Source organism: Salvelinus fontinalis, chromosome 2, assembly GCF_029448725.1.
Source record: "Salvelinus fontinalis isolate EN_2023a chromosome 2, ASM2944872v1, whole genome shotgun sequence".
Classification (NCBI taxonomy): domain Eukaryota; kingdom Metazoa; phylum Chordata; class Actinopteri; order Salmoniformes; family Salmonidae; genus Salvelinus; species Salvelinus fontinalis.
Window position 1 is genome coordinate 97857800 of NC_074666.1, and position 72089 is coordinate 97929888.

General features: G+C 39.0%; 1 protein-coding gene across 1 annotated transcript; it reads right to left on the minus strand.

Moving 5' to 3' along the window:
* Nucleotides 1–11100: 11100 nt before the first annotated feature.
* On the minus strand, nt 11101–41066 carry LOC129868498 (NACHT, LRR and PYD domains-containing protein 12-like). The gene is made up of 13 exons (XM_055942536.1): nt 40814–41066; nt 35916–36032; nt 35500–35584; nt 35143–35371; nt 32915–34706; nt 32456–32629; nt 29119–29292; nt 24311–24484; nt 20191–20364; nt 19941–20114; nt 15642–15815; nt 15399–15445; nt 11101–14881 (listed from the first exon to the last, which is right to left on the minus strand). The coding sequence occupies exons 1-13, from the start codon at nt 40894–40896 to the stop codon at nt 14343–14345; spliced, it is 3936 nt and encodes a 1311-aa protein (XP_055798511.1). The 5' UTR covers nt 40897–41066; the 3' UTR covers nt 11101–14342.
* Nucleotides 41067–72089: the final 31023 nt, after the last annotated feature.

Sequence of the window (72089 nt, forward strand, 5' to 3'; positions counted from 1 at the left end):
AACGGTGGGAATGTGCTGTTAGGGAGTGTCCTGTATACTTCAATGCATTGAGACTTACTAACGGAGGGAATGTGCTGTTAGGGAGTGTCCTGTATACTTCAATGCATTGAGACTTACTAAAGGAGGGAATATCCTGTTAGGGAGTGTCCTGTTAGGGAGTGTCCTGTATACTTCAATGCATTGAGACTTACTAACGGAGGGAATGTGCTGTTAGGGAGTGTCCTGTATACTTCAATGCATTGAGACTTACTAACGGAGGGAATATCCTGTTAGGGAGTGTCCTGTATACCTCAATATATTGAGACTTACTAACGGAGGGAATGTGCTGTTAGGGAGTGTCCTGTATACTTCAATGCATTGAGACTTACTAACGGAGGGAATGTGCTGTTAGGGAGTGTCCTGTATACTTCAATGCATTGAGACTTACTAACGGAGGGAATGTGCTGTTAGGGAGTGTCCTGTATACTTCAATGCATTGAGACTTACTAACGGAGGGAATATCCTGTTAGGGAGTGTCCTGTATACTTCAATGCATTGAGACTTACTAACGGAGGGAATGTGCTGTTAGGGAGTGTCCTGTTAGGGAGTGTCCTGTATACTTCAATGCATTGAGACTTACTAACGGAGGGAATGTGTTGTTAGGGAGTGTCCTGTTAGGGAGTGTCCTGTATACTTCAATTAGACTCACTAATGGAGGGAACGTGCTGTTAGGGAGTGTCCTGTATACTTCAATGCATTGAGACTTACTAACGGAGGGAGTGTCCTGTTAGGGAGCGTCCTGTTAGGGAGTCTCCTGTATACTTCAATGCATTGAGACTTACTAACGGAGGGAATGTGCTGTTAGGGAGTGTCCTGTATACTTCAATGCATTGAGACTTACTAACGGAGGGAATATCCTGTTAGGGAGTGTCCTGTTAGGGAGTGTCCTGTATACTTCAATGCATTGAGACTTACTAACGGAGGGAATGTGCTGTTAGGGAGTGTCCTGTATACTTCAATGCATTGAGACTTACTAACGGAGGGAATATCCTGTTAGGGAGTGTCCTGTATACTTCAATGCATTGAGACTTACTAACGGAGGGAATGTGCTGTTAGGGAGTGTCCTGTATACTTCAATGCATTGAGACTTACTAACGGAGGGAATGTGCTGTTAGGGAGTGTCCTGTATACTTCAATGAGACTTACTAACGGTGGGAATGTGCTGTTAGGGAGTGTCCTGTATACTTCAATGCATTGAGACTTACTAACGGAGGGAATGTGCTGTTAGGGAGTGTCCTGTATACTTCAATGCATTGAGACTTACTAAAGGAGGGAATATCCTGTTAGGGAGTGTCCTGTTAGGGAGTGTCCTGTATACTTCAATGCATTGAGACTTACTAACGGAGGGAATGTGCTGTTAGGGAGTGTCCTGTATACTTCAATGCATTGAGACTTACTAACGGAGGGAATATCCTGTTAGGGAGTGTCCTGTATACCTCAATATATTGAGACTTACTAACGGAGGGAATGTGCTGTTAGGGAGTGTCCTGTATACTTCAATGCATTGAGACTTACTAACGGAGGGAATGTGCTGTTAGGGAGTGTCCTGTATACTTCAATGCATTGAGACTTACTAACGGAGGGAATGTGCTGTTAGGGAGTGTCCTGTATACTTCAATGCATTGAGACTTAATCAAATCAAATCAAATTTTATTAGTCACATACACATGGTTAGCAGATGTTAATGCGAGTGTAGCGAAATGCTTGTGCTTCTAGTACCGACAATGCAGTAATAACCAACAGTAATCTAACCTAACAATTCCACAACTACTACCTTACACACACACACAAGTGTAAAGGGATAAAGAATATGTACATAAAGATATATGAATGAGTGGTGGTACAGAACGGCATGGCAGATGCAGTAGATGGTATAGAGTACGGTATATACATATGAGATGAGTACTGTAGGGTATGTAAACATAAAGTGGCATAGTTTAAAGTGGCTAGTGATACATGTATTACATAAAGATGGCAAGATGCAGTAGATGATATAGAGTACAGTATATACATATGAGATGGGTAATGTAGGGTATGTAAACATTGTATTAAGTGGCATTGTTTAAAGTGGCTAGTGGTAAATTTTTACATAATTTCCATCAATTCCCATTTTTAAAGTGGCTGGAGTTGAGTCAGTATGTTGGCAGCGGCCGCTAAATGTTAGTGGTGGCTGTTTAACAGTCTGATGGCCTTGAGATAGAAGCTGTTTTTCAGTCTCTCGGTCCCTGCTTTGATGCACCTGTACTGACCTCGCCTTCTGGATGATAGCGGGGTGAACAGGCAGTGGCTTGGGTGGTTGTTGTCCTTGATGATCTTTATGGCCTTCCTGTGACATCGGGTGGTGTAGGTGTCCTGGAGGGCAGGTAGTTTGCCCCTGGCGATGCGTTCTGCAGACCTCACAATGACTGCACAACAAGTTGAAAATCACTTTGGTATCTGAAAAAGCATATTCTGCACTTTTTATGACACGTACCTTTTATGACACGTACCTTTTATGACACGTACCTTTTATGACACGGACCTTTGATAAATAACTGAATTCAAGAGGTGCAGCTCTTTTTTTCAAATGTAACTTTTTCCAAGAATATTCGTGCTGTCCCTGCATTCAGCTCATGACCACTCGGCAGCATTGATCTGGCTACTAAGCAAAAACTAGTAACATAATAAACGTAACATTAAAATATGCTATTCTGTCGTTAATGGATGAAGGGCGCCAGCAACCAGAAATAAATTAATAATGGTGGATGTGATTTCAGTTAAGTTTTTGTTTGTGCCAAGGTGGAAACCAAGTACTTGCTCAATGTCTTTCCATATCTGGTGAAAGATGAAACCAGGCCAGCGGGTGAGATACTAGTGTTGAAACTCGTGGACAAAGGCAGGAATATGACCATGGTCAACTTCTTCACATTAATTAACCTGGCAGACTTGTTGATTGCAAAGAAGACGAGCCTTCTCGGAATAGTAAACAAATAAAGGCGAGAGCTGACCCCCCTCTGCACAAAACAACATACCAGAGGAGCTCTACACATCGGTGATGGCGAGTGGTAAAGCAACACTCACGGTGTACAGATGTAAAATAAATAAATGTTTGCATCCTCAGCACCATGCATCTCACTGGATCTGGCATGTGAGCTTCATGAGAACCACATGAATGCCAAGAAAGAAGCTACAGCACCAAGCAGGCAGCAGGTCCTGTTCTCCCTCTTCCCCAGCACCACAGCACCAAGCAGGCAGCAGGTCCTGTTCTCTCTCTTCCCCACCACCACAGCACCAAGCAGGCAGCAGGTCCTGTTCTCCCTCTTCCCCACCACCACAGCACCAAGCAGGCAGCAGGTCCTGCTCTCCCTCTTCCCCAAGCACCACAGCACCAAGCAGGCAGCAGGTCCTGTTCTCTCTCTTCCCCAGCACCACAGCTCCAAGCAGACAGCAGGTCCTGCTCTCCCTCTTCCCCAAGCACCACAGCACCAAGCAGGCAGCAGGTCCTGTTCTCTCTCTTCCCCAGCACCACAGCTCCAAGCAGGCAGCAGGTCCTGCTCTCTCTCTTCCCCAGCACCACAGCTCCAAGCAGGCAGCAGGTCCTGTTCTCTCTCTTCCCCAAGCACCACAGCACCAAGCAGGCAGCAGGTCCTGCTCTCTCTCTTCCCCAAGCACCACAGCACCAAGCAGGCAGCAGGTCCTGCTCTCTCTCTTCCCCAAGCACCACAGCTCCAAGCAGGCAGCAGGTCCTGCTCTCTCTCTTCCCCAAGCACCACAGCACCAAGCAGGCAGCAGGTCCTGCTCTCTCTCTTCCCCAAGCACCACAGCTCCAAGCAGGCAGCAGGTCCTGTTCTCCCTCTTCCCCAAGCACCACAGCTCCCACTTGGGAGAGAGGAGACACAATGTCAAGTTGGCAGATTCACACCGAACAAGGCCAATGAAAACTGTTTACAGGGCAATCGATTTGACTTGTTTGTGGACCTGAAGCATAAAGAGAAGACGGGATTGATTCATGTGTGAAGGCGCAGTACAGTGTCTGATACAATCAACAAATTATTGTTTTAATATCTTGTCATCAATATATTTCCACAAATATTTATTTATGCAATTCATCCTTTACAATTGTTCATTCACTGGTGCTTTTGTTTAGGAATACAGAATACATTTCACCTGCTCACCTTATTCAAATATTACTTTTTTGGTTGTTTCTAATTTGTCAAAAGAAACTGTAAATGGACTTTATTAAGTACTATAACTCTATTACTAATCAAATCTACTAATAAAGTTGATCAAATGGAAACACTGTAGTGTTTTATTGTAAGGGAAACTGAAATAGGCTGTAGGACGAATTATTTTCTACTTTGTAGAATTAACAATTGTTATTTTATTGATATATTTCCACTAATCTTTATTAATGTAATTAATACTTTACAATAGTTTATACTACTATAAAGTGGACACCTGGTAACTTTCTCTAGCGTGGATTTATATGCTGAAATGCCATGCAGTTCTATTGTCAAGGACTGGTAGATGGGTGTTCTGATAGGCTGAAAGACCAGGTGGTTCTAATGTTAAGGTCTGGTAGATGGGTGTTCTGATAGGCTGAAAGATCAGGTGGTTCTAGTGTCAAGGACTGGTAGATGGGTGTTCTGATAGGCTGAAAGACCAGGTGGTTCTAATGTTAAGGTCTGGTAGATGGGTGTTCTGATAGGCTGAAAGATCAGGTGGTTCTAGTGTTAAGGACTGGTAGATGGGTGTTCTGATAGGCTGAAAGACCAGGTGGTTCTAGTGTTAAGGACTGGTAAATGGGTGTTCTGATAGGCTGAAAGACCAGGTGGTTCTAGTGTTAAGGACTGGTAGATGGGTGTTCTGATAGGCTGAAAGACCACGTGGTTCTAGTGTTAAGGACTGGTAGATGGGTGTTCTGATAGGCTGAAAGACCAGGTGGTTCTAGTGTTAAGGACTGGTAGATGGGTGTTCTGATAGGCTGAAAGACCACGTGGTTCTAGTGTTAAGGACTGGTATATGGGTGTTCTAATAGGCTGAAAGACCAGGTGGTTCTAGTGTTAAGGACTGGTAGATGGGTGTTCTAATAGGCAGAAAGACCAGGTGGTTCTAGTGTTAAGGACTGGTAGATGGGTGTTCTGATAGGCTGAAAGGCCAGGTGGTTCTAGTGTTAAGGACTGGTAGATGGGTGTTCTGAAAGACCAGATGGTTCTGGTGTTAAGGACTGGTAGATGGGTGTTCTGATAGGCTGAAAGACCAGGTGGTTCTAGTGTTAAGGACTGGTAGATGGGTGTTCTGATAGGCTGAAAGACCAAGTGGTTCTAGTGTTAAGGACTGGTAGATGGGTGTTCTGATAGGCTGAAAAACCAGGTGGTTCTAGTGTTAAGGACTGGTAGATGGGTGTTCTGATAGGCTGAAAGACCAGGTGGTTCTAGTGTTAAGGACTGGTAGATGGGTGTTCTGATAGGCTGAAAGACCAGGTGGTTCTAGTGTTAAGGACTGGTAGATGGTGTTCTGATAGGCTGAAAGACCAGGTGGTTCTAGTGTTAAGGACTGGTAGATGGGTGTTCTGAAAGACCAGGTGGTTCTGGTGTTAAGGACTGGTAGATGGGTGTTCTAATAGGCTGAAAGACCAGGTGGTTCTAGTGTTAAGGACTGGTAGATGGGTGTTCTAATAGGCTGAAAGACCAGGTGGTTCTAGTGTTAAGGACTGGTAGATGGGTGTTCTGATAGGCTGAAAGATCAGGTGGTTCTAGTGTTAAGGACTGGTAGATGGGTGTTCTGATAGGCTGAAAGACCAGGTGGTTCTAATGTTAAGGTCTGGTAGATGGGTGTTCTGATAGGCTGAAAGATCAGGTGGTTCTAGTGTTAAGGACTGGTAGATGGGTGTTCTGATAGGCTGAAAGACCAGGTGGTTCTAGTGTTAAGGACTGGTAAATGGGTGTTCTGATAGGCTGAAAGACCAGGTGGTTCTAGTGTTAAGGACTGGTAGATGGGTGTTCTGATAGGCTGAAAGACCAGGTGGTTCTAGTGTTAAGGACTGGTAGATGGGTGTTCTGATAGGCTGAAAGACCAGGTGGTTCTAGTGTTAAGGACTGGTAGATGGGTGTTCTGATAGGCTGAAAGACCACGTGGTTCTAGTGTTAAGGACTGGTAGATGGGTGTTCTAATAGGCTGAAAGACCAGGTGGTTCTAGTGTTAAGGACTGGTAGATGGGTGTTCTAATAGGCTGAAAGATCAGGTGGTTCTAGTGTTAAGGACTGGTAGATGGGTGTTCTAATAGGCTGAAAGACCAGGTGGTTCTAGTGTTAAGGACTGGTAGATGGGTGTTCTGATAGGCTGAAAGACCACGTGGTTCTAGTGTTAAGGACTGGTAGATGGGTGTTCTGATAGGCTGAAAGACCAGGTGGTTCTAGTGTTAAGGACTGGTAGATGGGTGTTCTGAAAGACCAGATGGTTCTGGTGTTAAGGACTGGTAGATGGGTGTTCTGATAGGCTGAAAGACCAGGTGGTTCTAGTGTTAAGGACTGGTAGATGGGTGTTCTGATAGGCTGAAAGACCAAGTGGTTCTAGTGTTAAGGACTGGTAGATGGGTGTTCTGATAGGCTGAAAGACCAGGTGGTTCTAGTGTTAAGGACTGGTAGATGGGTGTTCTGATAGGCTGAAAGACCAGGTGGTTCTAGTGTTAAGGACTGGTAGATGGGTGTTCTGATAGGCTGAAAGACCAGGTGGTTCTAGTGTTAAGGACTGGTAGATGGGTGTTCTGATAGGCTGAAAGATCAGGTGGTTCTAGTGTTAAGGACTGGTAGATGGGTGTTCTGATAGGCTGAAAGACCAGGTGGTTCTAGTGTTAAGGACTGGTAGATGGGTGTTCTGATAGGCTGAAAGATCAGGTGGTTCTAGTGTTAAGGACTGGTAGATGGGTGTTCTGATAGGCTGAAAGACCAGGTGGTTCTAGTGTTAAGGACTGGTAGATGGGTGTTCTGATAGGCTGAAAGACCAGGTGGTTCTAGTGTTAAGGACTGGTAGATGGTGTTCTGATAGGCTGAAAGACCAGGTGGTTCTAGTGTTAAGGACTGGTAGATGGGTGTTCTGAAAGACCAGGTGGTTCTGGTGTTAAGGACTGGTAGATAGGTGTTCTAATAGGCTGAAAGACCAGGTGGTTCTAGTGTTAAGGACTGGTAGATGGTGTTCTGATAGGCTGAAAGACCAGGTGGTTCTAGTGTTAAGGACTGGTAGATGGGTGTTCTGATAGGCTGAAAGATCAGGTGGTTCTAGTGTTAAGGACTGGTAGATGGGTGTTCTGATAGCCTGAAAGACCAGGTGGTTCTAGTGTTAAGGACTGGTAGATGGGTGTTCTGATAGGCTGAAAGGCCAGGTGGTTCTAGTGTTAAGGACTGGTAGATGGTGTTCTGATAGGCTGAAAGACCAGGTGGTTCTAGTGTTAAGGACTGGTAGATGGGTGTTCTGATATGCTGAAAGATCAGGTGGTTCTAGTGTTAAGGACTGGTAGATGGGTGTTCTGATAGGCTGAAAGACCAGGTGGTTCTAGTGGACTGGTAGATGGGTGTTCTGATAGGCTGAAAGACCAGGTGGTTCTAGTGTTAAGGACTGGTAGATGGGTGTTCTGATAGGCTGAAAGACCAGGTGGTTCTAGTGTTAAGGACTGGTAGATGGGTGTTCTGATAGGCTGAAAGATCAGGTGGTTCTAGTGTTAAGGACTGGTAGATGGGTGTTCTAATAGGCTGAAAGACCAGGTGGTTCTAGTGTTAAGGACTGGTAGATGGGTGTTCTGATAGGCTGAAAGGCCAGGTGGTTCTAGTGTTAAGGACTGGTAGATGGGTGTTCTGATAGGCTGAAAGACCAGGTGGTTCTAGTGTTAAGGACTGGTAGATGGTGTTCTGATAGGCTGAAAGACCAGGTGGTTCTAGTGTTAAGGACTGGTAGATGGGTGTTGCTCATGCTGACCGGCTCCAGTACTTTGTTCTTGACTAAAGCCTCCAAGTCAGCCTCCACTTCTGGTCTGAATGCATAAGGTACAGGTCCTGCTTTCAGAAACGTTGGTTTACTGTCTGTCTTAATGCCAAGCTTCCCTGTAATGTCGTTCATACAACCCTGCTGTCCATTAAATACGTCTGTTTCTATAAGATGGCAGGGAGGTCTGTGTCTCCATGTGTCAGTGTATTCTCTGATGGCCAGTCCAGTGTGATTTCCTCCAACTATGAACATCCCAGTAGTGATGCATAGTCTCCTTTCACAACATAGAGTGGCAGCTTTTCAGTTTGTCTTTTCACCTGAACTGTGACATCAGTGATGCCTCTCACAGCGATAGATTCACCTGTGTAAGTCTTTAACACGAGGGGCGCTGGCTGAAGTGGAAGGTGTTTCAGTGTGATTTCCTAGTCTGATGAGTCACTCACCTCAGTGTTCTCTTATTCAACAGTGTGAACATGTTTATTTGTCTTTCGTTGGAATGTCTGTTTCTTGTTTCCCATTTTGTATTTTCTGTTCTCTTTTTTGTTTCTAGAGGTTTTGTCAAATGTGCATTTTCTTACCACAGGCTGGACAATCTATGTCCTTACACCAGCATGTAGAAGCCTGATGTCCCACCTTGCCACAGTGGAAGCATGTGACTTCATTTCCCGTCTCTGATATTCAATTGAAACTCTGTGCACTTTTCCTTTTTTTGTGATCAACTTTTTATTTTAAGGGAACAAAGACAAGAACAAATAGCAGCAGGAATGATTATACAGATAGAGACACAATACTGTTAAAATATATATCAGAACAAATAGCAGCAGGAATGGTTATACAGATAGAGACACAATACTGTTAAAATATATATCAGTATACCACTTATTGCAGGTAAATACAATATATATCAGTAAGGTTCACATTTGCACTAAAATTATGATGAACAGGCAATCAGTGGTGTAAAAAACCCACAACAGTAGTTATTTTATGGTTTCAGTTGCAGATAACCAGCTGTCAATTGTTGTTGTGCTCCATATCAAATCAAATCAAATGTTATTTGTCACATGCACCGAATACAACAGGTTTAGACCTTACAGTGAAATGCTGACTTACAAGCCCTTATGCAGTTTTAAGAAAAATACCCCAAAAAACAAGAAATAAAAGTAACAAATAATTAAAGAGCACATAAAATAAAAATGTAATTAAAGTAAAATAAAAGTAACAAATAATTAAAGAGCAAATAAAATAAAAATGTAATTAAAGTAAAATAAAAGTAACAAATAATTAAAGAGCAAAGTAAAAAAAAAAATGCATATGCAGAAAGGAGCCCAAGGCACCTTGATTACATAGATCACACAGAGGAGAGGTTATGATGTTCATTAAATGATGTTTTCTAGGTGGAAGGTGAACCCTGTGTATGAGATTACAATGTATCAGCTGGTGATTAGGATTGTTAGATGAACCCACTAAGTTCCTGATGAACTCAACTGGTTGAGCCTCTTCAGCAGCTAGTTCCATGGACACAGTGATTTCAATGTCCTTCACCAAGGTCAGATGACTTTCAGTCAACAGTCTCTTTAGTGTAGCTTCACTCCGTAGCCCACATTCTAGTCTGTCTCTTATGATGTCATTTAGAACACCATTCAGTCAACAGTCTCTTTAGTGTAGCTTCACTCCGTAGCCCACATTCTAGTCTGTCTCTTATGATGTCATTTAGAACACCATTCAGTCAACAGTCTCTTTAGTGTAGCTTCACTCCGTAGCCCACATTCTAGTCTGTCTCTTATGATGTCATTTAGAACACCATTCAGTCAACAGTCTCTTTAGTGTAGCTTCACTCTGTAGCCCACATTCTAGTCTGTCTCTAATGATGTCATTTAGAACACCATTCAGTCAACAGTCTCTTTAGTGTAGCTTCACTCTGTAGTAACATCCTAGTCTGTCTCTTATGATGTCATTTAGAACACCATTCAGTCAACAGTCTCTTTAGTGTAGCTTCACTCTGTAGCCCACATTCTAGTCTGTCTCTTATGATGTCATTTAGAACACCATTCAGTCAACAGTCTCTTTAGTGTAGCTTCACTCTGTAGCCCACATTCTAGTCTGTCTCTTACGATGTCATTTAGAACACCATTCAACTCACAGTGTTCTGATCGTTTCTTTAATGCAGCAGCAAACATTGGTACTGATTCTCCCTCTTCCTGATGTCTCCTGTGGAACCTGACCCTTTCAGCATTAACTAGTGGTTCTGGTGAATAATGTCCTTTAAGTATCTTCACAATATCCCCATACGTCTTATTACCTGTTCTGTCTGGATGTAACAGGCTGCCTAGTAAATTACATGTCTTTGGCCACATTACACTAAAAACTGTAGGTACAATGTTGTCCTCATCAATGTTATTTACAAGAACAAAATATTCAAACCATTCTGTATATGAGCTACACTGCTCAATACTTTTATCAAACTGTCCAATGGTTCCAACAATTCCAGACATTTTTCATTTCTCAATAGGATCCTGATTGTCATTCACTTCAGTATTGTGTCCTCAACCACAGCAATATGTTCCTCAGTCACGTGATCTTCCTTCACTTCAGTATTGTCCTCAACCACAGCAATATGTTCCTCAGTCACGTGATCTTCATTCACTTCAGTATTGTCCTCAACCACAGCAATATGTTCCTCAGTCACGTGATCTTCATTCACTTCGCTCATTTAGCAGTTTTTAATTCCAAAGTTCGTCTTCACAGTTGAATAAATGTCCTTTCCTTTAATCAATGTACATTCCCACCTTTTTAATCAAGATGTTTCCCTGCTCCGACATCCATCTCGAGTCCTTTTCTGCCATCCATGACAATGCTAACTCTCTCTCTCTTAGCTAGCTCAACTCTGCAATTGCCTCTGCTAGCAATATACTGTGCTCTAACATTAGCCTAGACTGTACCACAGCAAATAACCGTTTTAAACAGTTGTAAAAACCAACTTCTTCCAGACAGAATAGTTCCTGTAGATTCAGACTTACTCATCGCCAATCTTTTGTTATGTTTTGTGGGTTTCATTACCTCATCTGTATAACAATTCAATAATGATGAGACTGGAGACAGGAATCAGTTCAACCATTTATCTGGAACGTGATCATCTCAACACATACAAACCCCCATGATGCTCTGCGGCACAACCCCAATATACAACAAACACATCATACATAAGTAAATGGACAGTAAGCAAAACTCAGAGGACATTAAATGTTTAGTTCTAGAAAGTAGGGCCATGGGATATGGTCAGAAAGGTCATTATGTTTGATAGCTGGTTACAGAGGTGACATAACAAGCAGAAGGTCCATTATAACACAGTGATGTAGGGCCATGGGACGGGGTCAGAAAGGTCAGTATGTTTCATAGCTGGTTACAGAGGTGACATAACAAGCATAAGGTCCATTATAACACAGTGAAGTAGGGCCATGGGACGGGGTCAGAAAGGTCAGTATGTTTGATAGCTGGTTACAGAGGTGCCATAACAAGCTTAAGGTCCATTATAACACAGTGAAGTAGGGCCATGGGACATCATCAACATCCAGAATATTTAAATGAGGCATCTGTCAATAGAAAGTTACTCTAGAGCTTTAGTGAAAGGATGGAATGACTTAGTGTTACTACCATTTAGTGAAAGGATGGAATGACTTAGTGTTACTACCATTTAGTGAAAGGATGGAATGACTTAGTGTTACTACCATTTAGTGAAAGGATGGAATGACTTAGTGTTACTACCATTTAGTGAAAGGATGGAATGACTTAGTGTTACTACCATTTAGTGAAAGGATGGAATGACTTAGTGTTACTACCATTTAGTGAAAGGATGGAATGACTTAGTGTTACTACCATTTAGTGAAAGGATGGAATGACTTCAGAGTGTTACTCCCATTTAGTGAAAGGATGGAATTACTTAGTGTTACTACCATTTAGTGAAAGGATGGAATGACTTAGTGTTACTACCATTTAGTGAAAGGATGGAATGACTTAGTGTTACTACCATTTAGTGAAAGGATGGAATGACTTAGTGTTACTACCATTTAGTGAAAGGATGGAATTACTTAGTGTTACTACCATTTAGTTAACGGATGGAATGACTTAGTGTTACTACCATTTAGTGAAAGGATGGAATGACTTCAGAGTGTTACTACCATTTAGTATGTGTGTGTGTCCTGTGTGTCCTGTGTGTCAGTGTGTGTGTGTGTGTCCAGCGCGTGTGTGTGTGTGTCTGTGTTTGTGTGTGTGTGTCTAGTGTGTGTGTGTGTCCTGCGTGTCAGTGTGTGTGTGTGTGCTCCGTGTGTGTGTGTGTGTGTCCATTGTGTGTCTGTGTGCGTGTGTGTCTGCGTGTGTGTGGGTCCTGTGTGTGTGTGTGTGTGTGTCTCCGTGTGTGTGTGTCCAGTGTGTATGTGTGTGTGTGTGTGTTTGAGTGTCCAATGTGTGTTTGTGAGTGACCAATGTGTGTGTGTCTAAGTGTGTGTGGGTCCTGTGTGTGTGTGTGTCTCCGTGTGTGTGTGTCCAGTGTGTGTCTGTGAGTGTCCAGTGTGTGTGTGTCTGCGTGTGTGTGGGTCCTGTGTGTGTGTGTGTCTCCGTGTGTGTGTGTTCAGTGTGTGTGTGTGTGTGTTTGTGTGTCCAATGTGTGTCTGTGAGTGTCCCGTGTGTGTGTGTCTGCGTGTGTGTGGGTCCTGTGTGTGTGTCTCCGTGTGTGTGTGTCCAGTGTGTGTGTGTGTGTCCAATGTGTGTTTGTGAGTGTCCAGTGTGTGTGTGTCTGCGTGTGTGTGGGTCCTGTGTGTGTGTGTGTGTCTCCGTGTGTGTGTCCAGTGTGTGTGTGTGTGTGTGTGTGTTTGTATGTGTGTGTGTGTGTGTTTGAGTGTCCAATGTGTGTTTGTGAGTGTCCAATGTGTGTGTGTCTAAGTGTGTGTGGGTCCTGTGTGTGTGTGTGTGTGTGTGTGTGTGTGTGTGTGTCCAATGTGTGTCTGTGAGTGTCCAGTGTGTGTGTGTCTGCGTGTGTGTGGGTCCTGTGTGTGTGTGTGTCTCCGTGTGTGTGTGTTCAGTGTGTGTGTGTGTGTGTTTGTGTGTCCAATGTGTGTCTGTGAGTGTCCCGTGTGTGTGTGTCTGCGTGTGTGTGGGTCCTGTGTGTGTGTCTCCGTGTGTGTGTGTCCAGTGTGTGTGTGTGTGTCCAATGTGTGTTTGTGAGTGTCCAGTGTGTGTGTGTCTACGTGTGTGTGGGTCCTGTGTGTGTGTGTGTGTCTCCGTGTGTGTGTGTCCAGTGTGTGTGTGTGTGTGTGTGTGTTTGTGTGTGTGTGTGTTTGTGTGTGTGTGTGTGTGTGTGTCTCCGTGTGTGTGTGTGTGTCTCTCCGTGTGTGTGTGTCCAGTGTGTGTGTGTCCAGTGTGTGTTTCTGTGTCCAATGTGTGTCTGTGAGTGTCCAGTGTGTGTGTGTGTCTGCGTGTGTGTGTGTGTTTGTGTGTCCAATGTGTGTCTGTGAGTGTCCAGTGTGTGTGTGTCTGCGTGTGTGTGGGTCCTGTGTGTGTGTGTGTGTCTCCGTGTGTGTGTGTCCAGTGTGTGTGTGTGTGTGTGTTTGTGTGTGTGTTTGTGTGTCCAATGTGTGTCTGTGAGTGTCCAGTGTGTGTGTGTCTGCGTGTGTGTGGGTCCTGTGTGTGTGTGTGTCTCCGTGTGTGTGTGTGTGTGTCTCCGTGTGTGTGTGTCCAGTGTGTGTGTGTGTGTGTGTTTGTGTGTCCAATGTATGTCTGTGAGTGTCCAGTGTGTGTGTCTGCGTGTGTGTGGGTCCTGTGTGTGTGTGTGTGTCTCCGTGTGTGTGTGTGTGTGTGTGTGTCTCCGTGTGTGTGTGTGTCCAGTGTGTGGACGTGTTTAACTATTCTTGTGGGGACCAGAAGTCCCTACAAGAATAGTAAACAAAGTAAAAATTGACCAACTGGGGACATTTTGTTAGTCCCCACAAGGTCAAATGCTATTTCTAGGGGGTTTAGGGTTAAGGTTAGAATTAGTGTTAGGGTTAGAATTAAGTTAAATATTAAGGTTAAGAGCTAGGGTTAGTTGTAGGGTTAGGGTTAGGAGCTAGGGTTAGGATAAAGTTGAGGTTTTTGGGTTAGGGTTAGGGTTAGGGTTAGGGGTTAGGGAAAATAGGATTTTGAATGGGACTGAATTGTATGTCCCCACAAGGTTAGCTGTACAAGACTGTGTGTGTGTGTGTGTGTGTGTGTGTGTGTGTGTGTGTGTGTGTGTGTGTGTGTGTGTGTGTGTGTGTGTGTGTGTGTTTGTGTGTCCAATGTGTGTCTGTGAGTGTCCAGTGTGTGTGTGTGTGTCAGGTTATTATTTCCAGGGACACTGAGGAGTCAACATCATCAACCCTAAATCCTGGATAGAGGGGCTCAGTGAATGTGGAGGTGAATGTGATCAGGTGGGTCAGTGTGTCAGAGGAGGCTCTATAGAAGGACAGAGTGCCGGCTGGCCAGTCCAGATACACTCCTACTCTGTGGGAGCCGGAGGAGGGGACGTCTATGGTAGTGGGTTTATTATTGTGACTGGCAGTGTAACTGTTGTCAGAGCAGAACAGATTCCAGGACTTGTTATTCCATCCAAGACAACAGTCCTTAACCCCTCCTCTCCTGCTGATTCCTTTATATGTCACTCCTATATCAGCCCTTCTCCCACTCCACTCTACCTCCCAGTAACAGCGCCCAGTCAGACCCTCTCTACACAGCACCTGTCCACGGACCTCAAATCTCTCTGGGTGATCAGGATACGGCTGCTTCTCTCTCCTCCATGTCACCTTTCTGTTCTCCTCAGACAGAGAGAGGAGTCTGTTTACTGTGTTTAGGTCCAGTGTGAGATCACAGACATCTGATGGATGAAACCAGACACAATATTAGAAATCATCATCATTCACATTAGAATGTTAACTCACTTTTCACTAATTCATTTAATGTAGATGTTTCTAGGTATCAAAAGGAGAAGTTAAGGTAACTTGAGACTTGTTGAATGATCATATGTTATACTGTATGGTAATATAAAACACACTTATTCCCATTAATTACACAATTACACACACACACACACACACACACACACACACACACACACACACACACACACACACACACACACACACACACACACACACACACACACACACACACACACACACACACACACACACACACACACACACACACACACACACACACACACATTGTCAAAGCAACTCTTTGTAAACTTTGGTGTCCCTGATTTCTGCTTCTGTAGAACTACAGCTGATATTTAATATGACCAAGTAAGTAATGATGGTGGTCTTTGACTTTGACTTAACTTGAATTAAGACTTATTCTTAGTCATATTCTTCACAGCAGTCAACACTCACATTTTCTAATCCCAGGTTTCATTGTGTTCTCTCCACCATGTTCCACACTGTAGCGGTAAGCAGAAGAACAGACAGTCAATGAGGGATAAACCTGAACTCTCACACACACACAAACTGGACACACACACACACACACACACACTAAACACACAAACACACACACAACCCGGACCCACACACACAGTAACATACAACAAAGTCAAACATGTCTGATATGAACATTGACATAAACCCTCTACATACTTGAGTTTCTCCAGTCTGCAGTGTGGATCCTCCAGTCCAGCAGAGAGCAGTCTGACTCCTGAGTCTCCTGGGTGATTGTAGCTCAGGTCCAGCTCTCTCAGGTGTGAGGGGTTTGACCTCAGAGCTGAGACCAGAGAAGCACAGCCTTCCTCTGTGACTAGACAGCCTGACAGCCTGCAAAGAGTCAAATCATATTAAAATCACACTGTTATTCTTTGGTGGTGAAAATAGTGGCAGTAACCTAACCTAACCTCTCACCTTTAACCTCAAATAAAAGGTGACATTCTGTACTGTCACCTAATATGAAACATTGTATCTCATATCCAAAATGCTGGAGCATAGCACCAAATGTAAAACTGTAAGCTTCATTGTCCAAACACATATGTTGTGGGCTATGTGTGTCTGGTAAACACATGTGGATCTGATGAACAGTTAGTCATTGAGTGAACAGGTTTTATTTTTCTATTATTTTATTTACATTTTTACTAACATGGCTTTGATTAAGGCCAGTGTGTCTATGTATGTGGATGACTCAACATGCCACTTTGAGTAAGACCAGTGTGTCTATGTATGTGGATGACTCAACATGCCACTTTGAGTAAGACCAGTGTGTCTATGTATGTGGATGACTCAACATGCCACTTTGAGTAAGGCCAGTGTGTCTATGTATGAGATGACTCAACATGCCACTTTGAGTAAGGCCAGTGTGTCTATGTATGTGGATGACTCAACAAGTCAGCGACTGAAATGACTGCAACACTTAACCTCTCATAATGTCTGGAACAGAGTGAATGAAATGGAACACATGGAAACCACGTGTTTAATACCATTCCACTTATTCCCCTCCAGACATTACAAGCCTCTCCTCCACAATTAACAAAGAGCTGCAGTTAGTTTCAGAGTGGGTGGCAAGGAATAAGTTAGCCCTAAATATTTATAAAACTAAAAACATTGTATTTGGGACAAATCACTCACTAAAACTTAAACATCAAATAAATCTTGTACTAAATTATGTGGAAATTGAGCAAGTTGAGGTGACTAAACTGCTTGAAGTAACACTAGATTGTAAACTGTCATGGTCAAAACATATTGATACAACAGTAGCTAAGATGGGGAGAAGTCTGTCCATAATAAAGCACTGCTCTGCCTTCTTAACAACACTATCAACAAGGCAGGTCCTACAAGCCCTAGTTTCTACCTTCTTAACAACACTAACAACAAGGCAGGTCCTACAGGCCCTAGTTTCTACCTTCTTAACAACACTATCAACTAGGCAGGTCCTACAGGCCCTTGTTTCTACCTTCTTAACAACACTATCAACAAGGCAGGTCCTACAGGCCCTAGTTTCTACCTTCTTAACAACACTATCAACAAGGCAGGTCCTACAGGCCCTAGTTTCTACCTTTTTAACAACACTATCAACAAGGCAGGTCCTACAGGCCCTAGTTTCTACCTTCTTAACAACACCATCAACAAGGCAGGTCCTACAGGCCCTAGTTTCTACCTTCTTAACAACACTATCAACAAGGCAGGTCCTACAGGCCCTAGTTTCTACCTTCTTAACACCACTATCAACAAGGCAGGTCCTACAGGCCCTAGTTTCTACCTTCTTAACAACACTATCAACAAGGCAGGTCCTACAGGCTCTAGTTTCTACCTTCTTAACAACACCATCAACAAGGCAGGTCCTACAGGCCCTAGTTTCTACCTTTTTAACAACACTATCAACAAGGCAGGTCCTACAGGCCCTAGTTTCTACCTTCTTAACAACACCATCAACAAGGCAGGTCCTACAGGCCCTAGTTTCTACCTTCTTAACAACACTATCAACAAGGCAGGTCCTACAGGCCCTAGTTTCTACCTTCTTAACACCACTATCAACAAGGCAGGTCCTACAGGCCCTAGTTTCTACCTTCTTAACAACACTATCAACAAGGCAGGTCCTACAGGCTCTAGTTTCTACCTTCTTAACAACACCATCAACAAGGCAGGTCCTACAGGCCCTAGTTTCTACCTTTTTAACAACACTATCAACAAGGCAGGTCCTACAGGCCCTAGTTTCTACCTTCTTAACAACACTATCAACAAGGCAGGTCCTACAGGCCCTAGTTTCTACCTTCTTAACAACACTATCAACAAGGCAGGTCCTACAGGCCCTAGTTTCTACCTTCTTAATAACACTATCAACAAGGCAGGTCCTACAGGCCCTAGTTTCTACCTTCTTAACACCACTATCAACAAGGCAGGTCCTACAGGCCCTAGTTTCTACCTTCTTAACAGCACGATCAACAAGGCAGGTCCTACAGGCCCTAGTTTCTACCTTCTTAACAACACCATCAACAAGGCAGGTCCTACAGGCCCTAGTTTCTACCTTCTTAACAAACTATCAACAAGGCAGGTCCTACAGGCCCTAGTTTCTACCTTCTTAACAACACCATCAACAAGGCAGGTCCTACAGGCCCTAGTTTCTACCTTCTTAACAGCACGATCAACAAGGCAGGTCCTACAGGCCCTAGTTTCTACCTTCTTAACAACACTATCAACAAGGCAGGTCCTACAGACCCTTCTTAACAACACTATCAACAAGGCAGGTCCTACAGGCCCTAGTTTCTACCTTTTTAACAACACTATCAACAAGGCAGGTCCTACAGGCCCTAGTTTCTACCTTCTTAACAACACTATCAACAAGGCAGGTCCTACAGGCCCTAGTTTCTACCTTTTTAACAACACTATCAACAAGGCAGGTCCTACAGGCCCTAGTTTCTACCTTCTTAACAACACTATCAACAAGGCAGGTCCTACTAGGTCCTCCCTAGTTTACCGCATCTTGACTACTGTTCAGTCGTGTGGTCAGGTGCCACAAAAAAGGATTTAGGAAAGTTGCAATTGTCTCAGAAAAGGGCAGCACAGTTGGCCCTTGGATGTACACAGAGAGCTAACATTAATAATATGCATCTCAATCTCTCCTGGCTGAAAGTGGAGGAGAGATTGACTTCATCACTACCAGTATTTGTAAAATGTGCTGACATTCTGAATGTACCGAGCTGTCTTTTTAAACAACTAGCTCACAGCTCAGACACCCATGTATACGCCACAAGACATGCCACAAGAGGTCTCTTCACAGTCCCCAAGTCCAGAACAGACTATGGGAGGCACACAGGACTACATAGAGCCATGACTACATGGAACTCTATTCCACAGTACTACATAGAGCCATGACTACATGGAACTCTATTCCACAGTACTACATAGAGCCATGACTACATGGAACTCTATTCCACAGTACTACATAGAGCCATGACTACAAGGAACTCTATTCCACAGTACTACATAGAACCATGACTACATGGAACTCTATTCCACAGTACTACATAGAGCCATGACTACATGGAACTCTATTCCACAGTACTACATAGAGCCATGACTACATGGAACTCTATTCCACAGTACTACATAGAGCCATGATAACATGGAACTCTATTCCACAGTACTACATAGAGCCATGACTACATGGAACTCTATTCCACAGTACTACATAGAGCCATGACTACATGGAACTCTATTCTACAGTACTACATAGAACCATGACTACATGGAACTCTATTCCACAGTACTACATAGAGCCATGACTACATGGAACTCTATTCCACAGTACTACATAGAGCCATGACTACATGGAACTCTATTCCACAGTACTACATAGAGCCATGACTACATGGAACTCTATTCCACAGTACTACATAGAGGCATGACTACATGGAACTCTATTCCACAGTACTACATAGAGCCATGACTACATGGAACTCTATTCCACAGTACGACATAGAGCCATGACTACATGGAACTCTATTCCACATCAAGTAACTGAAAATTAGATTTAAAAAACAGATAAAAAACACCTTATGGAACAGAGGGGCCTGTAAAGAGATACACACACACACACACACACACACACACACACACACACACACACACACACACACACACACACACACACACACACACACACACACACACACACACACACACACACACACACACACACACACACACACACACACACACAACAACATACTCACGATAAACATGGATTTAGTACTGTAGATATGTGGTAGGGGCCTGAGGGCACACAGTGTGTTGTGAAGTCTGTGAATGTATTGTAATGTTTTAAGTCTATGAACTGCCTTAATTTTGCTGGACCCCAGGAAGAGTAGCTGCTGCTTTGGCAGGAACTAATGGGGATCTATAATAAATACAATACAATACAAATACTTGTTGACCAACTACAGGAATACTGACCTCAGAGTCTCCAGTTTACAGTGGGGATTCCCCAGTCCAGCAGAGAGCAGCTTCACTCCTGAATCCTTCAGGTCATTGTTACTCAGGTCCAGCTCTCTCAGGTGTGAGGGGTTTGACTCCAGAGCTGAGACCAGAGAAGCACAGCCTTCCTCTGTGACTCCACAGCCTGACAGCCTGACAAAGAGATCATCATGAATTCACAAACACACTGAACAGTTCTCACTTGTTGACCAACTACAGGAATACTGACCTCAGAGTCTCCAGTTTACAGTGGGGATTCTCCAGTCCAGCAGAGAGCAGCTTCACTCCTGAATCCTTCAGGTCATTGTTACTCAGATCCAGCTCTCTCAGGTGTGAGGGGTTTGACCTCAGAACTGAGACCAGAGAATCACAGCCTTCCTCTGTGACTAGACAGCCTGACAGCCTGCAAAGAGTCAAATCATATTAAAATCACACTGTTATTCTTTGGTGGTGAAAATAGTGGCAGTATATTTATTCAACCTATTTAGATACATCAGCGTCCTGAAACCTGCCATATCTAATCATAAATGGATGTTTCATTATTTGAAATGACAAATTATCAAAGTATTGCTTGAAGATAGAAACATGTATAGTACAAATATTTGAGTAGACTGACCAGACCAGTTTAAAAAGCAGTATCAGTCAAAAGACAGACAGTGAGGTATCAGATTTAGATTGTATTGAGTATACAGTCCACACCATATCTATTTTGACAGTGAAGCTAACATTTTAAATGTGTCTCTATACTCCAACATTTTGGATTTCAGATCAAATGTTTTATATGAGGTGACAGTGACACATTTGCAGTTTGTTTTGGTTGTGTTTTGCCCAATAGAAACTCAGTGGTGGATGATGACTGGAGTAATTTTCTTTCTAAGTGAGTAGATACCATGTTTCTAAACACTACTAAATTAATCCTGATGATGCCATGATTAATACAAATCATGAATGAATTATAAATAATAATGAGCGAGAAAGTTACATAGGCTACAACAAAACATACTAACCTCTCACCATTACCAATAACAGAGGATACAACAAAACATGCTAACCTCTCACCATTACAAATAACAGAGGCTACAACAAAACATGCTAACCTCTCACCATTACCAATAACAGAGGCTACAACAAAACATGCTAACCTCTCTCCATTACCAATAACAGAGGCTACAACAAAACATGCTAACCTCTCTCCATTACCAATAACAGAGGCTACAACAAAACATGCTAACCTCTCACCATGACCAATAACAGAGACTACAACAAAACATGCTAACCTCTCACCATGACCAATAACAGAGACTACAACAAAACATGCTAACCTCTCACCATTACCAATAACAGAGGCTACAACAAAACATGCTAACCTCTCACCATGACCAATAACAGAGGCTACAACAAAACATGCTAACCTCTCACCATGACCAATAACAGAGGCTACAACAAAACATGCTAACCTCTCACCATGACCAATAACAGAGACTACAACAAAACATGCTAACCTCTCACCATGACCAATAACAGAGACTACAACAAAACATGCTAACCTCTCACCATTACCAATAACAGAGGCTACAACAAAACATGCTAACCTCTCACCATGACCAATAACAGAGGCTACAACAAAACATGCTAACCTCTCACCATGACCAATAACAGAGGCTACAACAAAACATGCTAACCTCTCACCATTACCAATAACAGAGGCTACAACAAAACATGCTAACCTCTCACCATGACCAATAACAGAGGCTACAACAAAACATGCTAACCTCTCACCATTACCAATAACAGAGGCTACAACAAAACATGCTAACCTCTCTCCATTACCAATAACAGAGGCTACAACAAAACATGCTAACCTCTCTCCGTTACCAATAACAGAGGCTACAACAAAACATGCTAACCTTTTACATTTTTACTAACGACATGCCACTTTGAGTAAGGCCAGTGTGTCTATGTATGTGGATGACTCAACAAGTCAGCGACTGAAATGACTGCAACACTTAACCTCTCATAATGTCTGGAACAGAGTGAATGAAATGGAACACATGGAAACCACGTGTTTAATACCATTCCACTTATTCCCCTCCAGACATTACAAGCCTCTCCTCCACAATTAACAAAGAGCTGCAGTTAGTTTCAGAGTGGGTGGCAAGGAATAAGTTAGCCCTAAATATTTATAAAACTAAAAACATTGTATTTGGGACAAATCACTCACTAAAACTTAAACATCAAATAAATCTTGTACTAAATTATGTGGAAATTGAGCAAGTTGAGGTGACTAAACTGCTTGAAGTAACACTAGATTGTAAACTGTCATGGTCAAAACATATTGATACAACAGTAGCTAAGATGGGGAGAAGTCTGTCCATAATAAAGCACTGCTCTGCCTTCTTAACAACACTATCAACAAGGAAGGTCCTACAGGCCCTAGTTTCTACCTTCTTAACAACACTATTAACAAGGCAGGTCCTACAGGCCCTAGTTTCTACCTTCTTAACAACACTATCAACAAGGCAGGTCCTACAAGCCCTAGTTTCTACCTTCTTAACACCACTATCAACAAGGCAGGTCCTACAGGCCCTAGTTTCTACCTTCTTAACAACACTATCAACAAGGCAGCTCCTACAGGCCCTAGTTTCTACCTTCTTAACAACACTATCAACAAGGCAGGTCCTACAGGCTCTAGTTTCTACCTTCTTAACAACACTATCAACAAGGCAGGTCCTACAGGCTCTAGTTTCTACCTTCTTAACAACACTATCAACAAGGCAGGTCCTACAGGCCCTAGTTTCTACCTTCTTAACAGCACTATCAACAAGGCAGGTCCTACAGGCCCTAGTTTCTACCTTCTTAACAGCACTATCAACAAGGCAGGTCCTACAGGCCCTAGTTTCTACCTTCTTAACAACACTATCAACAAGGCAGGTCCTACAGGCCCTAGTCTCTACCTTCTTAACAACACTATCAACAAGGCAGGTCCTACAGGCCCTAGTCTCTACCTTCTTAACAACACTATCAACAAGGCAGGTCCTACAGGCCCTAGTTTCTACCTTCTTAACAACACTATCAACAAGGCAGGTCCTACAGGCCCCAGTTTTATCGCATCTTGACTACTGTTCAGTCGTGTGGTCAGGTGCCACAAAAAAGGATTTAGGAAAGTTGCAATTGTCTCAGAACAGGGCAGCACGGTTGGCCCTTGGATGGACACAGAGAGCTAATATTAATAATATGCATCTCAATCTCTCCTGGCTGAAAGTGGAGGAGAGATTGACTTCATCACTACCAGTATTTGTAAAATGTGCTGACATTCTGAATGTACCAAGCTGTCTTTTTAAACAACTAGCTCACAGCTCAGACACCCATGTATACCCCACAAGACATGACACAAGAGGTCACAGTCCCCAAGTCCAGAACAGACTATGGGAGGCGCACAGTACTACATAGAGCCATGACTACATGGAACTCTATTCCACAGTACTACATAGAGCCATGACTACATGGAACTCTATTCCACAGTACTACATAGAGCCATGACTACATGGAACTCTATTCCACAGTACTACATAGAACCATGACTACATGGAACTCTATTCCACAGTACTACATAGAACCATGACTACATGGAACTCTATTCCACAGTACTACATAGAGCCATGACTACATGGAACTCTATTCCACAGTACTACATAGAACCATGACTACATGGAACTCTATTCCACAGTACTACATAGAGCCATGACTACATGGAACTCTATTCCACAGTACTACATAGAGCCATGACTTCATGGAACTCTATTCCACAGTACTACATAGAGCCATGACTACATGGAACTCTATTCCACAGTACTACATAGAGCCATGACTACATGGAACTCTATTCCACATCAAGTAACTGAAAATTAGATTTAAAAAACAGATAAAAAACACCTTATGGAACAGCGGGGCCTGTAAAGAGATACACACATTGGCACACACACACACACACACACACACACACACACACACACACACACACACACACACACACACACACACACACACACACACACACACACACACACACACACACACACACACACACACACACACACACACACACACACACACACACACACACACACGATAAACATGGATTTAGTACTGTAGATATGTGGTAGGGGCCTGAGGGCACACAGTGTGTTGTGAAGTCTGTGAATGTATTGTAATGTTGTAAAAGTCTATGAACTGCCTTAATTTTGCTGGACCCCAGGAAGAGTAGCTGCTGCTTTGGCAGGAACTAATGGGGATCTATAATAAATACAATACAATACAAATACTTGTTGACCAACTACAGGAATACTGACCTCAGAGTCTCCAGTTTACAGTGGGGATTCCCCAGTCCAGCAGAGAGCAGCTTCACTCCTGAATCCTTCAGGTCATTGTTACTCAGATCCAGCTCTCTCAGGTGTGAGGGGTTTGACCTCAGAGCTGAGACCAGAGAAGCACAGCCTTCCTCTGTGACTAGACAGCCTGACAGCCTGCCAAGAGTCAAATCATATTAAAATCACACTGCTATTCTTTGGTGGTGAAAATAGTGGCAGTATATTTTTCAACCTATTTAGATACATCAGTGTCCTGAAACCTGCCATATCTGTTCATAAATGGATGTTTCATTATTAGAAATGACAAATTATCAAAGTATTGCTTGAAGATAGAAACATGTATAGTACAAATATTTGAGTAGACTGACCAGACCAGTTTAAAAAGCAGTATCAGTCAAAAGACAGACAGTGAGGTATCAGATTTAGATTGTATTGAGTATACAGTCCATACCATATCTATTTTGACAGTGAAGCTAACATTTTAAATGTGTCTCTATACTCCAACATTTTGGATTTCAGATCAAATGTTTTATATGAGGTGACATTGACACATTTGCAGTTTGTTTTGGGTTGTGTTTTGCCCAATAGAAACTCAATGGTGGATGATGACTGGAGTCATTTTCTTTCTAAGTGAGTAGATACCATGTTTCTAAACACTACTAAATTAATCCTGATGATGCCATGATTAATACAAATCATGAATGAATTATAAATAATAATGAGCGAGAAAGTTACATAGGCTACAACAAAACATACTAACCTCTCACCATTACCAATAACAGAGGATACAACAAAACATGCTAACATCTCACCATTACAAATAACAGAGGCAACAACAAAACATGCTAACCTCTCTCCATTACCAATAACAGAGGCTACAACAAAACATGCTAACCTCTCTCCATTACCAATAACAGAGGCTACAACAAAACATGCTAACCTCTCACCATTACCAACAACAGAGACTACAACAAAACATACTAACCTCTCACCATTACCAATAACAGAGGCTACAACAAAACATACTAACCTCTCAGCATTACCAATAACAGAGACTACAACAAAACATGCTAACCTCTCACCATTATCAATAACAGATACTACAACAAAACATGCTAACCTCTCACCATTACCAATAACAGAGACTAAAACAAAACATGCTAACCTCTCACCATTACCAATAACAGAGGCTACAACAAAACATGCTAACCTCTCACCATTACCAATAACAGAGGCTACAACAAAACATGCTAACCTCTCACCATTACCAATAACATAGGCTACAACAAAACATGCTAACCTCTCTCCATTACCAAAAACAGAGGCTACAACAAAACATGCTAACCTCTCACCATTACCAATAACAGAGGCTACAACAAAACATGCTAACCTCTCACCATGACCAATAACAGAGGCTACAACAAAACATGCTAACCTCTCACCATGACCAATAACAGAGGCTACAACAAAACATGCTAACCTCTCTCCATTACCAATAACAGAGGCTACAACAAAACATGCTAACCTCTCTCCGTTACCAATAACAGAGGCTACAACAAAACATGCTAACCTTTTACATTTTTACTAACGACATGCCACTTTGAGTAAGACCAGTGTGTCTATGTATGTGGATGACTCAACACGTCAGCGACTGAAATGACTGCAACACTTAACCTCTCATAATGTCTGGAACAGAGTGAATGAAATGGAACACATGGAAACCACGTGTTTAATACCATTCCACTTATTCCCCTCCAGACATTACAAGCCTCTCCTCCACAATTAACAAAGAGCTGCAGTTAGTTTCAGAGTGGGTGGCAAGGAATAAGTTAGCCCTAAATATTTATAAAACTAAAAACATTGTATTTGGGACAAATCACTCACTAAAACTTAAACCTCAAATAAATATTGTACTAAATTATGTGGAAATTGAGCAAGTTGAGGTGACTAAACTGCTTGAAGTAACACTAGATTGTAAACTGTCATGGTCAAAACATATTGATACAACAGTAGCTAAGATGGGGAGAAGTCTGTCCATAATAAAGCACTGCTCTGCCTTCTTAACACCACTATCAACAAGGCAGGTCCTACAAGCCCTAGTTTCTACCTTCTTAACAACACTATCAACAAGGCAGGTCCTACAAGCCCTAGTTTCTACCTTCTTAACAACACTATCAACAAGGCAGGTCCTACAGGCCCTAGTTTCTACCTTCTTAACAACACTATCAACAAGGCAGGTCCTACAGGCTCTAGTTTCTACCTTCTTAACAACACTATCAACAAGGCAGGTCCTACAGGCTCTAGTTTCTACCTTCTTAACAGCACTATCAACAAGGCAGGTCCTACAGGCCCTAGTTTCTACCTTCTTAACAACACTATCAACAAGGCAGGTCCTACAGGCCCTAGTTTCTACCTTCTTAACAGCACTATCAACAAGGCAGGTCCTACAGGCCCAAGTTTCTACCTTCTTAACAACACTATCAACAAGGCAGGTCCTACAGGCCCTAGTTTCTACCTTCTTAACAGCACTATCAACAAGGCAGGTCCTACAGGCCCTAGTTTCTACCTTCTTAACAACACTATCAACAAGGCAGGTCCTACAGGCCCTAGTTTCTACCTTCTTAACAACACTATCAACAAGGCAGGTCCTACAGGCCCTAGTTTCTACCTTCTTAACAACACTATCAACAAGGCAGGTCCTACAGGCCCTAGTTTCTACCTTCTAAACACCACTATCAACAAGGCAGGTCCCACAGGCCCTAGTTTCTACCTTCTTAACAACACTATTAACAAGGCAGGTCCCACAGGCCCTAGTTTCTACCTTCTTAACAACACTATTAACAAGGCAGGTCCTACAGGCCCTAGTTTCTACCTTCTTAACAACACTATCAACAAGGCAGGTCCTACAGGCCCTAGTTTCTACCTTCTTAACACCACTATCAACAAGGCAGGTCCTACAGGCCCTAGTTTCTACCTTCTTAACAACACTATCAACCAGGCAGGTCCTACAGGCCCTAGTTTCTACCTTCTTAACAACACTATCAACAAGGCAGGTCCTACAGGCCCTAGTTTCTACCTTCTTAACAACACTATCAACAAGGCAGGTCCTACATGCCCTAGTTTCTACCTTCTTAACAACACTATCAACCAGGCAGGTCCTACAGGCCCTAGTTTCTACCTTCTTAACAACACTATCAACAAGGCAGGTCCTACAGGCCCTAGTTTCTACCTTCTTAACAACACTATCAACAAGGCAGGTCCTACATGCCCTAGTTTCTACCTTCTTAACAACACCATCAACAAGGCAGATCCTACATGCCCTAGTTTCTACCTTCTTAACAACACTATCAACAAGGCAGGTCCTACAGGCTCTAGTTTCTACCTTCTTAACAACACTATCAACAAGGCAGGTCCTACAGGCCCTAGTCTCTACCTTCTTAACAACACTATCAACAAGGCAGGTCCTACAGGCCCTAGTTTCTACCTTCTTAACAACACTATCAACAAGGCAGGTCCTACAGGCCCTAGTTTCTACCTTCTTAAACAACACTATCAACAAGGCAGGTCCGACAGGCCCTAGTTTCGACCTTATTAACAACACTATCAACAAGGCAGGTCACACACACATCTTGACTACTGTTCAGTCGTGTGGTCAGGTGCCACAAAAAAGGATTTAGGAAAGTTGCAATTGGCTCAGAACAGGGCAGCACGGATGGCCCTTGGATGTACACAGAGAGCTAACATTAATAATATGCATCTCAATCTCTCCTGGCTGAAAGTGGAGGAGAGATTGACTTCATCACTACCAGTATTTCTAAAATGTGCTGACATTCTGAATGTCCCGAGCTGTCCTTTTAAACAACTAGCTCACAGCTCAGACACCCATGTATACGCCACAAGTCATGACACAAGAGGTCTCTTCACAGTCCCCAAGTCCAGAACAGACTATGGGAGGAGCACAGTACTACATAGAGCCATGGCTACATGGAACTCTATTCCACAGTACTACATAGAGCCATGACTACATGGAACTCTATTCCACAGTACTACATAGAGCCATGGCTACATGGAACTCTATTCCACAGTACTACATAGAGCCATGACTACATGGAACTCTATTCCACAGTACTACATAGAGCCATGACTACATGGAACTCTATTCCACAGTACTACATAGAGCCATGACTACATGGAACTCTATTCCACAGTACTACATAGAACCATGACTACATGGAACTCTATTCCACAGTACTACATAGAGCCATGACTACATGGAACTCTATTCCACAGTACTACATAGAGCCATGACTACATGGAACTCTATTCCACAGTACTACATAGAGCCATGACTACATGGAACTCTATTCCACATCAAGTAACTGAAAATTAGATTTAAAAAACAGATAAAAAACACCTTATGGAACAGCGGGGCCTGTAAAGAGATACACACATTGGCACACACACACACACACACACACACACACACACACACACACACACACACACACACACACACACACACACACACACACACACACACACACACACACACACAACAACATACTCACGATAAACATGGATTTAGTACTGTAGATATGTGGTAGGGGCCTGAGGGCACACAGTGTGTTGTGAAGTCTGTGAATGTATTGTAATGTTTTAAAAGTCTATGAACTGCCTTAATTTTGCTGGACCCCAGGAAGAGTAGCTGCTGCTTTAGCAGGAACTAATGGGGATCTATAATAAATACAATACAATACAAATACTTGTTGGCCAACTACAGGAATACTGACCTCAGAGTCTCCAGTTTACAGTGGGGATTCCCCAGTCCAGCAGAGACCAGCTTCACTCCTGAATCCTTCAGGTCATTGTTACTCAGGTCCAGCTCTCTCAGGTGTGAGGGGTTTGACCTCAGAGCTGAGACCAGAGAAGCACAGCCTTCCTCTGTGACTAGACAGCCTGACAGTCTGCAAAGAGTCAAATCATATTAAAATCACACTGCTATTCTTTGGTGGTGAAAATAGTGGCAGTATATTTTTTCAACATATTCAGATACATCAGTGTCCTGAAACCTGCCATATCTATTCATAAATGGATGTTTCATTATTTGAAATGACAAATTATCAAAGTGTTGCTTGTAGAGAGAAAAATGTGTATTACAAATATTTGATTAGACTGACCAGACCAGTTTAAAAAGCAGTATCAGTCAAAAGACAGACAGTGAGGTATCAGATTTAGATTGTATTGAGTAAACAGTCCACACCATATCTATAATGACAGTGAGGTATCATATTTAGATTGTATTGAGTATACAGTCCACACCATATCTATAATGACAGTGAGGTATCAGATTTAGATTGTATTGAGTATACAGTCCACACCATATCTATAATGACAGTGAGGTATCAGATTTAGATTGTATTGAGTATACAGTCCACATCATATCTATAATGACAGTGAGGTATCAGATTTAGATTGTATTGAGTATACAGTCCACACCATATCTATAATGACAGTGAGGTATCAGATTTAGATTGTATTGAGTAAACAGTCCACACCATATCTATAATGACAGTGAGGTATCAGATTTAGATTGTATTGAGTATACAGTCCACACCATATCTATAATGACAGTGAGGTATCAGATTTAGATTGTATTGAGTAAACAGTCCACACCATATCTATAATGACAGTGAGGTATCAGATTTAGATTGTATTGAGTATACAGTCCACACCATATCTATAATGACAGTGAGGTATCAGATTTAGATTGTATTGAGTAAACAGTCCACACCATATCTATTATGACAGTGAGGTATCAGATTTAGATTGTATTGAGTATACAGTCCACACCATATCTATTTTGACAGTGAAGCTAACATTTTAAATGTGGCTCTATACTCCAACATTTTGGATTTCAGATCAAATGTTTTATATGAGGTGACATTGACACATTTGCAGTTTGTTTTGGGTTGTGTTTTGCCCAATAGAAACTCAGTGGTGGATGATGACTGGATTAATTTTCTTTCTAAGTGAGTAGATACCATGTTTCTAAACACTACTAAATTAATCCTGATGATGCCATGATTAATACAAATCATGAATGAATCATGAATCATAATGAGTGAGAAAGATACAGAAGCTACAACAAAACATGCTAACCTCTCACCATTAACAATAACAGAGGCTACAACAAAACATGCTAACCTCTCACCATTACCAACAACAGACGCTACAACAAAACATGCTAACCTCTCACCATTACCAATAACAGAGGCTACAACAAAACATGCTAACCTCTCTCCATTACCAATAACAGAGGATACAACAAAACATGCTAACCTCTCACCATTACCAATAACAGAGGCTACAACAAAACATGCTAACCTCTCCATTACCAATAACAGAGGCTAAAACAAAACAAGCTAACCTCTCACCATTACCAATAACAGAGGCTACAATAAAACATGCTAACCTCTCACCATTACCAATAACAGATACTACAACAAAACATGCTAACCTCTCACCATTACCAATAACAGAGGCTACAACAAAACATGCTAACCTCTCACCATTACCAACAACAGAGGCTACAACAAAACATGCTAACCTCTCACCATTACCAATAACAGAGGCTACAACAAAACATGCTAACCTCTCACCATTACCAATAACAGAGGCTACAACAAAACATGCTAACCTCTCACCATTACCAATAACAGAGGCTACAACAAAACATGCTAACCTCTCACCATTACCAATAACAGAGGCTACAACAAAACATGCTAACCTCTCACCATTACCAATAACAGAGGCTACAACAAAACATGCTAACCTCTCACCATTACCAATAACAGAGACTACAACAAAACATGCTAACCTCTCACCATTACCAATAACAGAGGATACAACAAAACATGCTAACCTCTCACCATTACCAATAACAGAGGATACAACAAAACATGCTAACCTCTCACCATTACCAATAACAGAGGATACAACAAAACATAATAACCTCTCACCATTATCAATAACAGAGACTACAACATAACATGCTAACATCTCACCATTACCAATAACAGAGACTACAACAAAACATGCTAACCTCTCACCATTACCAATAACAGAGGCTACAACAAAACATGCTAACCTCTCACCATTACCAATAACAGAGACTACAACAAAACATACTAACCTCTCACCATTACCAATAACAGAGGCTACAACAAAACATGCTAACCTCTCACCATTACCAATAACAGAGGCTACAACAAAACATGCTAACCTCTCACCATTACCAATAACAGAGACTACAACAAAACATGCTAACCTCTCACCATTACCAATAACAGAGACTACAACAAAACATGCTAACCTCTCACCATTACCAATAATAGAGGCTACAACAAAACATGCTAACCTCTCACCATTACCAATAACAGAGGCTACAACAAAACATGCTAACCTCTCACCATTACCAAAAACAGAGACTACAACAAAACATGCTAACCTCTCACCATTACCAATAACAGAGGCTACAACAAAACATGCTAACCTCTCTCCATTACCAATAACAGAGACTACAACAAAACATGTTAACCTCTCACCATTACCAATAACAGAGGATACAACAAAACATACTAACCTCTCACCATTACCAATAACAGAGACTACAACAAACCATGCTAACATCTCACCATTACCAATAACAGAGGCTACAACAGAACATGCTAACATCTCACCATTACCAATAACAGAGGCTACAACAAAACATGCTAACCTCTCACCATTACCAATAACAGAGACTACAACAAAACATGCTAACCTCTCACCATTACCAATAACAGAGGCTACAACAAAACATGCTAACATCTCACCATTACCAATAACAGAGGCTACAACAAAACATGCTAAACTCTCACCATTAACAACAAATAAAAGGTGACATTCTGTACTGTCACCTAATATGAAACATTCTATCTCAAATCCAAAATGCTGGAGCATAGCACCAAATGTAAAACTGTAAGCTTCACTGTCCAAACACATATGGTGTGGACTATGTGTGTCTGGTAAACACATGTGGATCTGGTGAACAGTTATCACTTGTTGACCAACTACAGGAATACTGACCTCAGAGTCTCCAGTTTACAGTGGGGATTCCCCAGTACAGCAGAGAGCAGCTTCACTCCTGAATCCTTCAGGTCATTGTTACTCAGATCCAGCTCTCTCAGGTGTGAGGGGTTTGACTCCAGAGCTGAGACCAGAGAAGCACAGCCTTCCTCTGTGACTCTACAGCCTGACAGCCTGCAAAGAGATCATCATGACTTCACAAACACACTGTTAATTTAACACCAGTAGTGAAGAAGGACAATGGCAGATGCATTTGGTTTATTCTCTCTAACAACATATAGATTCATATTCCATCTCCTAGAATTGTATGGTCATAATGTTATACTAATTTGAACATCAATGCATTTATTCAATTTGTTTTTCAATATAATATTATACACATATTATTATGCATATTTTTCTCTAAACTGAATATTTCTTCCTGATGATTAGTTCTTATATGTCATTTTATTTACTCACAGAACAGCTCTGGAGGCTTTGACCACTGGCAGCAGCCTCAGAAGACCTTCCTCTGATCTGGAGTATTTCTTCAGGTCAAACACATCCAGCTCCTTTTCTGAAGTCAGCAACACAAAGACCAGAGCTGACCACTGTGCAGGTGACAGGTAGGGTTTTGAGAGACTTCCTGAGTTCAGGAAGCTTTGGATCTCCTCCACTAGAGAATGGTCATTCAGTTCATTCAGACAGTGGAACAGATTGATGCTCCTCTCTGGAGAGGGATTCTCCCTGATCTTCTCCTTGATGTACTTGACTGTTTCTTCATGGGTCTTTGAGCTGCTTCTTGTCTTTGTCAGTAGACCTCGTAAGTGCTTCTGATTGGACTCCAGTGAGAGGCCCAGAAGGAAGCGGAGGAAAAGGTCCAGGTTTCCCGTCTCACTTTGTAAGGCTTTATCCACAGCATTCTTGTAGACAGTAACTTTATGCTTGTCTCTGAACAGCGCAGAAAGGTTCCTGGACTTTGATTGCGGTTCGGCCATTAGATTCTCTTTGTTGTTGATGAATGAGAGGAACACATATACAGCAGCCAGAAACTCCTGAATGCTCAGATGAACAAAGCAGTACACCTTGTTCTGGTACAGCACACATTCCTCTTTAAAGAGCTGTGTGCACAATCCTGAGTACACTAAAGCTTCATTGACATCAATGCCAGCCTCTTTCAGGTCTTTTTCATAGAAAATCAGATTGCCCTTCACAAGCTGTTGAAAAGCCAGTTTTCCCAGTGACAGAATGCTCTTTTTATTCCAGTGTGGACCTGTCTCTTCTTTCCCAAGATACTTTTCATTCTTCTGTTTGGTATGAAACACCACAAGGTGTGTGTACATCTCAGTCAGAGTCTTGGGCATCTCTTCTCTCTTATGTTTCAGCATGTGTTCAAGGACTGTTGCAGAAATCCAACAGAAGACTGGAATGTGGCACATGATGTGGAGGCTCCTTGACGTCTTTATGTGTGAGATGATTCTGCTGGCCAGGTCCTCATCACTGAATCTCTTCCTGAAGTACTCCTCCTTCTGTGGGTCATTGAACCCTCGTACCTCTGTCACCTGGTCAACACACCCTGAAGGAATCTTATTGGCTGCTGCAGGTCGGGTAGTTATCCAGAGGAGAGCAGAGGGAAGCAGATTTCCCTTGATGAGATTTGTCAGCAGAACATCCACTGAGGTTGACTCTGTGACGTCCCAACAGATCTTGTTCTTCTGGAAGTCTAGGGGCAGTCGGCACTCATCCAGACCATCAAAGATGAACAGAACTTTGTACTTGTTGTAGTCGGAGATTCTTGATTGTTTGGTTTCCATTGAGAAGTGATTGAGAAGTTCAATGAAAGTGTGTTTGTCCTCTTTCATCAAATTCAGCTCCCGAAAAGGGAATGAAAATACAAATTGGACATCCTGATTTGCTTTTCCTTCAGCCCAGTCCAGAATGAACTTCTGCACAGAGACTGTTTTTCCAATGCCAGCGACTCCCTTTGTCAGCACAGTTCTGATAAGTTTGTCTTGTCCAGTTAAAGGTGTGAAGATGTCGTTACATTTGATTGCAGTCTCTGGTCTTGCTTGTTTCCTGGTTGTTGTCTCAATCTGTCTCAGCTCATGTTCATTATTGACCTCTCCTGTTCCACCCTCTGTGATGTAGAGCTCTGTGTAGATCTTATTGAGAAGTGTTGGGTTTCCTTGTTTAGCGATCCCCTCAAATACACATTCAAACTTCTTCTTTAGATTAGATTTGAGTTCACGTTGGCAAATCACAGCAAGCTCATCTGAATGAAGAAATAACAGAGGATATTAATATTACGTCTGTTTTAATGCCTACACTATTGAAGGACTGTTATAAAGTTTTAAATTATAATAATTTATTCTCTTAACTGTCTGCATAAATCTATACATGTTTTAATACTGAGTTAAACACTGGTGTTTATTCTCATAACTGAATGTGTAAATGTTTTCATAATGCATTACAGACTGGTGTGACTGATTATATTATTATTGGTATTATTGATGGTATTATTAATGTTGTCTCTCTCTTTCTCTAAATTAATCACCACAACACATCCCTGCTGCTACTTGATGAGGTCACTAGGTGTTGTGTAAAGGCTGCTACAATATCATTGAGTTACACAGCTACTTTAGCTGTACTTTAGCTACAGCTTTTAAATGTTATAAAACAGCATTCAACATGAGGCAGACAGATCTTACTTTTCTCCAGTGTGTCAGCAAGCTCCTTCTGGTTCATTTTCCTCAGGACGTGCAGTGTGATCTTCAGAGCCCCCTCTCTGGCACTGCTCTCCTGCTTCTCATCTTCAGCATCCACCACTTCCTTATCCTGCTTCTGACTCTCAAAGCCTTCTGGGAGTTCTGGACTAAGAATCCTCTTGAACATCTTCAGCTCGTTCTTCACAAATGTCATAATATTCTCTTCAAGCACCTGAAATAAATCAAGTAATAAATGAAGCAAGAGAAGAAATGCTTTCTCATTAACACATTAATGAATGATTGACAGATCAACTTTACTTGAGGTAAACAAAAACAAATGTACATAACAGGACCACATACACTGAATATGGAGGCCAGGTCTGTTTGATGACTCTGGGAAGACTGACCACTGAGAATCTCTGACTCTGATCTCTCCTGTTGGTTTCTGTGGACAAAACATGAGATTACATCTCCTCATCCAGGGAGTGCACACACACACACACACACACACACACACACACACACACACACACACACACACACACACACACACACACACACACACACACACACACACACACACACACACACACACACACACACACAGGGAGGGAATATTGTGTTTGTTTAATATTGTTTTAGGACTATGAAAATGGACAAAATGATTAGCCTATGGATTATGAAAACAACAAAAAGAAAAGGAAAAATGGGAGAGGAGAAATGACTAGAGACAGTGTTGTTTAACTCACTGACCATGACCCATGAGTTCTTCTTACCTTTGTTCAGTAGAAAAGTCTCCCTCTCTAAACCGTATAGGTTGATCCATAGACCAGTCACTCTTCATGGACACACAGCTGGGTACAGGGGAGGCTGGTCTCTCCTGCTTGATTGGACTTCAACACAACAGAGACAAACATTACATCTCTCATCTACTCTGAGCTCAGATGGGAAACATAAGAAGAGTTTCATTCCTAAAAGCTATACAGTAATCCCTCGTTTATCGCGGGGGTTACGTTCCGAAAATGACCCGCGATAAGTGAAATCCGCGAAATAGAAAACTTTTTTTTTTTTTTTACAATTAGCAACTATTACATGTATACAAATACAGTGACTCACGTGTAGGCCGTTTCGTCGACATTATGGGTTTAGGAGATGTTCGAAATTACAAGATAATTTGGCCAACTTAATGTAAATTTGCCAAGCTGTTTTATGTACGTACACATAACTGCACGAGACGACAAAATGATAGCACAATTCGTAGCATGTTTTGATACAAGAAGCGGGAGTGAGTTTTTAGCGAATCAGAATGCAGAGCACAATGCACCAAAAAAAAAAAAAAAATGCATTATGAAAATCCGCGAAATAGCGAATCCGCGATAAGTGAACCGCGAAGTGGCGAGGGATCACTGTATATCAATTTTCAGAAATGTTCGTAAATTAGCTTTTATTGTTTAAAGAAGTTATGTTTATGTTAAGTTATTTGCTAAATGAGATGGCAGGTGGGTACCTGCTTCTATAAACCAATGAGGAGATGGCACGTGGGTACCTGCTTCTATAAACCAATGAGGAGATGGCACGTGGGTACCTGCTTCTATAAACCAATGAGGAGATGGCACGTGGGTACCTGCTTCTATAAACCAATGAGGAGATGGCACGTGGGTACCTGCTTCTATAAACCAATGAGGAGATGGCACATGGGTACCTGCTTCTATAAACCAATGAGGAGATGGCACGTGGGTACCTGCTTCTATAAACCAATGAGGAGATGCAGCGCGAACTACGTCACAAATAGAACTGACTTCTAGACGCTCAGTTTGTGGCGCGAGCAGTGTGTGTCATCGTTGTAGTCAGCCTGTCAGCCCCGCTAAAAGGCTGGTGTCGTTACTCTGCCTTCTCCGGGGGCATGTTGAGGTAAATTTACTAACCGGGAGGGTTGAATTATGTAATTTATTGGAGGGCTGGAAGACGCACTCTTGTCTTTTCTATTCCGAGGTTGTTTACTCGCAATATCAGATATTAAGATGTGTTTTATAATGAATGTATACTAAGGTTGAGGTTCTGACTAGTGATTATTTACCCGGTGTTCAATACCTGCTATTGAGTGTGGGGTTTTTATAAGGTTTTTTGACATGCTTAACTAACTATAAGCTAGTAGGGCTTCTTATGCATTAAAGTTTGAATTACTGACTCTTGTGAACCTGCATTTTCCATTGTTCTCACTTTTACCAGTGCTCAGGGCCTAACTATGAATATCAGCCTGAAATGTGTGTGTGTTAAAGAGAGCGCTGTACTGTGTGAAATATGTGTGTGTATGCCACAAATGTATCAGTCTGAAATGTGTGTGTGTGTGTGCTGGAAGTAACAGTTAGCTCAGATAAGAAGCTGGGAAGCTGTAGTTAGCCTTGAGCGAGAACAGTGGACAATGTATACAGGTGCAGATATCTCAGACAGTGTTATAAAACTGTCTGACCTCAGTCTCTGGGGTGAAGGAGCGTAATCTACACAGCAACAGCGAAAGGACACCAGAAAGCGCAAAGAAGCTGGGACCAGCTTATGTGCCAACACCAACGATAGGCTGGGTGAGTCTAAACCACGCCCAGTCTCTACTCTGACAGGCCGGCTCGGAAGTGGGAACTATCTCTGTCACGAGTATAATATACTATCTTTGTCAGAAACAAATCAGTTCCTTGTTCCACCCTGCGGGGTGGTGCAGTGAACCCGTATATACGAAAAATGTATTTGCCATTTATTAACTTTTGAATTAAACAATTATTTTAACCAAGTTCAGGTGTGGTATTGTTCCTATCTCAGTTGAACTTTCGCAACCCTAACAATGAGGAGAAGGCACATGGGTACCTGCTTCTATAAAACAATGAGGAGATGGCACGTGGGTACCTGCTTCTATAAACCAATGAGGAGATGGCACGTGGGTACCTGCTTCTATAAACCAATGAGGAGATGGCACGTGGGTACCTGCTTCTATAAACCAATGAGGAGATGGCACGTGGGTACCTGCTTCTATAAACCAATGAGGAGATGGCACGTGGGTACCTGCTTCTATAAACCAATGAGGAGATGGAACGTGGGTACCTGCTTCTATAAACCAATGAGGAGATGGCACGTGGGTACCTGCTTCTATAAACCAATGAGGAGATGCAGCGCGAACTACGTCACAAATAGAACTGACTTCTAGACGCTCAGTGTGTGTCATCGTTGTAGTCAGCCTGTCAGCCCCGCTAAAAGGCTGGTGTCGTTACTCTGCCTTCTCCGGGGGCATGTTGAGGTAAATTTACTAACCGGGAGGGTTGAATTATGTAATTTATTGGAGGGCTGGAAGACGCACTCTTGTCTTTTCTATTCTGAGGTTGTTTACTCGCAATATCAGATATTAAGATGTGTTTTATAATGAATGTATACTAAGCTTGAGGCTCTGACTAGTGATTATTTACCCGGTGTTCAATACCTGCTATTGAGGCGCCCTGAAAATAATATTCAAAAGATTGGTCCTTGACACAGAGGGGTTAAACACTAAAGTTACCGTCCATCTAGTGAAGAGAGGAGAACCGGACAGAGGTAGCCAGCATCCGTCAACGAGAGAATGATGTATTGTTAGCGAAGTTAACTAGGATGCTGCTGGTATAGTAGCTATCTAGCTTACCTAGCTGTACCGGCTAGCTAGCTGGTCGTTCTGTACCTCGTCTCGATGAAAATGACGAATCCGGTGAACCACAAAATGAAACAAGGATAGAGAGTGAAAAGGATCTGGCTACACTCATACTGTCCCTGACCGTAAAGAAAAAACCAAATTGAACACTGAACTTCGGTGTCTCAACACTGTAGTGAACTCCGTCATTATTCTCCAAGATCACCTCAGCCAACTCTGCGCGTATCCGGACAATATGCTTGGCGCCACACCGAACGGGGACGCGGACAGTTCTGTACGGGGACGCGGACAGTTCTGTACGGGGAGGCGGACAGTTCCAGAACGCGGACATGAGCAGTGCAACACAATCAACTAAATCCAGTCTTTACAGCGGGTTACATTAGTAATATTAATTTTTATTATTATGTTAAACAAACATTCTACGTTTTTTTATAACAATATTTTGAGATCTGGGACCATATCGCCAAAGTGTCTCAGAGTAGAAAATGGGTCATATAAGTGCTGAGAATAAAGACATTTTACACTTATAGGTATAAATTAAAGCTATGCATGAAGTCTCTAGTCCCACCTAGTCGGCAGATATTTAGGACACTTCGTGAGCTGTCCTAAGTAGTTAACAGCAGGTGTCTTGATAATACTATAGAATAATGCAGTGAGTCAGTGGTTTCTGCGCCACATGTAATTGCTTTGGAGTAGTTAAAAATAATGTTTTTATATTTCTATATGACCAATCCATTAATAATATAGACCTACATGCAACAGTATGTCTTGTGCTTTTGACAACGATTTATGTATAATAATTATGTATAACATGTGATTCCATGTATGTACCTAAAGCATTTTGTCTTCATTTTGGCAGATTAACTCATGCTTATTTATGAAGGTTAACTCAGGTTTTCATCCAGTGGCTAAGGAGTTGGACCTGTGGCTGAAAGGTGGCTGGTTTGAAAACGGCGGACTTGATCTGACCACTGGAGGGCTGCTGGGTTCACATCCTCAAAACATTCACCTTTCGTTGATCAGAACTCTACAGGTTCTTCTTCACTGAACCCAAAAATATATATAACTTTTAGTGGTTCCATATATTAAGGAAGTGATAGAAGCCTTTTTGGTTCTATAAGGAACCTTCTTTTCTAAGAGTGTATAATAAACATGTTTTTCTTTTGATTATTTAATTATCTACATCATGTTATTTCAAGTTGCCCCTTTGGAGCGCAACATCACATTGTTAAATAATAATCCTAAATTGGGCATGACTATAAATTAGGCAATTGAAGGCATCTAGGGTGTAATATGTGTTCAATGAAAATGAACATTGTATGCAACGTCGTAGGCAACATTATTGGCAAGGGACTTGATGCCTACTATGCCAAAGCTATTTAGAATTGTTAAATGGGTGTGAAGAGTGAGTTGATATAACGGTAATATTGTCAAAATTCTGCTTGTAACAACGATCACAATTGGTTAAAACAATATGCATTCCATTATATTAGGCAATAATTAAGAGTAGGCAAAGTGGTCGTGTCATGTGAAAAATTCTATCAAATGTCTAACATGGCAACGAGTACAGTCAGGGTGCCACGGAACCCCTGCAGTACCTCCACAGACCCCCGATTGAGAACCCCTGATTTAGCAGATGTTCTTATCCAGAGAGATTTACAGTAAGTACATTAATCTTAAAATAGCTATTTAAAATAACATAGACCCTGGATTGAGAACCCCTGCAGTACCTCCACAGACCCCGGATTGAGAACCCCTGCAGTACCTCCACAGACCCCGGATTGAGAACACCTGCAGTACCTCCTCAGACCCCGGTTGAGAACCCCTGCAGTACCTCCACAGACCCCGGATTGAGAACCCCTACAGTACCTCCACAGATCCCGTATTGAGAACCCCTGATTTAGCAGATGCTCTTATCCAGAGTGATTTACAGGAAGTGCATTCATCTTAAAAAAAGCTATTTATTTTGGAAATAAACTTAATCAAATCTTCATAAAATTGTCATCTTACCTCTTAGCTTTGGTGTCATGTCCCCCAGAGAGATGCATTTTAGAGGCAGGGCCCCCCTCCTCTCTCTCCCCAGAGAGACTCATTTTAGAGCACTGACCCCTAAACAGAGATCCAGCATGTTGATTGTGGTTAACACAGTGACAACTAAACAGAGATCCAACATGTTGGTTGTGGTTAACACAGTGACAACTAAACAGAGATCCAACATGTTGGTTGTGGTTAACACAGTGACAACTAAACAGAGATCCAGCATGTTGGTTGTGGTTAACACAGTGACAACTAAACAGAGATCCAACATGTTGGTTGTGGTTAACACCGTGACAACTAAACAGAGATCCAACATGTTGGTTGTGGTTAACACAGTGACAACTAAACAGAGATCCAACATGTTGGTTGTGGTTAACACAGTGACAACTAAACAGAGATCCAGCATGTTGGTTGTGGTTAACACAGTGACAACTAAACAGAGAACCAGCATGTTGGTTGTGGTTAACACAGTGACAACTAAACAGAGATCCAACATGTTGGTTGTGGTTAACACAGTGACAACTAAACAGAGATCCAGCATGTTGGTTGTGGTTAACACAGTGACAACTAAACAGAGATCCAACATGTTGGTTGTGGTTAACACAGTGACAACTAAACAGAGATCCAACATGTTGGTTGTGGTTAACACAGTGACAACTAAACAGAGATCCAGCATGTTGGTTGTGGTTAATCTTGAGCCTATGGGGGGTGCTATTTCAATCTTGGAAAAATTGGTCCCCAAATTAAACTGCCTCTTACTCAATTCTTGCTCGTACAATATGCATATTATTATTACTATTGGATAGAAAACACTCTCTAGTTTCTAAAACCGTTTGAATTATATCTGTGGGTGAAACAGAACTCGACTTAGAGCAATTTTCCTATGTGTATGTCAGAATGCAGAATTTTGCTGGCTGTTCTGAGACCTGTGTATTAATTTGCCTGTCCTCTATTGGTTGAGATGCACTGCATACGCCTTCCCCTGGGTGTCAGCGAATAGGGGGACTTGAAATTGAGTTTCTACGTAATTCCCAAAGGTTATAAAATTGATTGGAATCACGGTGTCCGTTCTTTTGGATCTTCGCTCGGACGCAAAGAGGAGCTTGGCAAGTCGTTGTAGAAGCTCTGGTTTTAGCTCCTTAGATAATTCCGGTCATGTTTTTATTCGATATAGGCTTTAAAGACATCATAATCTTGTTATTTTAAACCGAATTATATCAGTTTATGTCAGTATTTTGCGATTTTCGGGTATTTATTTTCTTGGCGCTGTAGAAAGTTGGGTTTCTCTCTCTCGCATGCCATTATTTACTGCTAATTGCAACGTGGAAGATGACTTTCTCCAACCCAGCAACGATTCTTTTGGACAAAGGACACCTATCCCAAGATTCTGATGAGAGTTCATCTAAAAGTAAGAACTATTTATGCTGATAATTCATTGTTCTGTTGAAAAATGTCAAATGCATAAGACGCCATTTCTTGCAGTGTAGCCTTGCGTTATCGCACCCTGTATTGCGCAGTAAAGTTAATTTTTTTAAATGTAATTCAGCGATTGCATTAAGAACTAATTTGTCTTTCAATTGCTGTCCAACCTGTATTTTTTTAGTCAAGTTTATGAATAGTTTTCGATAAAAATAGGTGTCTTTCCAAGATGGTGCCGGGCAGATTGCTTGAGTAGTTGGACACTATTTCCATTGTGTAAGCACGATTTGTGCTGCTAAATATGCACATTTTCGAACAAACTCTATATGCATTGTGTAATATGATGTTACAGGACTGTCATCTGAGGAATTCTGAGAAGGTTAGTGAAAAAATTAATATATTTTGGTGGTGAATACGTTATCGCTCTTTTTGCCTTGAATCAATTTTGGGGTGATGTTTGCACATGTGGTATGCTAATATAACGATATATTGTATTTTCGCTGTAAAACACTTAGAAAATCTGAAATATTGTCTGGATTCACAAGATCTGTGTCTTTCAATTGCTGTATGCTGTGTATTTTTAAGAAATGTTTTATGATGAGTAATTAGGTAATACACGTTGCTCTCTGTAGTTATTCTAGTCGCTTTGGGGAGAGTTGTAATGGTGGCTGCAATGGTAAACTCTGATTTATACCTGAAATATGCACATTTTTCTAACAAAACCTATGCTATACAATAAATATGTTATCAGACTGTCATCTGATGAAGTTTTTTCTTGGTTAGTGGCTATTTATATCTTTATTTGGTCGAATTGGTGATAGCTACGGATGGAGTAAAAAAATGGTGGAGTAAGAAAAATGGTGTCTTTTGCTAACGTGGTTAGCTAATAGATTTACATATTGTGTCTTCCCTGTAAAACATTTTAAAAATCAGAAATGATTGCTGGATTCACAAGAAGTGTATCTTTCATCTGGTGTCTTGGACTTGTGATTTAATGATATTTAGATGCTAGTATTTACTTGTGACGCTATGCTAGGCTATGCTAGTCAGCTTTTTTACTGATGGGGGTGCTCCCGGATCCGGGTTTGGGGGGAATTAGAGGTTAACACAGTAACAACAAATAATTGATTTCCAATGGTTCTCATTTATTCATTATCTCTTTGAGAAATAAAACATTTACTAACAGACATAGAAACAGTCAGGTGATTTAATGCATCACATGAACATGTAGTTGTGACATTTCATCTCCATGGTAACTGTCAATAATAACAATAAGTCACTGTTTGTTAAGGTAGTTATAGACAGTACAGCAACACAAGGCCATGTCTCACAATTATTTGTATTCACTAACAGTAGGATATTTATTGTCTTTCAAGCTGTTATTTTCTAAACATATCTGAGAATGTAGACAGAAGGGCTAAAACGGACATGATTGATCTGAGGGGGAAGTCTTTGATCCATTCAGATAGTTTATTAGCAACAAGTAAGAGGTGTTATATTATGTAAAGTAGACTAGGTTATAATGTATAGTAGTGGGTTGTTAGTGATATGTAGATGTTATATTATGTAAAGTAGACTAGGTTATAATGTATAGTAGTGGGTTGTTAGTGATATGTAGATGTTATATTATGTAAAGTAGACTAGGTTATAATGTATAGTAGTGGGTTGTTAGTGATATGTTATATTATGTAAAGTAGACGAGGTTATAATGTATAATAGTGGGTTGTTAGTGATATGTAGATGTTATATTATGTAAAGTAGGCTAGGTTATAATGTACAGTAGTGGGTTGTTAGTGATATGTAGATGTTATATTATGTAAAGTAGACTAGGTTATAATGTATAGTAGTGGGTTGTTAGTGATATGTAGATGTTATATTATGTAAAGTAGGCTAGGTTATAATGTATAGTAGTGGGTTGTTAGTGATATGTAGATGTTATATTATGTAAAGTAGGCTAGGTTATAATGTATAGTAGAGATTTGTTAGTGATATGCAGATCGAGGTCTATACCTCAGCTATAGCCTACATATCATAGATGACCAGTCTAAACCTGTTCAGATCAGTTCACATAATGTTATAGTCCTACCAGTAGTAGGACAGAGAATGTACTGTATATAACCTACATATCATAGATGACCAGTCTAAACCTGTTCAGGTCAGTTCACATAATGTTATAGTCCTACCAGTAGCAGGACAGAGAATGTACTGTATATAACCTACATATCATAGATGACCAGCCTAAACCTGTTCAGGTCAGTTCACATAATGTTATAGTCCTACCAGTATCAGTTCACAGAGACCATCAGGTTTGTCAGCATGATAAGTGATCATAGCTCCAACCTACTCTGACTATTGAATGTCTGAGGTAGTCCTAACCTTATAATAGTTTGTAGGTAGCCTAGACCTGCAGTACGAGAGTCTGCCCGTCTTTCCTACATACCAACACATGTATTTAATGTTACAGAGAAATATGTGCCACAGTTTCAACAGCCATTTTGTAACTGCGTAGGCTACAAACATATTTTTAATTTCATATGAGGAAATCACATAACTTACAGTCACTGGTGCAGCCGCCTGTTTTCTTGCAGATGAAGTAGCTTTCATAGACAACTCATTCAACCAGCCTAAACAACAGTAAATAAAATATGTAAAACGGTCAAAGGAGAATACATAAAAGACAGGTATTTTGCTACAGATGTAGGATATTAATTTGAGACAGTTTACTACAGCATAAAAATTATGTGGATTATAATTAACATTTTAAAGTGGAAAGTGGAAATGACAAACTTCAGAAGCCTTTTAAAACATCAAATACACTACAAGTTTTAGTTTTCCTGCAACAGAGTGATCAATTTCAGATCCTACATCTGTACAGAGATTGTCTTTATCTGAAAAAGGCAATTTGAGTTATTAGCAATGAAGTTGCTGCTGTAAACCTAAGTGATTGGATGTTATAGACCCCCATCTGAACAGTTTCTTCCCCGTGCTTATAGCTTTTAGCTCTATGCTCACTCTACCTAGTTCAATATATTGTTGTACGTAAACTTTGTGCAAACTCCACCGCCTGTATCCTGTCTCTTAATGTTTTCTATCACTAGCAGCACCATGTCACCATGTTAAATAATGTGAACAGATGATCTGAACTCTGAGGAGATGTCATTGTGATGTCATTTACTACATTTCAACCTGTTGATAAAAGAACCCAGAACTCTGAGGAGATGTCATTGTGATGTCATTTACTACATTTCAACCTGTTGATAAAAGAACCCAGAACTCTGAGGAGATGTCATTGTGATGTCATTTACTACATTTCAACCTGTTGATAAAAGAACCCAGAACTCTGAGGAGATGTCATTGTGATGTCATTTACTACATTTCAACCTGTTGATAAAAGAACCCAGAACTCTGAGGAGATGTCATTGTGATGTCATTTACTACATTTCAACCTGTTGATAAAAGAACCCAGAACTCTGAGGAGATGTCATTGTGATGTCATTTACTACATGTCAACCTGTTGATAAAAGAACCCAGAACTCTGAGGAGATGTCATTGTGATGTCATTTACTACATTTCAACCTGTTGATAAAAGAGGCTGAACCCAGAACTCTGAGGAGATGTCATTGTGATGTCATTTACTACATGTCAACCTGTTGATAAAAGAACCCAGAACTCTGAGGAGATGTCATTGTGATGTCATTTACTACATTTCAACCTGTTGATAAAAGAGGCTGAACCCAGAATTCTGAGGAGATGTCATTGTGATGTCATTTACTACATGTCAACCTGTTGATAAAAGAACCCAGAACTCTGAGGAGATGTCATTGTGATGTCATTTACTACATTTCAACCTGTTGATAAAAGAAGGCTGAACCCAGAACTCTAAATCAACACTTACTGATATTATCCTAACATCCTTTCACTCATATTATTGTGTCTCTTTGTTCAACGGATGTCGGGCAGCCTATGCTCTGAATGTAGTTGATAACAGCCTATGCTCTGAATGTAGTTGAAAACAGTGGGCAGGGAAGTTAACACCCTACGTATTGCACCAATAGGGTTAACCCACATGGTGGGAATTGTTACCTGGCTCACACAAAAGCATGTCTCAGACACCAATGTAGCAAACAGTGGGGCAGGGAAGCGAACCCAGGTTGCATGTGTTAAAGGCCAACAACCTACGCATCGCGCCTTTGGCACCAATTGGGTTACTTGGTTGGAATTGTGACGTGGCTCATATAGCGAGGATCACTACACTATAGAGGACCTATGGTACAATTACATTATCATATGCAATGTAGAGGGTCACTACACTATAGAGGAACTATGATACAATTACATTATCATATGAAATGTAGAGGATCACTACACTATAGTGGAACTATGATACAATTACATTATCATATGAAATGTAGAGGATCACTACACTATAGAGGAACTATGATACAATTACATTACCATATGAAATGTAGAGGATCACTACACTATAGAGGACCTATGATACAATTACATTATCATATGAAATGTAGAGGATCACTACACTATAGAGGAACTATGATACAATTACATTATCATATGAAATGTAGAGGATCACTACACTATAGAGGAACTATGATACAATTACATTATCATATGAAATGTAGAGGATCACTACACTATAGAGGAACTATGATATAATTACATTATCATATGAAATGTAGAGGATCACTACACTATAGAGGAACTATGATACAATTACATTATCATATGAAATGTAGAGGATCACTACACTATAGAGGAACTATGATATAATTACATTATCATATGAAATGTAGAGGATCACTACACTATAGAGGAACTATGATACAATTACATTATCATATGAAATGTAGAGGATCACTACAAAATAGAGGAACTATGATACAATTACATTATCATATGAAATGTAGAGGATCACTACAAAATAGAGGACCTATGATACAATTACATTATCATATGAAATACTAACGTTACACCATACATTTAATTTATCTACTGTTAGGAGTGTTTTACTTCACTATACTAACATTACACCATACATTTAATTTATCTACTGTTAGGAGTGTTTTACTTCACTATACTAACATTACACCATACATTTAATTTATCTACTGTTAGGAGTGTTTCACTTCACTATACTAACATTACACCATACATTTAATTTATCTACTGTTAGGAGTGTTTCACTTCACTATACTAACATTACACCATACATTTAATTTATCTACTGTTAGGAGTGTTTTACTTCACTATACTAACATTACACCATACATTTAATTTATCTACTGTTAGGAGTGTTTTACTTCACTATACTAACATTACACCATACATTTAATTTATCTACTGTTAGGAGTGTTTTACTTCACTATACTAACATTACACCATACATTTAATTGATCTACTGTTAGGAGTGTTTTACTTCACTATACTAACATTACACCATACATTTAATTTATCTACTGTTAGGAGTGTTTTACTTCACTATACTAACATTACACCATACATTTAATTTATCTACTGTTAGGAGTGTTTTACTTCACTATACTAACATTACACCATACATTTAATTTATCTACTGTTAGGAGTGTTTCACTTCACTATACTAACATTACACCATACATTTAATTTATCTACTGTTAGGAGTGTTTTACTTCACTATACTAACATTACACCATACATTTAATTTATCTACTGTTAGGAGTGTTTTACTTCACTATACTAACATTACACCATACATTTAATTTATCTACTGTTAGGAGTGTTTTACTTCACTATACTAACATTACACCATACATTTAATTTATCTACTGTTAGGAGTGTTTTACTACACTATACTAACATTACACCATACATTTAATTTATCTACTGTTAGGAGTGTTTTACTGTCATTCACTATACTAACATTACACCATACATTTAATTTATCTACTGTTAGGAGTGTTTTACTTCACTATAATAACATTACACCATACATTTAATTTATCTACTGTTAGGAGTGTTTTACTTCACTATACTAACATTACACCATACATTTAATTTATCTACTGTTAGGAGTGTTTTACTTCACTATACTAACATTACACCATACATTTAATTTATCTACTGTTAGGAGTGTTTTACTTCACTATACTAACATTACACTATACATTTAATTTATCTACTGTTAGGAGTGTTTTACTTCACTATACTAACATTACACCATACATTTAATTTATCTACTGTTAGGAGTGTTTCACTTCACTATACTAACATTACACCATACATTTAATTTATCTACTGTTAGGAGTGTTTTACTTCAATATACTAACATTACACCATACATTTAATTTATCTACTGTTAGGAGTGTTTTACTTCACTATACTAACATTACACCATACATTTAATTTATCTACACACTTTACAATAATCCCTGGCAGGATTCTCACCTTGTAGCCTGAATTCACAACCAGAACATGTCAAGTCATTGAGATATTTTCCATTCTGCTGAGAAAGCACCTTCCTGATGACTAGCGCTCTGTATATTCTGATGGATGAGGCCTGAGCTGGAATGTGAAGCTAACTGAACCTGGCTAACACTCTGTATATTCTGATGGATGAGGCTTGAGCTGGAATGTGAAGCTAACTGAAGCTGTCTAGCTTTAGAAAACCAGTATATCTAGCTAGTATCATAGTACACCCCTCAGGCTACGTTCAGGTTTCAGCATCAGGCAGCTATAAACAGCCGAGTCGTAGGCTACAACCTGGGTTGTATTCATTAGTTTACTCCCCAGCCAACGGTTTTAAAATGTTGCATAAAAAATAAACAGTTTACTCTAAACGCTGTACAATGTGACCTAAACGGTTTCTGTTGCCAAACGTTTTGCTACGGTGGGCACTAATGAATACACACAACCTATTTTGAGGAAGTGTAAGTTGCTGTTAGTCTTTCCACGATATTTATTTGTCTCTTTCACACAACATACCTTCCTGAGTGAAAAGCATTAACAGTAGATTAGAAAGAGAAAATGTTTGTTTGTTGCTCGTTGTGTTATTATCCTGTTTTGAGAAGACAAGTCTATAGACCTATGATACAGTACACTCTTAGAATAAAGGGTTCCAAACGGGTCCTCCGGCTGTAACCATAGGAGAACGCTTTTGGGTTCCATGTAGAACCCTCTGGCTTCCATGTAGGACCCTCTGTGGAAAGGGTTCTGTATGGAACCCAAAAGGGTTCTACCTAGTACCAAAAAGGGTTCTACAAAGGGTTCTCCTATGGGGACAGCCAAAGAACCCTTTTAGATTCTAGATAGTGTAGGAGCGATCACCCTGGGGCACACAGATGGGCACAGAACGAATTCACCCCACGCATCTAATTTATATCAAATACATTTTAAGGAGAAGAGGACTATTATAACACTGTCCACCAAAAATATCATCAACTATATGAATACACATAACAATATCATCAACTATATGAATACACATAACAATATCATCAACTATATTAATACAAATAACAATATCATCAACTATATGAATGCACATAACAATATCATCAACTATATGAATACACATAACAATATCATCAACTATATGAAAACACATAACAATATCATCAACTATATGAATACACATAACAATATCATCAACTATATGAATACACATAACAATATCATCAACTATATGAATACACATAACAATATCATCAACTATATGAATACACATTACAATATCATCAACTATATGAATACACATAACAATATCATCAACTATATGAATACACATAACAATATCATCAACTATATGAATACACAAAACAATCGTCGTCTTACCTTGTATCTCTCAATAGAAACGGTCTGAATGATCATTTGGTCGTTGAAAGTTACTTCCTTGTGCTCTGCTCATTTACATATCAGGTTCTGCCTGTTCTCTCTCCCCTCCCTCTCTCTTTACAGCTCTTACAATGTGCCTTGGCATACATTCTACAACTGTCTGGGACTCTATTGGAGGGATGTGACACCATTCTTCCACAAGAAATCCCATCATTTGATGTTTTGTTGATGGTTGTGTTCTGTTGTGTTGAGACCTGGTGTTCTATTGTGTTGAGACCTGGTGTTCTGTTGATGGTTGTGTTCTATTGTGTTGAGACCTGGTGTTCTGTTGATGGTGGTGTTCTATTGTGTTGATGGTGGTGTTCTGTTGATGGTTGTGTTCTATTGTGTTGAGACCTGGTGTTCTGTTGATGGTGGCGTTCTATTGTGTTGAGACCTGGTGACTGAGACATGGCATATTGTGAAACATCAGCAAGTTCAGCAGTCTTCATCACTGAAGCTCCTGACAAACGTTCCACAACAATCAACAAATGTTAAGCTTTTCCCGAGCAGGGTCACAGTCTCTCCTGGTAACAGCTCCTCTCTCCCCAGGGGTAGCACCTCCCCTCTCTCCCCAGGGGTAGCAGCTCCTCTCTCCCCAGGGGTAGCAGGTCCTCTCTCCCCAGGGTTAGCAGCTCCTCTCTCTCCAGGGGTAGCAGCTCCTCTCGCTCCAGGGGTAGCAGCTCCTCTCTCTCCCCAGGGGTAGCAGCTCCTCTCACCCCAGGGGTAGCAGCTCCTTTCTCCCCAGGGGTAGCAGCTCCTCTTTCCTCAGGGGTAGCAGCTCCTCTCTCCTCAGTGGTAGCAGCTCCTCTCTCTCCCCAGGGGTAGCAGCTCCTCTCTCCCCAGGGGTAGCAGCTCCTTTCTCCCCAGGGGTAGCAGCTCCTCTCTCCTCAGTGGTAGCAGCTCCTCTCTCTACCCAGTGGTAGCAGCCAATCTCTCGCCTAGGATTTGAAGACATTGGTGGCTTAGCCCATAGGCGGTAGCGGGGTCCGGGAAGGAATTTCAACAGCTAAATCCATGATTATATCTGAAGTGTATTGGCAAAAACCACTCCACCACTTCAAACGTAGACTCTGACCTGTCCAATTAGCCAAACTGATTAAAGAATCCTACAGTACCTAAACACCCTCTCTCACACACACACACACACACACACACACACACACACACACACACACACACACACACACACACACACACACACACATTTAGTCTACTGTACACCTCTCCATCACTTTCTCTGTGTCTTGTCTGGTGTCTCTCTCCATCATGTCCAATTCTTCTGTTGCTGTCTCTGTGTCTTGTCTGGTGTCTCTCTCCATCATATCCTATTCTTCTGTTGCTGTCTCTGTATCTTGTCTGGTGTCTCTCTCCATCATTTCCAATTCATCTGTTGCTGTCTCTGTGTCTTGTCTGGTGTCTCTCTCCATCATATCCTATTCTTCTGTTGCTGTCTCTGTATCTTGTCTGGTGTCTCTCTCCATCATTTCCAATTCATCTGTTGCTGTCTCTGTGTCTTGTCTGGTGTCTCTCTCCCATCATTTCCTATTCTTCTATTGCTGTCTCTTTGTCTTGTCTGGTGTCTCTCTCCATCATTTCCTATTCTTCTGTTGCTGTCTCTTTGTCTTGTCTGGTGTCTCTCTCCATCATTTCCTATTCTTCTGTTGCTGTCTCTGTGTCTTTTCTGGTGTCTCTCTCCATTACCAGAAAAATTGGTGAGGGTTAGGACTACTACAATACAACATTCACAACATGACAACACAACTACATAACACCATTAAATACAGTTGAGGGTTACTACAATACAACATGACAACACAACTACATAACACCATTAAATACAGTTGGTTACTACAATACAACATTCACAACATGACAACACAACTACATAACACCATTAAATACAGTTGAGGGTTACTACAATACAACATTCACAACATGACAACACAACTACATAACACCATTAAATACAGTTGAGGTCTACTACAATACAACATGACAACACAACTACATAACACCATTAAATACAGTTGAGGGTTACTACAATACAACATTCACAACATGACAACACAACTACATAACACCATTAAATACAGTTGAGGGTTACTACAATACAACATTCACAACATGACAACACAACTACATAACACCATTAAATACAGTTGAGGCCTACTACAATACAACATGACAACACAACTACATAACACCATTAAATACAGTTGAGGGTTACTACAATACAACATTCACAACATGACAACACAACTACATAACACCATTAAATACAGTTGGTTACTACAATACAACATTCACAACATGACAACACAACTACATAACACCATTAAATACAGTTGGTTACTACAATACAACATTCACAACATGACAACACAACTACATAACACCATTAAATACAGTTGAGGGTTACTACAATACAACATTCACAACATGACAACACAACTACATAACACCATTAAATACAGTTGGTTACTACAATACAACATACACAACATGACAACACAACTACATAACACCATTAAATACAGTTGGTTACTACAATACAACATGACAACACAACTACATAACACCATTAAATACAGTTGAGGGTTACTACAATACAACATGACAACACAACTACATAACACCATTAAATACAGTTGAGGTCTACTACAATACAACATTCACAACATGACAACACAACTACATAACACCATTAAATACAGTTGGTTACTACAATACAACATTCACAACATGACAACACAACTACATAACACCATTAAATACAGTTGGTTACTACAATACAACATTCACAACATGACAACACAACTACATAACACCATTAAATACAGTTGGTTACTACAATACAACATTCACAACATGACAACACAACTACATAACACCATTAAATACAGTTGAGGGTTACTACAATACAACATTCACAACATGACAACACAACTACATAACACCATTAAATACAGTTGGTTACTACAATACAACATTCACAACATGACAACACAACTACATAACACCATTAAATACAGTTGGTTACTACAATACAACATTCACAACATGACAACACAACTACATAACACCATTAAATACAGTTGGTTACTACAATACAACATTCACAACATGACAACACAACTACATAACACCATTAAATACAGTTGAGGGTTACTACAATACAACATTCACAACATGACAACACAACTACATAACACCATTAAATACAGTTGAGGGTTACTACAATACAACATTCACAACATGACAACACAACTACATAACACCATTAAATACAGTTGGTTACTACAATACAACATACACAACATGACAACACAACTACATAACACCATTAAATACAGTTGGTTACTACAATACAACATGACAACACAACTACATAACACCATTAAATACAGTTGAGGGTTACTACAATACAACATGACAACACAACTACATAACACCATTAAATACAGTTGAGGTCTACTACAATACAACATTCACAACATGACAACACAACTACATAACACCATTAAATACAGTTGTTTACTACAATACAACATTCACAACATGACAACACAACTACATAACACCATTAAATACAGTTGGTTACTACAATACAACATTCACAACATGACAACACAACTACATAACACCATTAAATACAGTTGGTTACTACAATACAACATTCACAACATGACAACACAACTACATAACACCATTAAATACAGTTGAGGGTTACTACAATACAACATGACAACACAACTACATAACACCATTAAATACAGTTGGTTACTACAATACAACATTCACAACATGACAAGACAACTACATAACACCATTAAATACAGTTGAGGGTTACTACAATACAACATTCACAACATGACAACACAACTACATAACACCATTAAATACAGTTGAGGGTTACTACAATACAACATGACAACACAACTACATAACACCATTAAATACAGTTGAGGGTTACTACAATACAACATTCACAACATGACAACACAACTACATAACACCATTAAATACAGTTGGTTACTACAATACAACATTCACAACATGACAACACAACTACATAACACCATTAAATACAGTTGAGGGTTACTACAATACAACATTCACAACATGACAACACAACTACATAACACCATTAAATACAGTTGAGGGTTACTACAATACAACATTCACAACATGACAACACAACTACATAACACCATTAAATACAGTTGGTTACTACAATACAACATGACAACACAACTACATAACACCATTAAATACAGTTGAGGTCTACTACAATACAACATTCACAACATGACAACACAACTACATACCACCATTAAATACAGTTGAGGGTTACTACAATACAACATTCACAACATGACAACACAACTACATAACACCATTAAATACAGTTGAGGGTTACTACAATACAACATGACAACATGACAACACAACTATATAACACCATTAAATACAGTTGAGGTCTACTACAATACAACATTCACAACATGACAACACAACTACATAACACCATTAAATACAGTTGAGGGTTACTACAATACAACATTCACAACATGACAACACAACTACATAACACCATTAAATACAGTTGGTTACTACAATACAACATTCACAACATGACAACACAACTACATAACACCATTAAATACAGTTGAGGTCTACTACAATACAACATTCACAACATGACAACACAACTACATAACACCATTAAATACAGTTGGTTACTACAATACAACATTCACAACATGACAACACAACTACATAACACCATTAAATACAGTTGGTTACTACAATACAACATTCACAACATGACAACACAACTACATAACACCATTAAATACAGTTGAGGGTTACTACAATACAACATTCACAACATGACAACACAACTACATAACACCCTTAAATACAGTTGAGGGTTACTACAATACAACATTCACAACATGATAACACAACTACATAACACCATTAAATACAGTTGGTTACTACAATACAACATGACAACATGACAACACAACTACATAACACCATTAAATACAGTTGAGGGTTACTACAATACAACATTCACAACATGACAACACAACTACATAACACCATTAAATACAGTTGAGGCCTACTACAATACAACATTCACAACATGACAACACAACTACATAACACCATTAAATACAGTTGAGGGTTACTACAATACAACATTCACAACATGACAACACAACTACATAACACCATTAAATACAGTTGAGGGTTACTACAATACAACATTCACAACATGACAACACAACTACATAACACCCTTAAATACAGTTGAGGGTTACTACAATACAACATTCACAACATGACAACACAACTACATAACACCATTAAATACAGTTGAGGGTTACTACAATACAACATTCACAACATGACAACACAACTACATAACACCATTAAATACAGTTGGTTACTACAATACAACATTCACAACATGATAACACAACTACATAACACCATTAAATACAGTTGGTTACTACAATACAACATGACAACATGACAACACAACTACATAACACCATTAAATACAGTTGAGGGTTACTACAATACAACATTCACAACATGACAACACAACTACATAACACCATTAAATACAGTTGGTTTCTACAATACAACATGACAACATGACAACACAACTACATAACACCATTAAATACAGTTGAGGCCTACTACAATACAACATTCACAACATGACAACACAACTACATAACACCATTAAATACAGTTGAGGCCTACTACAATACAACATGACAACACAACTACATAACACCATTAAATACAGTTGAGGGTTACTACAATACAACATTCACAACATGACAACACAACTACATAACACCATTAAATACAGTTGAGGGTTACTACAATACAACATGACAACACAACTACATAACACCATTAAATACAGTTGAGGGTTACTACAATACAACATTCACAACATGACAACACAACTACATAACACCATTAAATACAGTTGAGGGTTACTACAATACAACATTCACAACATGACAACACAACTACATAACACCATTAAATACAGTTGAGGTCTAATACAATACAACATTCACAACATGACAACACAACTACATAACACCATTAAATACAGTTGAGGTCTACTACAATACAACATTCACAACATGACAACACAACTACATAACACCATTAAATACAGTTGAGGGTTACTACAATACAACATTCACAACATGACAACACAACTACATAACACCATTAAATACAGTTTGTTACTACAATACAACATTCACAACATGACAACACAACTACATAACACCATTAAATACAGTTGGTTACTACAATACAACATTCACAACATGACAACACAACTACATAACACCATTAAATACAGTTGAGGCCTACTACAATACAACATTCACAACATGACAACACAACTACATAACACCATTAAATACAGTTGGTTACTACAATACAACATACACAACATGACAACACAACTACATAACACCATTAAATACAGTTGAGGGTTACTACAATACAACATTCACAACATGACAACACAACTACATAACACCATTAAATACAGTTGGTTACTACAATACAACATACACAACATGACAACACAACTACATAACACCATTAAATACAGTTGAGGGTTACTACAATACAACATTCACAACATGACAACACAACTACATAACACCATTAAATACAGTTGAGGGTTACTACAATACAACATGACAACACAACTACATAACACCATTAAATACAGTTGAGGGTTACTACAATACAACATTCACAACATGACAACACAACTACATAACACCATTAAATACAGTTGGTTACTACAATACAACATTCACAACATGACAACACAACTACATAACACCATTAAATACAGTTGGTTACTACAATACAACATTCACAACATGACAACACAACTACATAACACCATTAAATACAGTTGAGGGTAACTACAATACAACATTCACATCATGACAACACAACTACATAACACCATTAAATACAGTTGGTTACTACAATACAACATTCACAACATGACAACACAACTACATAACACCATTAAATACAGTTGGTTACTACAATACAACATTCACAACATGACAACACAACTACATAACACCATTAAATACAGTTGGTTACTACAATACAACATGACAACACAACTACATAACACCATTAAATACAGTTGAGGCCTACTACAATACAACATTCACAACATGACAACACAACTACATAACACCATTAAATACAGTTGGTTACTACAATACAACATGACAACATGACAACACAACTACATAACACCATTAAATACAGTTGAGGGTTACTACAGTACAACATTCACAACATGACAACACAACTACATAACACCATTAAATACAGTTGAGGGTTACTACAATACAACATTCACAACATGACAACACAACTACATAACACCATTAAATACAGTTGGTTACTACAATACAACATTCACAACATGACAACACAACTACATAACACCATTAAATACAGTTGAGGGTTACTACAATACAACATTCACAACATGACAACACAACTACATAACACCATTAAATACAGTTGGTTACTACAATACAACATGACAACACAACTACATAACACCATTAAATACAGTTGAGGCCTACTACAATACAACATTCACAACATGACAACACAACTACATAACACCATTAAATACAGTTGGTTACTACAATACAACATTCACAACATGACAACACAACTACATAACACCATTAAATACAGTTGGTTACTACAATACAACATTCACAACATGAAAACACAACTACATAACACCATTAAATACAGTTGAGGCCTACTACAATACAACATGACAACATGACAACACAACTACATAACACCATTAAATACAGTTGGTTTCTACAATACAACATTCACAACATGACAACACAACTACATAACACCATTAAATACAGTTGGTTACTACAATACAACATTCACAACATGACAACACAACTACATAACACCATTAAATACAGTTGGTTACTACAATACAACATGACAACATGACAACACAACTACATAACACCATTAAATACAGTTGGTTACTACAATACAACATTCACAACATGACAACACAACTACATAACACCATTAAATACAGTTGAGGTCTACTACAATACAACATTCACAACATGACAACACAACTACATAACACCATTAAATACAGTTGAGGGTTACTACAATACAACATTCACAACATGACAACACAACTACATAACACCATTAAATACAGTTGAGGGTTACTACAATACAACATTCACAACATGACAACACAACTACATAACACCATTAAATACAGTTGAGGGTTACTACAATACAACATTCACAACATGACAACACAACTACATAACACCATTAAATACAGTTGAGGGTTACTACAATACAACATTCACAACATGACAACACAACTACATAACACCATTAAATACAGTTGGTTATTACAATACAACATTCACAACATGACAACACAACTACATAACACCATTAAATACAGTTGAGGCCTACTACAATACAACATGACAACATGACAACACAACTACATAACACCATTAAATACAGTTGGTTACTACAATACAACATTCACAACATGACAACACAACTACATAACACCATTAAATACAGTTGGTTACTACAATACAACATTCACAACATGACAACACAACTACATAACACCATTAAATACAGTTGGTTACTACAATACAACATTCACAACATGACAACACAACTACATAACACCATTAAATACAGTTGGTTACTACAATACAACATTCACAACATGACAACACAACTACATAACACCATTAAATACAGTTGAGGGTTACTACAATACAACATTCACAACATGACAACACAACTACATAACACCATTAAATACAGTTGGTTACTACAATACAACATTCACACCATGACAACACAACTACATAACACCATTAAATACAGTTGAGGCCTACTACAATACAACATTCACAACATGACAACACAACTACATAACACCATTAAATACAGTTGAGGGTTACTACAATACAACATTCACAACATGACAACACAACTACATAACACCATTAAATACAGTTGGTTACTACAATACAACATTCACAACATGACAACACAACTACATAACACCATTAAATACAGTTGAGGCCTACTACAATACAACATTCACAACATGACAACACAACTACATAACACCATTAAATACAGTTGAGGGTTACTACAATACAACATTCACACCATGACAACACAACTACATAACACCATTAAATACAGTTGGTTACTACAATACAACATTCACAACATGACAACACAACTACATAACACCATTAAATACAGTTGGTTACTACAATACAACATTCACAACATGACAACACAACTACATAACACCATTAAATACAGTTGGTTACTACAATACAACATTCACAACATGACAACACAACTACATAACACCATTAAATACAGTTGAGGGTTACTACAATACAACATTCACAACATGACAACACAACTACATAACACCATTAAATACAGTTGAGGGTTACTACAATACAACATTCACAACATGACAACACAACTACATAACACCATTAAATACAGTTGAGGGTTACTACAATACAACATTCACAACATGACAACACAACTACATAACACCATTAAATACAGTTGGTTACTACAATACAACATTCACAACATGACAACACAACTACATAACACCATTAAATACAGTTGAGGGTTACTACAATACAACATTCACAACATGACAACACAACTACATAACACCATTAAATACAGTTGAGGGTTACTACAATACAACATTCACAACATGACAACACAACTACATAACACCATTAAATACAGTTGGTTACTACAATACAACATTCACAACATGACAACACAACTACATAACACCATTAAATACAGTTGAGGGTTACTACAATACAACATTCACAACATGACAACACAACTACATAACACCATTAAATACAGTTGGTTACTACAATACAACATTCACAACATGACAACACAACTACATAACACCATTAAATACAGTTGAGGTCTACTACAATACAACATTCACAACATGACAACACAACTACATAACACCATTAAATACAGTTGGTTACTACAATACAACATGACAACACAACTACATAACACCATTAAATACAGTTGAGGCCTACTACAATACAACATTCACAACATGACAACACAACTACATAACACCATTAAATACAGTTGGTTACTACAATACAACATGACAACATGACAACACAACTACATAACACCATTAAATACAGTTGAGGGTTACTACAATACAACATGACAACATGACAACACAACTACATAACACCATTAAATACAGTTGGTTACTACAATACAACATTCACAACATGACAACACAACTACATAACACCATTAAATACAGTTGGTTACTACAATACAACATTCACAACATGACAACACAACTACATAACACCATTAAATACAGTTGGTTACTACAATACAACATGACAACACAACTACATAACACCATTAAATACAGTTGGTTACTACAATACAACATTCACAACATGACAACACAACTACATAACACCATTAAATACAGTTGGTTACTACAATACAACATGACAACATGACAACACAACTACATAACACCATTAAATACAGTTGAGGGTTACCACAATACAACATGACAACATGACAACACAACTACATAACACCATTATATACAGTTGGTTACTACAATACAACATTCACAACATGACAACACAACTACATAACACCATTAAATACAGTTGAGGTCTACTACAATACAACATTCACAACATGACAACACAACTACATAACACCATTAAATACAGTTGAGGCCTACTACAATACAACATTCACAACATGACAACACAACTACATAACACCATTAAATACAGTTGGTTACTACAATACAACATTCACAACATGACAACACAACTACATAACACCATTAAATACAGTTGGTTACTACAATACAACATTCACAACATGACAACACAACTACATAACACCATTAAATACAGTTGAGGGTTACTACAATACAACATTCACAACATGACAACACAACTACATAACACCATTAAATACAGTTGAGGGTTACTACAATACAACATTCACAACATGACAACACAACTACATAACACCATTAAATACAGTTGAGGTCTAATACAATACAACATTCACAACATGACAACACAACTACATAACACCATTAAATACAGTTGAGGTCTACTACAATACAACATTCACAACATGACAACACAACTACATAACACCATTAAATACAGTTGAGGGTTACTACAATACAACATTCACAACATGACAACACAACTACATAACACCATTAAATACAGTTGGTTACTACAATACAACATTCACAACATGACAACACAACTACATAACACCATTAAATACAGTTGGTTACTACAATACAACATTCACAACATGACAACACAACTACATAACACCATTAAATACAGTTGAGGCCTACTACAATACAACATTCACAACATGACAACACAACTACATAACACCATTAAATACAGTTGGTTACTACAATACAACATACACAACATGACAACACAACTACATAACACCATTAAATACAGTTGAGGGTTACTACAATACAACATTCACAACATGACAACACAACTACATAACACCATTAAATACAGTTGGTTACTACAATACAACATACACAACATGACAACACAACTACATAACACCATTAAATACAGTTGAGGGTTACTACAATACAACATTCACAACATGACAACACAACTACATAACACCATTAAATACAGTTGGTTACTACAATACAACATTCACAACATGACAACACAACTACATAACACCATTAAATACAGTTGAGGGTAACTACAATACAACATTCACATCATGACAACACAACTACATAACACCATTAAATACAGTTGGTTACTACAATACAACATTCACAACATGACAACACAACTACATAACACCATTAAATACAGTTGGTTACTACAATACAACATTCACAACATGACAACACAACTACATAACACCATTAAATACAGTTGGTTACTACAATACAACATGACAACACAACTACATAACACCATTAAATACAGTTGAGGCCTACTACAATACAACATTCACAACATGACAACACAACTACATAACACCATTAAATACAGTTGGTTACTACAATACAACATGACAACACAACTACATAACACCATTAAATACAGTTGAGGGTTACTACAGTACAACATTCACAACATGACAACACAACTACATAACACCATTAAATACAGTTGAGGGTTACTACAATACAACATTCACAACATGACAACACAACTACATAACACCATTAAATACAGTTGGTTACTACAATACAACATTCACAACATGACAACACAACTACATAACACCATTAAATACAGTTGAGGGTTACTACAATACAACATTCACAACATGACAACACAACTACATAACACCATTAAATACAGTTGGTTACTACAATACAACATGACAACACAACTACATAACACCATTAAATACAGTTGAGGCCTACTACAATACAACATTCACAACATGACAACACAACTACATAACACCATTAAATACAGTTGGTTACTACAATACAACATTCACAACATGACAACACAACTACATAACACCATTAAATACAGTTGGTTACTACAATACAACATTCACAACATGAAAACACAACTACATAACACCATTAAATACAGTTGAGGCCTACTACAATACAACATGACAACATGACAACACAACTACATAACACCATTAAATACAGTTGGTTTCTACAATACAACATTCACAACATGACAACACAACTACATAACACCATTAAATACAGTTGGTTACTACAATACAACATTCACAACATGACAACACAACTACATAACACCATTAAATACAGTTGGTTACTACAATACAACATGACAACATGACAACACAACTACATAACACCATTAAATACAGTTGGTTACTACAATACAACATTCACAACATGACAACACAACTACATAACACCATTAAATACAGTTGAGGTCTACTACAATACAACATTCACAACATGACAACACAACTACATAACACCATTAAATACAGTTGAGGGTTACTACAATACAACATTCACAACATGACAACACAACTACATAACACCATTAAATACAGTTGAGGGTTACTACAATACAACATTCACAACATGACAACACAACTACATAACACCATTAAATACAGTTGAGGGTTACTACAATACAACATTCACAACATGACAACACAACTACATAACACCATTAAATACAGTTGAGGGTTACTACAATACAACATTCACAACATGACAACACAACTACATAACACCATTAAATACAGTTGGTTATTACAATACAACATTCACAACATGACAACACAACTACATAACACCATTAAATACAGTTGAGGCCTACTACAATACAACATGACAACATGACAACACAACTACATAACACCATTAAATACAGTTGGTTACTACAATACAACATTCACAACATGACAACACAACTACATAACACCATTAAATACAGTTGGTTACTACAATACAACATTCACAACATGACAACACAACTACATAACACCATTAAATACAGTTGGTTACTACAATACAACATTCACAACATGACAACACAACTACATAACACCATTAAATACAGTTGGTTACTACAATACAACATTCACAACATGACAACACAACTACATAACACCATTAAATACAGTTGAGGGTTACTACAATACAACATTCACAACATGACAACACAACTACATAACACCATTAAATACAGTTGGTTACTACAATACAACATTCACACCATGACAACACAACTACATAACACCATTAAATACAGTTGAGGCCTACTACAATACAACATTCACAACATGACAACACAACTACATAACACCATTAAATACAGTTGAGGGTTACTACAATACAACATTCACAACATGACAACACAACTACATAACACCATTAAATACAGTTGGTTACTACAATACAACATTCACAACATGACAACACAACTACATAACACCATTAAATACAGTTGAGGCCTACTACAATACAACATTCACAACATGACAACACAACTACATAACACCATTAAATACAGTTGAGGGTTACTACAATACAACATTCACACCATGACAACACAACTACATAACACCATTAAATACAGTTGGTTACTACAATACAACATTCACAACATGACAACACAACTACATAACACCATTAAATACAGTTGGTTACTACAATACAACATTCACAACATGACAACACAACTACATAACACCATTAAATACAGTTGGTTACTACAATACAACATTCACAACATGACAACACAACTACATAACACCATTAAATACAGTTGAGGGTTACTACAATACAACATTCACAACATGACAACACAACTACATAACACCATTAAATACAGTTGAGGGTTACTACAATACAACATTCACAACATGACAACACAACTACATAACACCATTAAATACAGTTGAGGGTTACTACAATACAACATTCACAACATGACAACACAACTACATAACACCATTAAATACAGTTGGTTACTACAATACAACATTCACAACATGACAACACAACTACATAACACCATTAAATACAGTTGAGGGTTACTACAATACAACATTCACAACATGACAACACAACTACATAACACCATTAAATACAGTTGAGGGTTACTACAATACAACATTCACAACATGACAACACAACTACATAACACCATTAAATACAGTTGGTTACTACAATACAACATTCACAACATGACAACACAACTACATAACACCATTAAATACAGTTGAGGGTTACTACAATACAACATTCACAACATGACAACACAACTACATAACACCATTAAATACAGTTGGTTACTACAATACAACATGACAACATGACAACACAACTACATAACACCATTAAATACAGTTGAGGGTTACTACAATACAACATGACAACATGACAACACAACTACATAACACCATTAAATACAGTTGGTTACTACAATACAACATTCACAACATGACAACACAACTACATAACACCATTAAATACAGTTGGTTACTACAATACAACATTCACAACATGACAACACAACTACATAACACCATTAAATACAGTTGGTTACTACAATACAACATGACAACACAACTACATAACACCATTAAATACAGTTGGTTACTACAATACAACATTCACAACATGACAACACAACTACATAACACCATTAAATACAGTTGGTTACTACAATACAACATGACAACATGACAACACAACTACATAACACCATTAAATACAGTTGAGGGTTACCACAATACAACATGACAACATGACAACACAACTACATAACACCATTATATACAGTTGGTTACTACAATACAACATTCACAACATGACAACACAACTACATAACACCATTAAATACAGTTGAGGTCTACTACAATACAACATTCACAACATGACAACACAACTACATAACACCATTAAATACAGTTGAGGCCTACTACAATACAACATTCACAACATGACAACACAACTACATAACACCATTAAATACAGTTGGTTACTACAATACAACATTCACAACATGACAACACAACTACATAACACCATTAAATACAGTTGGTTGCTACAATACAACATTCACAACATGACAACACAACTACATAACACCATTAAATACAGTTGAGGGTTACTACAATACAACATTCACAACATGACAACACAACTACATAACACCATTAAATACAGTTGAGGTCTACTACAATACAACATTCACAACATGACAACACAACTACATAACACCATTAAATACAGTTGAGGTCTACTACAATACAACATTCACAACATGACAACACAACTACATAACACCATTAAATACAGTTGGTTACTACAATACAACATTCACAACATGACAACACAACTACATAACACCATTAAATACAGTTGAGGCCTACTACAATACAACATTCACAACATGACAACACAACTACATAACACCATTAAATACAGTTGAGGTCTACTACAATACAACATGACAACATGACAACACAACTACATAACACCATTAAATACAGTTGGTTACTACAATACAACATGACAACATGACAACACAACTACATAACACCATTAAATACAGTTGAGGTCTACTACAATACAACATTCACAACATGACAACACAACTACATACCACCATTAAATACAGTTGGTTACTACAATACAACATTCACAACATGACAACACAACTACATAACACCATTAAATACAGTTGGTTACTACAATACAACATTCACAACATGACAACACAACTACATAACACCATTAAATACAGTTGGTTACTACAATACAACATTCACAACATGACAACACAACTACATAACACCATTAAATACAGTTGGTTACTACAATACAACATTCACAACATGACAACACAACTACATAACACCATTAAATACAGTTGGTTACTACAATACAACATTCACAACATGACAACACAACTACATAACACCATTAAATACAGTTGGTTACTACAATACAACATTCACAACATGACAACACAACTACATAACACCATTAAATACAGTTGGTTACTACAATACAACATGACAACATGACAACACAACTACATAACACCATTAAATACAGTTGGTTACTACAATACAACATTCACAACATGACAACACAACTACATAACACCATTAAATACAGTTGGTTACTACAATACAACATTCACAACATGACAACACAACTACATAACACCATTAAATACAGTTGGTTACTACAATACAACATTCACAACATGACAACACAACTACATAACACCATTAAATACAGTTGGTTACTACAATACAACATTCACAACATGACAACACAACTACATAACACCATTAAATACAGTTGGTTACTACAATACAACATTCACAACATGACAACACAACTACATAACACCATTAAATACAGTTGGTTACTACAACACAACATTCACAACATGACAACACAACTACATAACACCATTAAATACAGTTGAGGCCTACTACAATACAACATTCACAACATGACAACACAACTACATAACACCATTAAATACAGTTGAGGTCTACTACAATACAACATGACAACACAACTACATAACACCATTAAATACAGTTGAGGTCTACTACAATACAGCATTCACAACATGACAACACAACTACATAACACCATTAAATACAGTTGGTTACTACAATACAACATTCACAACATGACAACACAACTACATAACACCATTAAATACAGTTGAGGGTTACTACAATACAACATTCACAACATGACAACACAACTACATACCACCATTAAATACAGTTGAGGGTTACTACAATACAACATTCACAACATGACAACACAACTACATAACACCATTAAATACAGTTGGTTACTACAATACAACATTCACAACATGACAACACAACTACATAACACCATTAAATACAGTTGAGGGTTACTACAATACAACATGACAACATGACAACACAACTACATAACACCATTAAATACAGTTGAGGGTTACTACAATACAACATTCACAACATGACAACACAACTACATAACACCATTAAATACAGTTGAGGGTTACTACAATACAACATGACAACATGACAACACAACTACATAACACCATTAAATACAGTTGAGGGTTACTACAATACAACATTCACAACATGACAACACAACTACATAACACCATTAAATACAGTTGAGGGTTACTACAATACAACATTCACAACATGACAACACAACTACATAACACCATTAAATACAGTTGAGGGTTACTACAATACAACATTCACAACATGACAACACAACTACATAACACCACTAAATACAGTTGGTTACTACAATACAACACTCACAACATGACAACACAACTACATAACACCATTATATACAGTTGGTTACTACAATACAACATTCACAACATGACAACACAACTACATAACACCATTAAATACAGTTGGTTTCTACAATACAACATTCACAACATGACAACACAACTACATAACACCATTAAATACAGTTGGTTACTACAATACAACATTCACAACATGACAACACAACTACATAACACCATTAAATACAGTTGAGGGTTACTACAATACAACATTCACAACACAACTACATACCACCATTAAATACAGTTGAGGTCTACTACAATACAACATGACAACACAACTACATAACACCATTAAATACAGTTGAGGTCTACTACAATACAGCATTCACAACATGACAACACAACTACATAACACCATTAAATACAGTTGGTTACTACAATACAACATTCACAACATGACAACACAACTACATAACACCATTAAATACAGTTGAGGCCTACTACAATACAACATTCACACCATGACAACACAACTACATAACACCATTATATACAGTTGGTTACTACAATACAACATTCACAACATGATAACACAACTACATAACACCATTAAATACAGTTGAGGCCTACTACAATACAACATTCACAACATGACAACACAACTACATAACACCATTATAAACAGTTGGTTACTACAATACAACATTCACAACATGACAACACAACTACATAACACCATTAAATACAGTTGAGGGTTACTACAATACAACATTCACAACATGACAACACAACTACATAACACCATTAAATACAGTTGAGGGTTACTACAATACAACATTCACAACACAACTACATAACACCATTAAATACAGTTGGAATGTAGTTAGAATTCTCAAACTGTTTCCTTCAAACAGAAAAACAACAAGTTGGATCAACACATGTAGTAGTTACAGACAGTAGTTCAGGAGGCTGTTTGTGGATCAACACTTGTAGATTTCTAGATGCTCTTTGCTGTTTCATCACCCAGACAGCTGTTTAAGGTCATACCAAGGCAGAGTGCAGTATCAGCATTGTAGGGGTCATAGGTCAGATCAGTGGTCATGGTTGATATGCATGGACTAGAAAACAAACTTTAAAGACATTTTCTCTCAGATTCACTGTTTGTGTAGATGCTGTTTGTCTTTGTAGGACAGTAGTTCAGGTGGCTGTTTGTGTAGATGCTGTTTGTCTTTGTAGGACAGTAGTTCAGGTGGCTGTTTGTGTAGATGCTGTTTGTCTTTGTAGGACAGTAGTTCAGGTGGCTGTTTGTGTAGACTGCTCTTTGTATTTATAGGGCAGTAATTCAGGTGGTTGCCCTTGCACTTAGTCTGCCTCCTGTCCCTCCCATCGGCATGGTTACACCTTCCTGAAAACAATGACTCCATACTTTGCTGAAACCTGTTCTGCCAGTTCATGTCCTTAAAGACTAAAATGTTCCAATGTGGTTAGCCAAAGAGATGACAAGATAGTTCACACATGCATCTTTCAGTGTTAATGTCAAACAGATATGTGACATTTCTGGTTCGTCCATAGCTGCTGGTAGCAGGCCGTGTTTACAGGAATCCTTTTCTCTAACTAGAAGTCATGTGATTTCATGAGAATATGTTTCTGCAGTGAGAGGGTAATGCAAGTCAAGGTGTCCTTGGATGAAGGTCAACTAGATTTAGAAACAGCATTGTTCAATTAACTGTTGTAATAAAAAAAATCTATGCTGTAATTTTCTTTATGTTGGTTAGCTTTTAAAATGTTTGATTGTCACAGACATCAGATTGGTGCAGTGAAATGTGTTGTTTACAGGGTCAGCCATAGCAGCATGTCGCCCCTGGAGCAAATTAGGTGTAAGTGCCTTAAGGGTAGCCTACATCAGCTCAACCATCCCATGGATGGGACACCAATCCCAAATTAACTTCTCTAGGGTAGGGGGCAGCATTTTCACGTTTGGATGAAAAGCAGACCCAAATTCAACTGCCAGTTACTCATCCCCAGGAGATAAGATGTGCATTTTATTAGTAGATCTGGATAGAAAACACTCTGAAGTTTCTAAAACTGTTTGAATTATGTCTGTGTGTATAACAACTTATTTAGCAGGCGAAACCCCGAGGACAAACCCTTCAGATTGTTTTTGTTTTGAGGTCACTGTCTTTTCAATTAGATTTCATTGGGAAACCAGATTTCTAAGCGAATTGCTTGCAGTTCCTACGGCTTCCACTAAATGTCAACGGTCATGAGAAATAGGTTGAGGTTATTCCTTTGTGTAATGAAGAAATACGGCCATCTTGGAGTCGAGGCACTCCAGGTGTCCTAGACATGCGCTTCATATCGTTTTAATCCTGTATTGAACACATATCATCCCGTCTTCAATTTTATCGATTATTAACGTTAAAAAATACCTAAAGTTGTATTACATAAGTAGTTTGACATTTTTTGGCAAAGTTTACAGGCAACCTTTGAGATATTTTCTCGTTTGAGCAAGTTGGAACCGGTGTTTTTCTGGATCAAACGCGCCAAATAAATGGACATTTTGGACATATATCGACGGAATTAATCGAACAAAAGTACCATTTGTGATGTTTAAGGGACATATTGGAGTGCCAACAACAGAAGCTCGTCAAAGGGAAGGCATGATTTATATTTTTATTTCTGCGTTTTGTGTCGCGCCTGCAGGGTTGAAATGTTTTCTCTCTTTTGTTTACTATGGTGCTATGCTCAGATAATAGCATCGTATGCTTTCGCTGAAAAGCCTATTTGAATTCTGACATGTTGGCTGGATTCACAACCAGTGTAGCTTTAATTTGGTATCTTTCATGTGTGATTTAATGAAAGTTTGATTTTTAAAGTAATTTATTTTAATTTGACGCTCTGCATTTTCTCATGTGATACAGTAGCGTCTTGCCTAAACTCAGATTTTTGGATATAAATATGAACTTTACCGAACAAAAAATACATGTATTGTGTAACATGAAGTCCTATGAGTGTCATCTGATGAAGATTATCAAAGGTTAGTGATTAATTGTATCTCTATTTCTGCTCTTTCTTACTGCTCTATTTAGCTGGAAAAATGGCTGTCTTTTTCTGTGACTTGGCTCATACCTAACATAATCGTTTAGTGTGCTTTCGTCGTAAAACCTTTTTGAAATCGGACACCTTGGTTGGATTTACAACAAGTGTAGCTTTAAAATGGTGTAAAATACTTGTATGTTTGAGGAATTTCAATTATGGGATTTCTGTTGATTTGAATTTGGCGCCCTGCAGTTTCACTGGCTGTTGATGAGGTGGGACGTCCCACATACCCTAGAGAGGTTAAGGGCACCAACAGAATAAATCCTCTTGGAGTGACTTGTCCGCCATTTCCTGTTTTTTCGAAAGCGCGAAGTTGGACCTGGAATTGCCTTCTGGAAAGCTGTCGTTATAGGTGAATACTATCTCCGGCTTTAATTTGATTTGATACATGTTACAATATCATCGTAAAGTATGTTTTTTCAATATAGTTTTATTAGATTATTGAAATTTATTCGGGACGTTAGGCGTGTTGCGTTGTCTGTGTTTGTTGACGATGGAGAGCTTCGCGCCACTTGGCCAGTGTGCTTGCTAATTCAAGAGGGAAAAACGATGTTCTAAATCCAAACAACGACTGTTCTGGACAAAGGACCCCTTGTACAACATTCTGATGGAAGATCACCAAAAGTAGAACCCATTTTATTATGCTATTTCATATATCTGTCGAACTGTGCTATCGCTACCGTTTGCCTTGAATCAATGCTGTTGTGTGTTAGCTATTGTAGTAAGCTAATATAACGCTATATTGTGTTTTCGCTGTAAAACACTTAAAAAAAAAATCGGAAATATTGGCTGTATTCACAAGATCTTTGTCTTTCATTTGCTATACACCA

Coding starts and splice junctions, on each gene's coding strand:
- LOC129868498 (XM_055942536.1), bottom strand. CDS start 40,896: ATGAGTCTCTCTGGGGAGAGAGAGGAGGGGGGCCCTGCCTCTAAAATG. Junction 36,033..40,813: donor CATGACACCAAAGCTAAGAG/GTAAGATGACAA, acceptor GTTGTGTTGAAG/TCCAATCAAGCAGGAGAGAC. Junction 15,816..19,940: donor TGTAAACTGGAGACTCTGAG/GTCAGTATTCCT, acceptor GACTCTTTGCAG/GCTGTCAGGCTGTCTAGTCA.